The sequence below is a fragment of the Heptranchias perlo genome, chromosome 13 (assembly GCF_035084215.1).
Source record: "Heptranchias perlo isolate sHepPer1 chromosome 13, sHepPer1.hap1, whole genome shotgun sequence".
Classification (NCBI taxonomy): Eukaryota; Metazoa; Chordata; class Chondrichthyes; order Hexanchiformes; family Hexanchidae; genus Heptranchias; species Heptranchias perlo.
In genome coordinates, this window is record NC_090337.1 from 29,031,834 (window position 1) to 29,103,922 (window position 72,089).

Here is a 72,089-nt window from a genome sequence, read left to right on the forward strand (position 1 = left end):
GTGCTATATAAGCACAGCTTCTTTTCTTTCTGAAACATGTAAAACTGTACCAATAAACAGTGTCAGACTCATTATATCAAATATTCTTTACACAAGTGTCAATACATAAGCCAATGTACAATTTGTTTCTCTTTTAATAAAGACAATCCAAAAGATGTAATGCAACAATTCAAAACAACTTGTTCAGAGCACCACCTTGTGGTCACATTCAGTCTACAAATGGTGGACAAAAGCAAAGGGTGAGGGGGATAATTTTAACAGAGAAATAGATGTGTGCAGCACCAGTAAAATTGATAACAGGCTTCTCATCCATTTTGTGCATTACTCTTGGTTTTGCTGCCATCCTGATAGAGCTGAAAGAACATCAATTTAAAAAAGTGTTTTGGGTTGCTTATTGAGCTGCTAAGGATTTTTTAAAGGTCTATCCTTAGAAACTTGTACAGAATTGCAAAGAGGGGGCTAGTGTAAAGGAAAAGTAAGTCCTGAACTTACATTCAGGTCTAGAATGAGTTATCTGAAAGAAATGCAAGAATTTGAAGTATCAGCACAGCTAAAATATACTGTTTAAAAATATTTCCATAATGCAGTACAAGAACAGTGCAATAGATAATTCAGATACAACAGATTTACACTCGCCCATATGTACCCTTCTTAGTGTTTTTTTTCTATTTTATTTTCCACCATATCCTAAGGAGGTGCTGCCTAAATGCAATAGAAGAGTCCATGATTTCTATTAAATATGGTGTAACAAATAAATTAGCATTGAAGCTCACCCCAGTAACGTGTCTAGATTCAAACTGAAGTTCATATATGAATGATTGAAATTTGATGCTTCTCCAAAACCGTGGCAGATTTTCCTGATCAAAGTGCAGATCACCAAAGCATTAACCCCCACCTCCTTACTTCGGCAGCACATTAAAGAGCGAGTCCGTTACAGCAGGGCTATAATAAAAGATACTGACACCAAAGTCATATTGTGAAAAGTGGCATGTTGTCATCTCAGACTAGATAAAGCCAGTCATAATCGAACTGAAGAACAGGCCTGGATGCAGCTGAGGGTTGGTCTTCTCCAGTACAAATTAAGTAATTCTGTTTGCCTGTCAGTAGATTTCATTCAGCTGCCACTGCCATGTCATTATAATTATCCCCTTCTCAAATAAGGTGCCAAATCTCCTTTTGGATAACGGGACAAGCTTGTGACAATTACTAATCCAATTAAACATTTAATGCATCTGCCTACAATACAACAAGCTCTGCAATTTCTAACTAAGACAAGTGCATGGAGTTGGAGTAAAACACATGTCGTCATCATCACCTCTCATCGAGTTCTGATTTAATTCTGCCACCATGATAACCCAGAATCACTCATCTCTGTGCTGTACAATCTGCAGTTTCAGCTGTCTTCCATCTGATAAAATCAAATGCTCGCTTGTACTGGATTCTGCAATTTCTGGTGTCACTGATGGGAATGTTCATTGTGTGTATTGAGATTGTACCTGTAACTTTTCATTGAACAAGCCCAGGCACTGTAGATGCCTTTTCTCAATTCTGTCAACCAAAATTGTTTCCATATTGACTTGGGGTCCGATATTTACGGGGAGAGAGTGGGAGCATGTGTCAGCAGCCGGGAAACCCGGATATTCCGGGAAGGCGGAGGTCCTGCCAAATTTAACAATACGACCTCATTAGAATTTTTTTACTCCGTTTCCAGCCCGATCGGCAGCCAGATTGAGAGGCTGGCCGGCTGCTGGAGACGGCCTCCGTCAATCGAAAAGATGGGGGGGGGCTCAGAGCATGGCAGTGAGATGGGAGGGAGAAATCGCGGGGTTGGAGATGTTGCTGGGGGGGAGGGGAGGGAGATGTTGCTGGGGGGGAGGGGAGGGAGATGTTGCTGGGGGGGAGGGGAGGGAGATGTTGCTGGGGGGAGGGGGAGGGGGGAGGGGAGGGAGATGTTGGGGGGGTGGTGGGGAGGGGAGGGAGATGTTGGGGGGGGGTGGGGGGGGGGAGATGTTGCTGGGGGGGGAGACGTTGCGGGGCGAGACATCACGGAGGGAGATATCGCCTGGGGGGAGATCGGCCAATTGCGGGGAGGGTCGGCAGATTGCGGAGGGTCAGAAGATCGCCAGTTTGCTTGGGGGGTGGTGCGGTCGGTCAATCGTGGGGAGGGAGAGAACACAGCAGAAGATGAGCTTAAGGGCTGGGGGAAGCACTCCTACTCCTCCCGAAGCACAAACAGTACTGGAAGAGCACTTACCTACTGGATCAGGCACCCCCTGCCTCCCTTCTGCTGCCAGATTTCTCAAGCCCTGGGAAACCCAGCCGGCCAGTGTTAAATTTAAAGGGCTGCCAAAATCTGAGGAATGCAGCCTCATTTACATATTAAAATCACTGCCTCCCACCCCCGAGAGCGGGCTACTAGGCCACACCCCGACCCACCGCGATAAACCAGAAGTAGGCGCATCCGTGGCGGGTGGGGGTCAGGTTTCCTATTTTTAGCAATTTAACCCCTCCCCGACCCTTTCCCATCTGTCGTTGGGGGGAGGGGGTTAAATTACCCCCTTGGTGTCCAATATCCTTATTTCACTGATGCTGTGGTCTACTTGTACCCAGCATCTGTCTCAAAGAGACATTTTGAAAATGAGGATCTTTCATTTCCAGCTTTTTCAATGGACCTGACACATTTGAAATTCCTCACTTGATGTTTCTTGAGCCTTTCCCAACCTATGTAATGATCCCATCCATAGTAGACATCTACTTGTTTTAGGTTGTAATTCTCCCTTTAGCAGCAACGTGATTTCAGTGTTTATGGTATTGATACAGAGCCCGAAATTTCTGCCTAAAGTACCTGCCACTGCATTCATCATCATTATCTGCAGTCAATGTTACAGTGTCTGCAAATTGAAAGTTATTTAGGCATTTTGTTTGGGACAATGATTTATGTCACTCATCACTGTGTTCATTAACATTATGTATTGAAATATGAAAGTGATAATGGTCAGGCAGGCTTTACCGTGACATTTGCTTTAAACCAGTCTGTGAATCTGCTTCCTACCTGTATTGTATTTCATTAACTACTGTACAGCTTTTCAATGAGGCAGACAAGTGTTTCAGCCCTCATCACTCTAAACAGAGGCTTTTGCCAAATCAAATCAAAGGACTTCTTAAAGTCAATAAAATTGATGAAGTACAATTTAGGGGGGGGGGGGGCATATACTGCTTGGATAATAAGAATCTAATTGGGGTAGAGGAGCAGAGGCATCTGGGGGTACAGGTGCACAAATAACTAAAAGTAGCGACGCAGGTTAATAAGGCCATAAAAAAAGCAAACCAAGCACTGGGGTTCATTTCTAGAGGGATAGAATTGAAAAGCAGGGAAGTTATGTTAAACTTGTATAGAACCTTGGTTAGACCACACGGAGTACTGTGAACAGTTCTGGTCTCCATATTATAAAAAGGAAAGAGAGGCACTGGAGAAGGTGCAAAAAAGATTTACTCAGATGATACCAAAACTGAGAGGTTATACCCATCATGAAAGATTGAGCAGGCTGGGGGTCTTTTCTCTAGAAAAGAGAAGACTGAGGGGTGACCTGATAGAGGTCTTCAAGATTATGAAAAGGTTTGATAGGGTAGGTGTAGAGAAGATGTTTCCAGGGGGGACCAGAACGAGGGGCCATAAATATAAGATAGTCACTAATAAATCCAATAGGGAATTCAGGAGAAACATCTTTACCCAGAGAGTGGTCAGAATGCGGAACTCGCTGCCACAAGGAGTAGTTGAGGCGACCAACATAGATACATTTAAGGGGATGCTAGATAAACACATGAGGGAGAAAGGAATAGAAGGATATGCCTATAGGGTTAGATGAAGTAGGGAGGAAGGGGGCTCATTTGGAGCATAAACATCGGCATGAACCTGTTGGGCTGAATGGCCTGTTCCTGTGCTGTACATTCTATGTAATTTGATGTACCTTTCAGAAACAGCTAACTGAAATTAACTTTGTGCATACTATATACTGTAACCCACAATGAAGAGGTCACTAGATTAGCATCTTCTGGATGAAGATGAACAATATGGAAATACCCAAACCTTGATTTGATAGCAACAAATCCGCAAAAACACTTGGAATATTGTGAACAGTTCTGGTCTCCATTATTATAAAAAGGATATAGAGGCACTGGAGAAGGTGCAAAAAAGATTTACTCAGATGTTACCAGAACTGAGAGGAAAGATTAAGCAGGCTGGGGCTCTTTTCTCTAGAAAAGAGAAGACTCAGAGGCGACCTGATAGAGGTCTTTAACATTATGAAAGGGTTTGATAGGGTAGGTATAGAGAAGATGTTTCCACTTGCAGGGGAGACCAGAACAAGGGGCCATAAATAAAAGATAGTCACTAATAAATCCAATGGAGAATTCAGGAGAAACTTCTTTACCCAGAGAGTGGTTAGAATGTGGAACTTGCTACCGGGTAGTATTCGAGGTGACTAGCATTGATGCATTTAAGGGGAAGCTAAATAAACACATGAGGGAGAAAGGAATAGAAGGATATGCTGATAGGGTCTGATGAAGTAGGGAGGGAGGAGGCTCGTGTGGAGCATGAACACCGGCATGGACCTGTTGGCCTGTTTCTGCGCTGTACATTCTATGTAATCTTCCACTGAGTTGTGGAAATGTGAGGAATTGATCACTCGAGCCGTGGTCTTTCCTGAACCCTGCTTGTTCTCACAAGATCACTTCCACCTTGGCCACTAATCTTCATTGAATAGACAAGGGAAACACTTGGCTGATCAAGCTGATTCACTCATAGTTGCATAGTTCATTCTATGTTTCTTGTAAATTGGTACAAAGATCACCCTTCCCTGTTCCTCAGAATACTTTCACTTATTTTGGCTCAGTGGTAGTACTCTCGCCTCTGAAGATTGTAGGTTCAAGTCCCACCACAGAGACTTGAGCACATAAGTTTGACTCAGTGAAGTACTGAGGGAGTGCTGCACTGTTGGAGGTGCCATCTTTCAGATGAGGCATTAAAGTGAAGTCCCATCTACCCTCTCATGTGGACATAAACGATCCCACGGCACTATTTCGAAGAAGAGCAGGAGAGTTCTCCCCAGTGTCCTGGCCAATATTTATCCTTCAACCAACATCGCTAAAGAAACAGATTAGTTGGTCATTATCTCATTGCTGCTTGTGGGACCATGCTGTGCACAAATTGGCTGCTGCATTTCCAACATTACAACGGTGACTGCACTTCAAAAGGATTTAATTGGCTCTAAAGTGCTTTGAGATGCCCTGAGGTTGTGAAAGGTGCTATATAAATGTAAATTCTTTTTTCTTTATATCTACTTCAAATTTCATACATCACTTCTTCCACTCTCCTTCCTGCAGCATTTCTGTCCCAATAGCATCTATGCTGATAGCAATTGTGTCATGATGCCTGCAAGGACACTTTACAAGTCACAAATAGGTTGAGTGCTGTTGTAGGCATGCGTTGTGATGAATTAGACTCAAATAAACTTTACTAAGATGGACAATGTTCACCCAAAGACCAGATAAATTGTGGAGCATTTTGTGCTCCTTTGTGTATAATGATGGTAATTAACCTGCTCATATGTATGATATGAATTTATCAGCATTCAGAGTTGAAGGCTTTGATTGCCTGAAAAAAAGGTTTTCTGTGATCAGGGAGCCAAAGGTAAAATAGGTAAGAAAAGTTTTGTTTTAATTATTTATTGATCAAAAAGTATAGGTGAGAATAAACCAGAGGAAAGATGTAGAAAATGAGGAAGGATAGAAAATTGGGTTTAGACATAAGATGTTAAAATATAATTGTTAATAAAATAGATTTTTGCAGTATACAATTAATATAATGGTAATAGAGCTACCAACATCAAAATAGCTTTATTACTATAATATTTGTGTCAGTTTCAGTTTTATCGTGTGTGAGTTAAAAACATTTAGAAAAATAGCCATCTCAGGAAGACTGGAATTCCCCAAAGGGCTAAAACCTAAGAGTGCAGCATTTGAGATGGATGCTTTTCAACTGTTTCCGTGATTTTAAATTTCCATAGCTGTCTAACAGATCAGCCACAGCACATAATGGTGATGGGTTTTCGCAGTACTTTATTGGTAATTATGTAGAATACTTCATGGGAATTAATCTTGGGAGCACAGAGATTCACTATACAACAGGAATGCCTGCTGCTGGTTTAGCAATGAGCATCATTGCTGTCAAAATCATTGCAAAGTTCATACTTGATTTCAGGACTTGAGTCAGTACTGGTTTCTGCTACTTTGATGTTAACCTGCTGTATAGAGAGAAATCACTGAGACCTATGTGCATATAGTGAACTGTCCTAAGTAGAAAATTGGGAAGGGATTGTTACATTATTATATTAAAATTATATTTTGTTTTATTGTAAAATAAAAGTGAAGGGACAAGGTTCATATTGCAGGCCACTGTCAAGGTTAAAAAGAGTAAATGAGAAGCTGGAATAAATCAGAATGTATTGATTAGGTTTTAAAAACCTGTAAATTGTAGGAGGAAGATAGGACTGAGAGAAGAAAGGATTTCCATAGGAAACCAAGCTTCTTGAAGACAGCTTCAGCAATGGAGGAGATGAAGAATTTCTATTTAAAGCCAAAGAAGACACCAAGGTGAAGAATACTGATAAGTAACGAAGAACGAAGGCTAAATGCATCAAAGTTAAGAAACTGACTTTGAAGAATTAAAAAAAAAGATTTTCATTCCCCATTGAAGGTCACTGTGAAGATTAAGATGTAATGATTCAGCCATTGCACTGTGAGAGCTGTGGAGGTGGTGAATATTGAAGAAATTAATAAATATAAAGTGTAATCATCAAAAACAGAGTTGATAGCGTTGGATGATGATTGAAGCAGGTCACTTATGTTAAGAAGGATCAGAGTGGGAGAGAGGATTCTCTTAGGAACCCTTGAGTTAATGGAAAAAGAATCAGAGGATGAGCCATCAACTACAGCACTGATAAAGTGATTTGAGAGGAAATTACATCGAATAAATGTAGCTTTTGGTGATATGATGTTAACTTGTTCTGAAATAGATAGTGCCAGACCTTTTCAAACATTTGAGGGATGTCCAAGAACCCTTCAGTCACTCACCTGAGGTAGACAACGTTGGCCGAGTCACAGGAGTATGAACCATGTACCTGGTGGGTGGTGTCCTCTCGTGTGATGGTGGTATCTGTGTCGATGATCTGGCATATCTTGCAGAGGTTGCCGTGGCAGGGTTGTGTGGTGTTGTGGACGCTGTTCTCCTGAAAGCTGGGTAATTTGCTGCGAACGATGGTCTGCTTGAGGTTGGGTGGCTGTTTGAAGGCGAGTAGTGGAGGTGTGGGGATGGCCATAGCGAGGTGTTCGTCGTCATCGATGACATGTTGAAGGCTGCGGAGAACATGGCGCAGTTTCTCCGCTCCGGGAAGTACTGGACGACGAAGGGTACTCTGTTGGTTGTGTCCCGTGTTTGTCTTCTGAGGAGGTCTATGCGATTTTTCGCTGTGGCCCGTCGGAACTGTCAATCGACGAGTCGAGCGTCATATCCCGTTCTTACGAGGGCGTCTTGCGATTTTTCGCTGTGGCCCGTCGGAACAGACGACCCACCAGGTACATGGTTCATACTCCTGTGACTCGGCCAACGCTGTCTACCTCATATGTTGCAGGAAAGGATGCCCCGGAGCATGGTACATTGGCGAGACCATGCAGACACTGCGACAACGGATGAACGGACACCACGCAACAATTGCCAGACAGGAGGGTTCCCTCCCAGTCGGGGAACACTTCAGCAGTCAAGGACATTCAGCCACCGATCTTCGGGTAAGCGTTCTCCAAGGCGGCCTTCGAGACACACGACAACGCAAAATCGTCGAGCAGAAATTGATAGCCAGGTTCCGCACCCATGCTTACCCAAAGATCGGTGGCTGAATGTCCTTGACTGCTGAAGTGTTCCCCGACTGGGAGGGAACCCTCCTGTCTGGCGATTGTTGCGCGGTGTCCGTTCATCCGTTGTCGCAGTGTCTGCATGGTCTCGCCAATGTACCATGCTCCGGGGCATCCTTTCCTGCAACGTATGAGGTAGACAACGTTGGCCGAGTCACAGGAGTATGAACCATGTACCTGGTGGGTCGTCTGTTCCGACGGGCCACAGCGAAAAATCGCAAGACGCCCTCGTAAGAACGGGATATGACGCTCGACTCGTCGATCGACAGTTCCGACGGGCCACAGCGAAAAACCCAGGATCTTGGGTTCATGTCATGCTACAAGTAACCCCACCAGCGGAAGAAAAAGTTATCTGTTTTTAATACAACTGGACATTCTCTCTTTCTCTCTCTGCCTTTCGGGTCTCTTTCTCTCTCTGTCTGTGTAATCTGACCCATTGTGTATTCAGTATACTGGGATGTAACGTTTTCCGTGGCTAACCTGTCTGAACACCAACGACACCTTTGATTGCTGTGATCGTCTCCCAGCCTAATATATGCTATGCGATTTTAGAACCCTTCACTCACTCACCTGACGAAGGAGGTAAGCTCCGAAAGCTTGTGATTTTCAAATAAAACTGTTGGACTATAACCTGGTGTTGTAAGATTCCTTACATTTGTCCACCCCAGTCCATCACTGGCATCTCCACATCATGGAAGAGAAATGACCACAACCAAGGGTGGGAGAATCCTTCCACCCACCTAACAACTGTGATGTAAATGTACAGAGGGCTAATAGGGAGAAAATAGAGGAAACAACTATGAAAATACACATTTACACATATATAAAATTATATAAAATATATAGGGAGCAAGCAATAGTTCAAACAGCAGGATGGAAAACAGAATATAAATTTCAAACTGAAATGAAGTCTCAATCACAGCTCGTAGTTCCCCGATAAAGTAATTCATTCTGGTTAAACTTTACCATCCATTTTGTAACTTCTATGTAATTATTGTTTCTAATTTCACTCTTTCTCTGTACTGATAAAAGGAACCCATCCTTTCACTAAAGGTTTAATATTCCCATGCTTCCATTTATTGTTTTAGGACCCCTCATTCAGTAATTAACTGTATGCTAAAGAAAAGCAAGTACATTTGAACAGCTGGAGCTAATGTTTCAATACATAAATCTAGGCATTTTGATGACTATTGTAGAGAATGTTAACAATGTTAATTACACTTTACAGTAAATGTCCAGAAAATAATTGCTTTTCAAGTAGTCTTGCATTCCCTGGGAATGCTTCTGTTGATTGACTTGTAAAACTAAAAATCTTTCCTTACTCAGCTTCACTTTTGTTCTTCCCAACTGGTTAGTGTTATGGAGTATCCTTTTCTTTATTTAGGAATTAACTGCTTTGATTGTGAAATGAGTGTGATAGCACTGAGTTCAAATGATTCCATTTTCCTTCACATAAACATTACAGGGAGGGTAATTGTGTCTGAGTCTGACCCCTGTTAGGAACAGCAATGTTGGTATACACTGAAAATGAAGTACCCACTGCCAGATTTTGATGTTATCAGAATCATTGGTATAAGATTGGCTTTTTCCAGAACTAGATTGCTTGTTGCATTTTGTTTGTATTGGCATAGTAATAACTAGATTTATGCCAAACAGCCTCCTTACCAAATATTTAAGCCTCATTTAACAAATGGTAAAAGCTTTTTTTATTGACAGTAGTTATATTTTCCTGCAACAAAAGCAGCAACTTGCATTAATATAGATCACTTTTAATGTAGCAAATATCCCAAGACACTTCACCTGGGGAGGGGAGGGGAGTGGGTGTAGAAGGGGGACATTCAAACACTGAGTTGGAAAAAGAGTTAGGGGAGGTGATTGAAGACAAAGTTGAAGAGGTAGCTATTGGGGAGGCTATGAAGGTGGAGAGAGATGTAGTAAAATTGAGGGGTTGAGGAAGAGAATTCCAGCAAGGAGGGGTGTAATGCCTTATGGATTTGTCACTGATGGTGGAACCGAGGGAGGGGAGACACACAGCAACTGAAGGGCTGTGTGTGTGAGCTGGGATATAGAGGTAGGGCAGAGTGAGGCCATAGAGGCATTTGTAAATAAGAACAAAGATTTTGAAATTAATACACTGAGGGACAGTTCATCAGTCTGTGAAGGTAGGGGAGATAGCTGAGCAGGACTTAGTGCAGCGGGGGTCTAATATGTGACCTTTCACTACCTGACCTGGGAAGCCCCTATCAGGTTTTTCTTCTTTATGTGATTGTACATATAACCTTCTGCTGCTTGTCCTTGTTCAACTGCAATGGTCTGGGGGACTGGGAAGGCCTACGCCATGATTTGTGGATTTCAACCAATTGAGGAGCAACCAGTTCTATGGGCTGGAAGATTCAAAAAGCTTCCCCAGGCTTGTAATCTGAGAGATTGAGCATGGAGGCAGATGATGGAGGTAAAGTACGCAGCAGTGATGGAGAACAAGTGACTTTGGAGCATGACGTGGGATAGGCTGGCAGGTGGAGGCATAGGCAACTTTTTTTTTGTAAATGAGATTTGAATTTTTAGGTTGTGAAAGGGGTTATATTTTTCATGTATTACAGTTTGATTTTCTTTTGTGTAAGTTTCAATGGGGAACAGCCACTCAGTATTCTCAATACTCATTAATCCTGACATTTTTGTAAGCATTGGCCCCGGAATTCCTCAGGATGCAATCCTTGCTGTAAGGCCGGGATCGCATACACTGGTAATTTCACCTAAGTTTGTGGGGTCAGTGGGAGGACACCTAATTTGCATGGAGTAAACTGGCTAAAGCTCTATTATGAGTTCATCTCCAGCGTTTACCTGTCCCATGTGACCGCAAAATCTGTGTTGGAAGATTGTTTGTTCAATATCCAGTCTTGGATCCGAGTTGCAATTTCCTCCAGTTAAACATTGGGAAGACTGAAACCATGGCCTTAATCCCCCACCATAAACTCCGTATGCTCACTATCAATTCCATCCCCCTCCCCAGACATTGACTCAGTCTGAACCAGACTGTTTGCAATCCCAGCGTCCTATTCAACCGCAAGCTTAGTTTCCAACTCCCAGATACTCTCCATCGGAAAGACCGCCTCCTTCCATTTCTGTAACATCACCCGCGTTCACCCCTACTTCAGCCCATCTACCACTGAAACCCTCATCCATGTCTTTGTCACCTCCAGACTCCAGACTTGACTATTCCAATGCTCTCCTGGGCTGTCTCCCATTCTCCACCTTCTGTAAACTTTAGCTCATCTAAAACTCTGTTGCTAATATCCTATCCTGCACCAAGTCCCACTCACCCATCACTCCTGTCCTCACTGACCTACATTGGCTCCCTATCCCCCAACACCTCAAATTTAAAATTGTCATCCTCATGTTTAAGTCCCTTCATGGCTACCTGACTAGACATTCCATTGGTGAACTTGACAGCGTTGTAAGCCTGTAATAGAGACGGGTGTTGTTCACTACAAGAGTATGACGTCCTGTACTAACCCACGCTCAGTACAGACACTTGGCCAAAGTTTTACAGGAGTTAATTCCACTATTTTTCTCCCTTACTTTCTTCAGACACAACTTATTGCCATACAGAACACTGATCGGAATGGATGACTACTGGTCTTCTCCATATCTATTGTCAAGCAGCACACTTGTTCCAAGCGCAACAAATACACGTAATACCTGGGCTGAGACGAGGTGCAATTGCAGAAAGTCAAGGCAATTATTTGAATATCTCTCTTTCTCTATGTCTTGCATTATTAAAAATAAAGTGCACAATGTTTAGAACATGCTGTCATTTCTTGTGTACTCCGAGGAACGTTGGGCTATTTTTCTCATTATTTGATCAGATGTGGTCCACAAATGCTATTGGAAAACCTCAAGTTGAATTACAGCTGATGCCTATAATTAGCATCAAGACAAGTCGAATTGTATTCAGGGCCAATAAACTTTTTTGTCACTGTCAGAATATTAAGTTTAAATAAAATACAATATTTCATTTGTGACTATATAATTCATGTCCTCAAAAGAATTATCCTATGAAATTGTTTAAAAGGAATATCAAGAACTTTGATTGATTATTAATTTATATTACTTTGCCAAAGGTTCAATTTCAAACAGTACGAAAAGAACACTTAAATGAGGGGAAAAATTACATTTCTCATAAAATCATTTAAGTACGAAGCCTTGTGGAAACCACTTGGAAGGTTTTCAAATGTTCTTAAATAAAAAGATGATAAAGACTCTTTATTTAGTGAAGTTTAGCTAATTTTATATTGGATAATGACTACCATAGGCTAAGGTTAAAAATAGCATATGTTAGTCCCATCTCCATAATTTACTCTTGGGCCCTGAAATTAATCTATTGGATAATAGTAAGAACATAAGAAATAGGAGCAGGAGAAGGCCATGTGGCCCCTTGAGCCTGCCCCGCCATTCAATAAGATCATAGCTGATCTTCTACCTCAATTCCACTTTCCCACCCTATCCCCACATCCCTTGATTCCCTTAGTGTCCAAAAATCTATCAATCTCAGTCTTGAATATACTCAACGACTGAGCATCCACAGCCCTCTGGGATAGAGAATTCCAAAGGTTAGCAACCCTCTGAATGAAGAAATTTTTCCTCATCTCGGTCCTAAATGACCAACCCCTTAACTTGCGACTATGACCCCTAGTTCTAGACTCTCCAGCCTGGGGAAACAGCCTCTCAGCATCTACCCTGTCAAGCCCTGATTGTGTACAAACCCTGAATGTGTCTGAAATTCCTCTTTCAGCTATTTTAATGGAGGAGTTTATTTTAAACAGGTTAATTCCTCAGTCAAAATAGCGATGAGAGGAATTTCAGATAAATGCATCAAGGGCTTGTATGTTAAAAGGAGAAAGAATTTGCATTTATGTAGCACCTTTCATATTGTTAGGATGACCCAAAGTACTTCACTGCCAATGAATTATTTTTGAAGTGTAGTCTCTTGTTATGTATGCAAACACGGCAGCCAATTTGCACAGCAAGATCCCACAAATAGGAATGAGATAAATGATCAATTAATCTGTTAGAATCCCATAGATTCATTTCAGAACCTCAATACATATACTGTTTTAACTAAATCAATTTAAAGTAAACCCCAGACAATCTGACATACACCCAACATTTCATTATTCCATTACTGGTATGATTTTATTTGTGTTCAACACACTCCTCAAATATTATTATTAAAAAGTATTTGACAATTTATGAACTGCTCTGCAAAAGCAGCCAGGTTTCACTACTGATATAGAACAAAATATAACTCTTTAGGCTTTTCTGACAAGAATAGTGCAACACAATGGGTATACCCATTACTGAAAGAACATGAATAAAAGAGCTGTGAAAGTGCTGGAGAACTCAACTCAACTAACTTGGGCTGAGATGTTTTTTAGTTTCACTGCCATGAAACACAATGTGATTTTAAACCCCAAGAACGGGTGGGTTGGGGGCGGGTGGGAGTTGAAAATAGTTGTTTTTTTGGGTCACAACCGCAAAATTTTCAGACTTTGCATTCCCAGCGGGAAGCCTGTACTTTACGCACCGATGTTAAACCCGGAAATAAAACCGGGTTGCGGTTACGACCCAAAAAACAACTATTTTCAATTCCCACCCCCTCCCCCCCGCCGCAACCCACCCGTTCTTGGGGTTTAAAATATAACACACCAGCTTTCAAGCAACACTCATTCTTTCCTCTCTGATTTTCTCACCTTTTCCATCCTCTCCTGAACATGTGGGTTAGAGTTACACAGGGCACCAGTGGACCCTTGGTTATCTGTCCCAGTAGCCTTTCTTCATGTGTGAAGTTAGTTAAGGTATTCAAGTATCTCAGCTCATCCTGATCCTCTCCTCACTTGCCACCCAAATATATATATTTTTAGCACTGGTCACTGCATAGGAGTAGGAACTTTTATTTCAATTTTCTCCTCTATGACTCAAGGACACTGAGGCTAATTACTTGTTCATGAAAGAACACTAATAAAGGAACTGTAACAATGCTGGAGAACTCAATTCACCAAATAATCTAAGCTCAGGTGTTATCTGGCTTCACTGTTCAGCACAGACCAGGAGCAAACCTGGAACATGCCTCACCCCCATGGTTCAGCACCACAGCATCGTGTACATTTACCCACTGAACTATTGGGGAGGAGGAGGGGGAGGGGGGCAGGAACCATCATTGTGTTTCTTCTTCGATGTTCCATTTATCACTATTTCTTCATTATGGTATTTGCTCCTCTGTTGCTTGTTGCGGTCCTTCTCTTTCTCACTGACAACCTCTGTCTCAAAACTAAAGGTAGATTTAAAAAAAAATTATGACTAATTTCCTCTATTGAAAGTAAAGGTCAACATATTCCAGCACTGAGTCATGAGTTGTTTACTATTTTACTGACAAGTATATCATTGCATTCTTCTGTTAAATAGCAAAATATTGATGGAAACAATGAAAAGTGAAGCACTTACATTATTTACATTCCACAGCTTCACCTGCAGCACAGTCCAAGTTGTAACTCAGCTACATACAGTACAGACAGGGAGGACATACTTCTATTTATACATTGTGACTTAGTGAATGTTGGCAGGTGGTCCTCAGGCACAGTCCTGCACACATCCTTCTTTATTTTCACCACACTCAATTTATTTCATAGTAAGACTTAAACCTCTCAACAAAAGCCTCCTTCCAGAGGTTTACAAATGGAGTCTCTATGAGGAATTTATGAAGAATGCAGCTGGTGCTTGCTGATGGTACGCATGTGAATCACCTCGTACACATAATCTAACACATCAATTATCTGCCACTTTCATCCCTGGGGTTTCACATACGCAAATGGCAATCACAGAAGCAGCATCCCATTCACAGTGAGGATAAAAAAGGTCAATTGTAATGGAGATCAAGTCACGTGAACCAAGCAGCTTCTCCCACTTGGAATTTGCAACAGAAAAACTTAACAGCAAATTGTTAAAAGAAAACGAAAGATATTATCTTCATTCGTTCAGCTGTGTTCTGAGCTTCCTTTTCAGGAAGTCCCTCACTGGATGGAGTTCACACTCCCATGTGATTTTCTTGGCTTTAATAACATGCTTGTGGATTTGCACTTCAAGAAACGTTTAACATGTGGACGAGAAGCACAACGTTTTGTCATTTTAAAATCAAAATGTCTAACAATATGAAATAAATTCACTCCCCATATCATCTATGTCCTTTGAATAGTAGAAAGAATTGGTGATAAAGGCTTACTGAGCACCTTTAGGAATGAATGTGTCATCTTTAGCCCATCCATCCAACTTTTGAAAGCTCTTCCAGTCTAGGCTTCATGTAACTGATAGGATTCTTGCAGGTTATGACTGATCTTCCTTCATACCAGGACTGGAACACATGAGGTACGTAATTAAAATTTCAGCACGAAGAGCAAATCACAGATTTGCCAATGGTGTTCAACATTTTTGTTTTCCTTTCATTAACTGCACTGAGTGCTGAATCTACTGAGTGCATTTACATTAATGATTTTTCATCTTTCTTTCAAATGAAGTTCTCAAAAATCCCAGCTTGATGAACTGAAGAAGACATCATAGCATATATCACATGCATACTCTTGTCCTTTGCATGTGTGGAGTGCATTCATACAATTTCAGTCAGATTATGGTTTAGAGCCCCAGCTGCTCTTCCCCTTCTTTTGGTCTTTCAATTTCTCTCCATCTTCATCAAAATACGAAGTCAGACCTAAAGACATAAAAAATATTTAGTATATTGGAACAACCCAATTCGAGGCAATATTATAAAGGTGCCTAAACAGAAACCATTAAGCACACCACTATTTATAACATATACAGAAGAAATCAGAATGCATTGCTTGGATTGTAACTGTTAAGGAGGATTCCTTTCTTACACCCAGTATGCCTCCTCAAGAAAAACTGCTGCCTCCTGCATTATTTTGATGATAATGCAACTTCAGTAGTAGGAAGCATCCCTCTACTCTAAAGATATATAAAGATGAGAGGAATTGTCAGTCTAGGTCAGTCTACAAAGCAACAGATATTTCTATCTTCTAAATAACCAAAATGAGAAGTAGCAATGTGGTATAATCTGCAGGCAGTCTGCAAAGCTAACCTACAAGCTGCAACTACCTATAGCTCCATTTCTTCCTTTGACTTTCTTCCTTCTATTTTAAGAAGCAAAATATTGTAAACTCAGCAATTAGCATCATTACTGACCATCTCTACAGTGTATTCTTAGATTTATTGGCCTAGAAATTGATTGGCGGCGGGCCCAAAATGGCGGCGGCATGCGCGCTCATTCCACGCCGCAAGTGCACTGCCTGCCATATTGGATCAGGCTGCTCCATAGACGTCCAGGGCATGCATCAGGACTACGATAAACAATTATTAAAATATTTAAATAGGGGTCCTATTCTTGTTGTAGGACCCTTTCGTGATATTGGTCTGCCCTAGTGCCTGACTCGGCACATAATAAACTCGCTCAGCAACCCGTGGCACTAACAAGCAGGAAGGACCCTTTAGGGGCATTATTTAAAGGGCTCATTCACTACTTACAGATTAGTTGCTGGCTTGTCCTTTTAGATTGCAGGTTAACTTATAGTGTTATTTGGCTTGTATTCTGGCTTATAAAACTGAATTCTGACTTCTGAGAAAAAGCTTTTGCTGGACTGCATTTGTCTGCCTTCACAATAGTTTCACTGCAGTCATGGGTGGTCTGGTAGGGCTGCCTTTGGGGCTGGAGGACGAGGGGGAGCAGCAGAGAGAAGAGAACAGGAGCAGCTGGGAGAAGAGGGAGGAGGAGGGCACTGCACACGAGGCCATACCTACAGCGGATCTTCAGGGAGCACTTCTCCTACATGAACTTCGCAGAGCAGCAATGTCTCAAAGTGGTTTCACTCCACAAAGGAGGCTATCGCCGAGCTATGTCACGTGCTGCAGCCACAACTCAAGCCTCAAACCAGGGCATGGACAGCACTGTCTATAGCTGTCAAGGTCACTGTGGCCCTTAATGGTTAAGCAACAGGCTCCCTCCAGGCTGCAGCAGGTGATAGCAGTGATATCTCACAGTTCACTGTCTACCACTGTATCAGGGAAGTCACCAAGGCTCTTTATGCCAGGAGGAACACCTACATCTCTTTCCCCATGGACAGAGTGAAGCAGGACAAGACAGCACTAGGCTTTGCACACATTGCAGGCTTCCCCAGTGTTCAAGGTGCCGTTCACTGCACCCACATTGCCTTACGTGTTCCCCATCACCAGCCTGGCATCTTTCAGAATTGAAAAGGATTCCACTCTCTCACCGTCCAGCTTCAGAAATGTTTAACAGAATGCAATTGTTTTTAAATGATTGAAATATGTCGGGAACTCTTAGCTAAGTTATTTTAAAGTAAACCTGCTGAGTTTTACCTTCACACTCTGGACAGCACTTATGCTGTCGCTTCACAATGTTCTCACAGGTGAGTACTGGACACTTCTCTCGTTGACACTTTGTGGACCCCTCCTGAAATTTGAAATCAAAATACAATTATAGGATTTTGCTGCAGCATTCTTGCCCTGTTTGGTAAGTCTCTGTTACATTCGGAGTTTCCAATTTTATTCTTAGTTCCAACAATGGGAAATAGAACATGTTTTTAAACTTGGTGTCAGCATTGGCTCAGTAGTAGCACCCTCACCTCTGAGTCAGAAAGTTGTGAGTTCAAGTCCCACTCCAGAGATTTGAACGCATAATCTAGGCTGACACTTCAGTGCAGTACTGAGGGAGTGCTGCACTATTGGAGGTGCTGCCATTCAGATGAGATTTTAAACTGAGGTGCCGTTTGCCCTCTCAGGAGGATGTAAAAGATCCCATAGCACTATTTCGAAGAAGAGCAGGGGACTTCTCACTAGTGTCCTGGTGAATATTTATCCCTTACCCAACATCAGTAAAACAGATTATTTGGTCATTACCTCATTGCTGTTTGTGGGACCTTACTGTGTGCAAATTGGTTGTTGTATTTCCCTACATTACAACAGTGACTACACTTCAAAAGTGCTTAATTGGCTGTAAAGTGCTTTGGGACATCCTGAGGTTGTGAAAGGTGCTATATAAATGCAAGTTCTTTATTTTCTTTCTAAATATATTTCAAATGTGAAAAATGATGTATTACATTTTGACTATTTCATAAACAGCAATACTTTGAGGGTTTTTACCCTCTGGTTTTCTTCTTCCTCTTATTTTTCTTCTCTCTGCTCTCCCGAAGGTATACACCAGCTAAAGCCAAGAGGACGGGGGAACCATACTTCCCCAAGGCCTCCACCAACAGTGCTCTGAATCAGCTAGCAGGTGGTACAGGAGTGACTTAGTCTCTGATTTCCACTCCCTCTCAGTGAGGAGGCTCTGCTCTCTGTTTAATGCCTCCTGGCATCAACGTGGCTAAGCTCTGAAACTCAATAAAGTGGGGACTGAAACAATGTCCCACCAATCCAGTCTGACACTGTGCACTGATGCTCTATATACCGCACCATATAGTCATACTTTCTTAAGTGAACTGACAAAAAAATACATGAATTCCTTATTTTATGGAACTGCCAATATAATTATTCATAAATCTCACAGAAAACCTTAGAACTAGGTTTCACTTTCTTACTTTGCAAACCAGTTGAACAAATTATACCTTTGATGGCAGCATCTTGGTAACTCCTTAAATAATAACTCAACATTTCAAGCAATATCAGCATTTTTGATGTGGTCTGTGGTATATGATTCTTAATGTTAAATAGAATACCTACATCACACCAGCAAGTAATGCATTTCATTTCCCCAAACGGAGGAACTTCAGGATGCCATTTATTATTGTTCATGTATATATGGCGCCCAAATTTGCAGGGCCTGGGCCCATCAGCCTGCATCATGTCTGTATGGTCAAAAGGGGTAATCCCTGTAACTGTGGTAAAAAAGCAAATTTCAGAAGCAAGTTCAGGGTATCTATCCACAACTATGTACAGTCTATTTCTGATGTGCAATGTACGTTAGGTACTCTGGGGTACATTTTGATATGTTGCTGATGTTGCCTGACACTAATAATTTGACCAAATGCCTGTTCAGTATTTGCTAAACAGTATTTGGGCCTCAGTAGATAGATCCTTTAAAGATTTCCTACATTACAACAGTGACTACACCTCAAAAGTACCTCATTGGCTGTAAATCGCTTGGGACGTCCTGAGGTTGTGAAAGGCGCTTTATAAATGCAAGTCTTTCTTTCTCTCTCTTACATACAAGATAGTAGAAAAGTAAAACAGGACAAATTACTAACCTGGGCACTCTTTACAGCAATTTGATGCATTCCTTCTAACAGGTTGGCTACAAGGCAGAAGAGGGCATTGAACCTTCTCACAGTGAACCTCCCCAGTTGCCCCCTATGAATGAAATATAAGAAATACCTTGATATTAAATTATACATAACCTACAGCATTGTAAAATATTACTACATATCGTATTGGAAGCCTTCGTGCAATTGATCATTTTTCTGCTTTTCAATAAAATTACTTTCACTATCTAGATATATGGTAATTTTATCCTTAATTCAACTCTAAAATTTTCCCTATCACAGATGTTAAGTTAACTGGCCTGTAATTACTTAGATTAGTTGTGTCTCCCTTTTTAAAAATTGTTACTGCATTGGTCACTCTCTAGTCCTCCAGCACACTCTGCACTTATTAGAATGTAATTTCTAGGACCTCTGCAATTCCTTTAACTCCTTCAGAATCCTAGGACGTATCCAGTCAGGCCCTGGCGCTTTGTCTTCCCTTAGTTTAATTAACTTATCTAAAATTTTCCTTTTATCCATCACAATATCGCTCATCTCACTCTCAGCTATTTCAGGATACACCTCATCTCCGATATCCTGCTCTTTAGTAGAAGACTGAACCCTGTTTACACGTATAAACGGAGTTTCCGCCACACTTCCGGTAAAGTTATGGCGGCAGAGCGGGAGCGGCTTCGAGGAACTTTCTGGCCATTATGTTCACTAATTGGATGTCGCTGAAGTGAAAATAATTGTTCATTTTATTCACTTCTTCCATCAAAATATTATAACTAACAGTAGAAATCACATTTTTCAGGAAAATGTTAATCTGATTCGCAAATGTTTAAAAGAGTCTGTAGGGGGTTCCTACCTTACAAGTGCACACTGCACATTTCACATAACCAAAAGGTGGTACAAATGGATGCCAGGTTGTCCCAGCAGGATGCCATTTCCTGTCCCCATCAAAATAGCAGCCTGAAATATAATGAGACGGATTGTTCATTAGAATAATTGTGGCTTCATTTGGTCTCACCATGATCACTGCAAAAATATATCCAATAAAAACACAATGTTAACAGTTAGTAATACTTTACTATCCCAATGGCAGAGGTCTAAAAAGTCCTCCTAAAAACGGTTGCTGAAATTTTCGATAATTAATTTGAGATTCTTCTCCCATTTTTGTAAATGTATTGTACAGTATTCCGGGGCCACGCATCATTGCTTGGATGTAATGTCAGGCTTGTGAACTGTTCCCAGTCCTCTGCCAGTGATTGGGCCACTAGGAGAATGCTTGAGAGAATCCCAGGGTAATTTGCCCTTGGAGTCTTGCTCATCCCCCCTCAGGGAAGATAATGAATGGGAAACGAGTATGGCATCTGCTCTGTACCTCTGTACCTCCCCTGGTGGCATAGCTAAGGGACTCACCATATAGGAAACTGTAGCCTAAAGCCCCCCGGTCTACTAGTCTGTGGCACCACACTTTGGGACTCGGATATGTTGCATCTTTCTGTCACATATTAAACTGAGATTATTTTTCCCTTTGTCTTTGATTACTCATAGCTAAAATGTTTTATTTTAGTAATCATTAGAATTTTTTTTTAAATCAACAACGAAACCATCTCACTATACAAGACAATTGTAATGTTAGGAATTAGGAAGCTTAAATAATGAAAACATAAGATCATATTGGAATTTATCACTGCTTTTGACATAACTCATGACATATGGCAAAATAAGGCTTGTTTCCAAATCTCTGCTATACACTGAGACTTCCTCAGTAAGTGTAGTGGAGAGTGCTGCCAGTATGTGGCAGCTGCCTACACATAGAAGCCACTTGCATACTCTGTCCTAATGTTATGAACCACAGTGTGGATCAATAAGGATTGAAGCAAAATACTTGATCTAATACTGCCGACGAATTAAAACAGCACATCAGAAAAAATATTCACTTAAACAAAGCGAAAGATGAAGGGGAAAGATTTCTGCTGTTTGCCACTGATAGTAAAATCAGAAACAATTTTCAAGGAACCACAGGAGTTTACAGAAGAGAAAGGGGCCATTTAATCTATCGTAGCTGTCCCAGCATTTTTGATAGAACAATTCAAAACTAATCCTACTGACCCACCCTCCCCATGGCCTTGTATCTTCTACTGCTTCAAATATTTATCCCCATATTTACGATTTTGCTACAGTGAACAGCTGAATTTTGCCCCCAAATTGCCTGTCAGATTTCTGACCATTGCCTCGCTAAATATTAAATGTTTACTTAACAACAGCTCATCCCTGATTAGACTATTAACAAAAAATGTTTTTCAATGAAATTATATTTATAAGCTTACCTTCAACCTGGTCCGCTTCTGTTTTCTTTTCATCTTTTGCTTCTATTTTATCTGTTAAAATGATATTAAAAGGATCACAAGTCAATAAAATTCAAAGTTACCAATGCAGTAGAAAATACCAAAGAAAAATCTTTTTAGTAACTATGAAATGGATTAGATGTTTTCTCTAGTTGTCATCATTCTGTACTCGTATAGATTCCACATTTACATCATAAGTGACAGCAAATTATGTGGCATCACATACAGCAATTGAACTTTTGAAAACCGAACCACAGCAGTGTGTGATTTAAACCATATAACTAACTTGTAATCTAGGGCTTTGCAGAGAAAGGAAACTAGTACATGATTTAGAATCTAAGAAACCCACCAAATGGTCCATTTGTTTGATAAACCTCCTGCTCCTTTCACTGACTTTCTGTTTGTTGTTCTGAGTACACGATGATTGTTTTGGTACGAGCATGCAGCCACTCTACTATTTCTCACAAAATATTTTATGATGCTTTATTTCAAATTATACAGCCTAACTAACTAATTTTGGCAAATACAGTTTAGATTTGTTTGATAAAATAATTTCACTCCAACAGTGAATTTCACATATAGTTTAAGCAAAGCACTAAATAAACCATTGCATTAATTGGCCTTGGCCAACTTAAAAGGTTCTTGGAGTAGCTAATGAAAAATTTTCATCAATTTGACTAATGGTTGCAGCAATTGATTAATATATAAATAGATGTATAGATTACAAGAGTCCAACTGCTTCATTTTCTCTACTGAGCTCAGCAGTGATGGGTTTTGACAGTGACTGTTACTTGCATAGCACATCGCTTCCCACTGATTAAAAACATACCTTTGCAAACAGGACAGCATTTATCTTCAAGTTGAACAATTTCTGAACAGTTCAGAGGAAGACATATGATAGGGTCACATATTACGGTCCTTTTCTGAAATAGAAAGAAAATGTGCAGAATTTGAGTAAATCTGGTCATGCTAAAAAGAATTAGTAAAATAAATCCAAGTAGCACTTCACATCACTCAAGCTGGCTTTCGTTATATCACCTGGCAACTACAGATGGAGCATTTCCGGTCATAGTCTGGTGCCCATTGAGACCCATGGGCTCTCTGTTGCCCTTCAAAGAAACAAGAATTTGGATCTTTCTTCAACTCCTCTGGATCAGGTTTAATTTCCTGAAAGAGACCGTCTTCAAACTCGGGTTCTTTTGGTATAACAAATCCTTTCGACTCACACTGGTTTCGAATCAGCACCTGAAGAGAATGACAGTTTTAATAAGGCCAACAGTGATTTTGAATTCAGAGCCCTGTTAATAATGGAGACTGTACAAAATCATAGCCTGCAAGGAACGTTCCAGTTATTTGGATTGATCACCTGAGTTTTATCCAGCTGAGTACTTCATTTAAGTGCAGATTTGTATGGTGAGATATTGCAATGACTATGTTATGAAACCGAGTGTTTGTAAAACATTTCTGAAATGCCTTATTAATTTCTACCTATTATGCACAGACCAGTGACCTTTTATAAGTCCTATTAACCAAGATTCCAGTGAATTAGCTCCAAACAGAACAACAGTTTAGTGCAGGAGGATGCTGAAATTGGAGGAGCATTCGTCAGTATGTTAAACATAGTGGATATTTCTTTAAACTGATCTTTCTTTAATTTTCCATATCAATGCCCTTATTTACACTGTTCAAAAAGAGCACTTTCAATGCTAAAGGCACTTATACGTACCGGCCCTCGTATCTCTCCTTTGGGATTAAGTTTCGTGCTAACTTGAATAAATGCAGTTCCTCTGTTAAGATGTCTCAGAAGTTCTGTGCTGATATCCTTTAATATTCCTTGAGCCTATAAGACCATTACAAAGTAAGTTCATTAGGCCTAATGTGAAAATCAAAGTATCAATATATAATAAAAAAAGGACTTATGATTGCTGAGATATTATTGGAATTTCAAAAATATCACTAATTAACTTTACAAACCATAAGGCTCATTGAAGTATTATTTTGCAAAAATCCACTGCAACTAATAACATTAGCTTGTTTAGTGGTCATTCATATCTCATTCTAACACAATCACTGGGAGCCAGGAGTTTTGATCATTAAAATGGGGTGTGAAATGAAGTGAATGTCTTGTTTGCATAGGCTAAAATGTTATATGGAAATGATCAGGACCAAAGGCCCAGCCACCATATAACAGAATTTGTATTATAAATAAGAGTGTTATAATGAGAACGGGCTATGCATCAATTTATTTTTGAAGCAGAACAGTTTCTGTTTTTTATTCAGATTTTCTCCCGTCCTCTACTTGAGGTGTTGACTTCTTGCTGGGATTTGTTTCCACAAAGCACCTGTAGCCCTTCAGATCCTCGATCCAGTGGTGACTCTTCATGTGAGAGCCTAAATGGAGGGTATTGGCAGGCTGTTTTAGCATGGAGGGCATCGCAGTCTGATCTGTTCTCACCCGACATCCACACATGAGCACTTTGCAGCCACTGAATCAAGAGTTCGAATCCCAGCTGATTTCCCTTTTCTCTAGTCCATGGATCCATCAGTCAATAGTAACACTCCAACTGCTGCCCAAGCTGAGATCAGCAAACTCAGAACTGATTAGGAATCGAAGGAATAGTTTAATGTGTCAGTTATACATTGTGATTATTGTCAACAAATAACTTTCTGAAGGTGACCTCATGAAAATACTTAGTCGAATTCCCCCCACCCATATGGTTGCAATGACTTCGCTTTAAAAATTCAAGTGTTATTTAAACAGCATCGTACCTCTGATCCATAAAAGCCTTTAAGGAGGCGCTTGTGTTCCCCACTGTTATCATCCATTTCCCCAATCTCAGCAAATCCGTGGAGATGAGCATTAATAGTAATATCTTCAGCTTTGCTAAGCCCAGCCACAGCTATCTCATAATGCAGGTGGCAATGCTCATCCAAGGATACCCACGCATGCCCTGCTGAACCAGTCTTTATAGGGGGTACCACAAACTGTCCGGCTAGAGGAATGGGCAGCTCTGTGAGAAGAGATTTCTAGTGTTAGTATTTCATGTTGAGCTTAATTACAAACAGGTTGAAGTTTGCAGTTGTAACATGGAGCCCATGACCTGTCATAAGAGTTAAAAACAGGGCATGCAATCAGTAAACACAACTACATAAAATAAGACAGACAAAATGATAAACAGAAAATGCTGAAAATACACTACAGGTTAGTCAGCATCTGAAAGAAAAACACAGCTAATGTTTTTGGCTGTGACCTATAAAGGAGCTCACATGACTATATCAATTCTGATGAAGGGTCTTACCCGAACACACTAACCTGTCTTTGTCTTTTAGGTGCTGACCGACCCACTGTATAACACAGTAATGGTTTGAGCTGGAAAAGACTATAGGCTCAATGAGCTGTCCAAACCTCCCATCTGGTTCCTTACGGTGAAATAATAGCCCTGAAACCTATTTACTAACAAGAATTCATCCAGTCCATTTTTAAACCTGCCATTTTGTTCTATTGCACCACTTCCTTCAGGTAATCTATGCCACATTTCTATCAACTTCCAATTGAATTTTTTTTGCCTAAATTCCTTGTTTTCTTTAGACACCCTTAACTTTGAACTGTGTCCCAAAGTGCTCTGCCCAACAGAGGAACTTTTCTGGATATAGTTTCTCCTTACCACTAAAAATTTTAAAGACCTCAAAAGACCGCCTCATCCTCCACTTCTCAAGAGAGTAAAATCTCAGGGTGGCTAATCTTTTCTCATAACCTAGCCCTCTAAATTCAGGAATCAGTTTTGCAGCCCTTCCTTCAATTACCTTTAAAAACTTTGTATTATTTCTGTAATACAGAGATCAAAACTGAACACAATACTCTAGATGCCATCTCACCAAGGACAGATATAATTCCAAAATTATCTCCTTTGACTAATGTTCCCAGCTATAGATCTCAACATTTTATTAGCTTTTGTTGACTGCCTGGAATCACTTAGCTGATGGTCAAATGCTTGTGACATTCTTCTATATTAAAAGTGCTATTTAAATAGAAGTTATTGTTTTAATAACCCATTCACTAAAGCCCCAAGTACCCTTTCCTGTTCTGTTATTTGAAACATGTTACCAGTTAATGTGTAGTCCACATTCTCACTTCTTTTACTCAATCTCATAATTTTACACTTTTGTGTTGAACTCCTTCTACCACCTCTTTGCCCATTTACCTAGCCTGTCCAGATCCCTTTGGATTATTGCTCATTGGTTAGTGTCACTGGCCACACAGCAAAGGGACATCCACAAATTTGGACAATACTCCATCCTCCAAGTTATTTATAAAAATTATAAATTAAAGCAGCAACACAGACCTTTGGGACTCCACTGGCAACTGGTTTCCACTCTGATACCTCCTGATGCACCACCACCCCTTTGCTGTCTATGTTCCAGCCACCACCAATCCAGCATAACATTTTGCTACGTACCCGTGGGCACATACCATGAATTAGTGTGTTATATGGGATAGTGTCAAATGCCTTTACAATATCCATCTTGATAATAATAACATCCAGTGCCTCTTCTATTCAGCAGATTTGCAACCTCCTCATAAGAAATCTAATAAATTGGTCAAAGACAACCTGCCCCTTCTGAACTCATGCTGACTTTCTCTAACCAGCCCCTTTCCTTCCATGTGATCCCAAGTCAAAGTCTCGAACATTTTCCTCATAATCAAGGGAAGGCTTACAGCTCTCTAATTTGAGGGCACAACCCTTGTACCTTTCTTAAAGAAGTAGGAGTCACATTCAGAAGATGTGACCTGGTTGCAGCATTTTCTGTTTTTATTGCATAAAATAAAATTGAACAAATGCAATCACAGAATTACTGCATTAAATATAATTTTATACAAAATTTCTAACTGAATACATTTAATGTTTTGAAACAATGGCAGCATGTAGCTGCCCACGTTCAACTGAACAGTTGTCAACTTATTATAAGATAGGACTCTGTTTTCCTTACCATAGTATCTTGCTTGAAGGCCACTATAGAGTAAAGAACTAATTTGTCCTCTTAACTCTCCCTCTTCATACTCCTTTGTTGCAATATTGATAAAAAGCTCATTCTGTAATAACATATGAATGTCTCTGGCATTTAGACTATCGCTAACTCCAATTGCCTAAAATACAAAAGAGAAAGTTAGAATTTAAACCACAAACAATTGCTTATTGATGGATGTGCATTTTCTTTTCAAAAGAGATACTAGTACTTACAAAATTATTCCTATAGTCAGACGTTATGTCGTGCAAAATATTCCGTCTGTTCCTGCGCCGAGGTTTAGTTTCAATTGTGAGACCTATGACCTCGCTGGCTGTGCCGGCTACTTGTACCTGTGGAAAAATAACCATTTGCCATGATTATTTCCCAGTAATGTTTGCAATTCACTATAATCAAATATTTAGAATCCTCTGCAATTACATTTCAAAGTATAAAAGAAATGAATACAAATTCTGAAACATAGAGTTAGACAAACAATGCATAAAATATATTGTATATAAAAGAATGAATCCACGTCAAGAGAAAAATGTGTTTTTTTAAATGGTTCCTTATGCAGTTTCTTACACAATAAAATGGAAAAAAAATTAAATTTTTACCTGGTATTCTAGGGTGCCATTATCATGCAAAATAAATTTTGCTGAGCCAACAGCACCAGTTTTGGTTGGTGTAAGAGCATTTCCACCTGATAGCACACTCTGAATAGCTAATGGAAAGAAGGAAAATTAGCTTATTAAATCAGATTTAATATATTCAACAAAGTTGGATTATAAACAACAGTACTGATGTAGAGTATTGTTTCAAAAAAAAACAGTGGGATAGTCAGAGCCATGGAAGAATATCAACATTAATGCCACTCCAGTATTAAACAATAGGAGGCACACTTCTGTAATTTTTGCTCTTCTGCCAACCCTCACCCCATTCCTAAAGTATTCAGTTCTGATAGGGAGATGCATCCAGCAATTTGGCCAAAAACTTGCCAAACTTTCCCAGATGGAGGGAATAAGATTTTGAATGATAACCAAAGCTAGGATTTAAGCTCAATAGAGAGTCACTTTAGCATTAATTGCCAGTTCATTTGCCTACAAAACAACAGTGACTACATTTTAAAAGGTATGGTATGTTAGCCTTTATTGCAAGGGGGTTGGAGTATAAGGGTAAGAAGGTCTTGCTTCAGTTACATAGGGCTCTGGTGAGACCACACCTGGAGTACTGTGTACAGTTTTGGTCTTCTTACCACTTAGAGGGGGTGCAATGAACGTTCAGTCGATTGACTCCTGGGATGAGAGGGTTGTCCTATGAGGAGAGATTAAGTAGAATGGGCCTATATTCTCTGGAGTTTAGAAGAATGAGAGGTGATCTCACTGAAACATATAAAATTCTTAGAGGGCTTGGCAAGTGATGCAGAGAGGCTGTTTCCCTTGGCTGGAGAGTCTAGAACTAGGGATCATAGTCTCAAGATAAGGGGTCGGCCATTTAGGACCAAGATGAGGAAAAATTTCTTGACTCAGAGGGTTGTGAATCTTTGGAATTCTCTACCCCAGAGGGCTGTGGATGCTCAGTCATTGAGTATATTCAAAACTGAGATCGATAGATTTTTGGACACTAAAGGAATCAAGGGATATGAGGATCAGGCGGGAAAGTGAAGTTGAGGTAGAAGATCAGCCATGATCTTATTGAATGGCAGAGCAGGCTCGAGGGGCTATATGGCCTACTCCTGCTCCTATTTCTTATGTTCTTGTTAAAGTAATTCATTAGCTATGAAGTGATTAGGATGTGAAAGGCACTATACAAATGCAAGAGCTTTCTTAGTGATGGGCACACCACTCGGCTTATTTTCTTGAAGGATGCATTTAGACAGGAGCATTGGTGCAAAGCTTTCTTTTTATTGGATTTTCTGGTGGTCAAGTATACTCTGAAGTCAATGCCAGCTTGTGAGACAAATGCATCAGGAGCTGCTGATCCTAGTATCCCGCTAAGTCCAATATTAAAGGAGCTATTATTGTAGTACAAATCCAGAGTCAGGGCCCGACCTGGTTCGAGTGAGAAGTCCTGCAAGACTCCTTCCATTGCAGAATCCCCACATATGAAGGTGAAGCTCTGGAGAATGAACAGAGGAGGGTGACGAGGATAATATGAAATCTTACTGCTCTTCATTATAAGGATAGGCTATGAGAGTTAGGGTTATTTACTCGAGAAAAGTTCAGACAGCAGGTTTTTTGAACGATGATGGGATTGGTTCAATCCAGTAGATGCATTACTTGAAATGGATAGGGATGGGGGGATGAGAGTTCATGCCTATTAGGTCCATAGGCAAAGAGTTAGGTTAGATGCCAGGAATTATTTATTTTTCCAGCCCTTTGGAACAAACTTCCATGGAATATTAAGAGTATGCAATTGCTACAGTCCTTTGAAAGGGAACTTGAGAAGATCCTGAAAGAAGAGGATATTGTAAATTATAGGGGATAAGTTATTAGTTTACATTGTGATGTGTCATAGGCAATCGAGGTTTCCTAGAATTTGCTTGATTGCCTTAGGGAATTGGAGCTGAATTTCTCAGAGATTTTCCTAAATTGGCTACAGGTTTTTTCTCTCTCCCAGGAGACAGCATTGCTCGGGGGATGGTGGTTGGTGCAGGAGGTTACACCACCTACTTGATTGAATGAGCTTGATGGGCCTGATGGTCTTTTCTCACCCTTCCTTTTAGATCTTTGTATGAGCTCTGTCTCCAAATTTATATTACAACATTTGGCATTAGTGCAAAGTGAAATTGCTTCAAACCGCTTTTACACTTATGGTCTAAATGCAGTCTAAGATTAAGGGGATTCTTCCGCTCTGCTGGTGTAACTTCGACTGAAGTGCCTCAGAAACTCTGGTAAAACATCATAAATGGAATTTACACCATTTATCTAGGGTTTCCATGGCTCTTCTGCCAAAGTTACAATGGACTAGCGGGAGAGCCCCTACAGAAATTCAACCCCTAACTCTCATATTTAAAGTAGTTTCCAATTAACTAGATTTTCTACTTACTATCACATGTTTTCTTGCCTGTGATGAATCCTGAAATACGATCTGTATTTCTGCCCTCAGTCTCCAGGGCAATTTCTAACTGGCCACGTGAAAGTAAGAACATCTCCTTGTTACTGAGATCAGTCAGCACTTCAGCAAAATCATAGTCCTGGGCAAAAGGTAAAAGGTGTTTCTTCCCAACTTCATATAAACTAATGACACCATTGTGCATTAGATCTTTGCTATTAAAAGGGATCAAGTTTCTAAGTATCAATAAAGTAGCAACAGTCTTAAATATGTTGTCAAATAAAAATTCATACTATCAATGTTAGGATTCTGCCTGTGCAGTGCAGTGCTAGAACCAGGTTCAACCTCAAGGTAAATTTTAGAGTTACAGAATTAGGATTATGATTACAACAGTGAGAACAGTAATTATGAATTGAATTGATGATGCATCCAAAATCAACCAAGTACAGTGAAAAGCTTCTCAAGTGTATTAAGGCTCGGGTGAGGCATTTATAATTCCTGAGTAAACCCACCCTCGAGCCCAAGCCTTGTGTGTTTAGTTCTAACTGTACAACCTGCCGCACTATAAAGTTTGGGAAAACAAAGTCTTACATTGGTGGTTACGTTGGCTCTGACTTCTCTCAACGGTCGGTTCCTGTATAGCAACTGCACTCGCACTGGGACCAGGCTACGATCTGCAAGGGAGTAACAAAACTGTGAGCAGGCAATGCACTACAAGGTTATGTGGAGATAAAGGGGGTGCTTGCACTGCACTTTATCTACTGGCCAACGACAAAACATGCAAAACTAGTAAATAAAACATAACTATCAAAACCTAAATAATATGTAGGGCATTACAGTCTTCAAAAACTGCAACTGTATTGCCAGATATCACCTGTACATTATACCATGTTATGATGCTATGATGTAGGATTATATAATGATGGAGATTTATAAAGCCCCCTGCCAGTTTTTTTGAGCTAATATTTGATTTCAATAAATGACCCAACAGTTTGGTGAATGGTTTTACCTTTTTCAGTCTTCTTCAGCAACCCCGCAAACATAATGATAAAGTGCAAGTTATTCTCAACATCGCTGAGCGTCAACATGGCAATACCACCCAGTCCTGAGCGATCAAGGTCAGTCGAGGTCAGAACAGAACTGAATGTTTCTGGGGAAATAGAAACATGTTAAACACACCAGGCCCCTCAGACTTGCCCATAGTTTGATTAAGTGCATGAAGGAGTTTTTTTTTAAGTATTATAAACTTACCAGCGAAGAGTGCCCTGTGTTTGACGATCTTGCCTTGGATGCCAGTGTCTGGCCGGGGCTGTGTCATCAGAGCAACCTGGAGCTGATCTGACTTAAGAAGTTTGATGTAAGGTTTATGCACATTCCTCCACATGCCACAGATCTACAAACAAAACCAGGTGTACAGGTCAGAGAATGAACATCAGAACATATAGCATCTATTTGGTAATGGGTGAAAAGATGATATGGCTTACCAGGTTATTTTGAGGTGAAGATGTCTTGTGGACTGGATGTTCAAATAAAACAGTACCATCACGGTCCCGAAAGCTTACCCTGATGGGACGGCTGAGTCTACGAGACAGAGAACATCAGACAACTTTCAGACTACAGGGGAAGTTTTCCTCAACCACCACATTTTTACCCATTAGTTAACAACAACAGCACATTGACCTGTTCCCCCTAATCCCTGCAGTTTTTCTTTTAGTCTGAGTTAGAGACCCAGACCTTTAGAAATTAAAGAAATACAAATTTGTATCCAACTCTGGAACATCAGACATAGCTTTGTTGGAACTTTTTGTCCTACTTAAACATGGTTGTGTATCAGGAGGTGTTACTGAACCACTGACATTCCCCGAAGGACCCAATGCATGAGTTACACTTTTTAAAATTACAAAATACTTAATGGTGGAATGTCTACAAGACAGGCATGTGCTGAAGCACTTACTGAAAAGTCAATTTTGTTAAACAGAAAGCAAATGTAAAACATGCACATTACTGCAAACAAACTCAAAGACCCTCAATACCCTGTTTGTATGGAATCCAGTTTACATTCTGCCCATTTCATCCAATTTATACTGTAGGGCAAAATTCGAACAAATGCAAAATCTGTGCATGCAGAGCTGCTACAAATTCACATTTCCCACTTCACCATTTTCTTTGTGGACTTTCTCCCAATGTGGATCATCACATCATGGACCTATATAGACAGGCCGAGAGCTCAGACTGGCAGCAGCCAGATAAAATAGGAAGCAACAGCCTTTGCAACTGGTAGTACTTTACCTCTAGAGGCAGTGAATGAAGGGTTTTGATAAAGGGAATAGGGAGTCAGTAACAAAGAGTTGTCAATTAAAAATTAATTAAGAGAGTGATGAGAGAAGTTAGGAGAAATTTCTTTACTCTGAGGATTGATGGAGCATGGAACATTTTGACACAGGGAATAGTATCGTTTAAGGGAAAATTGGATAAATGTTTGAAGCAGAGGAAGATACAGAGCTATGGAGAGGGAGCAGAGCAGCGGGATTACTTTTGGATTACTCAGCATAGAGCCAGCACAGACAAGATGGGCCGAATGGCCTCCTTCTGTGTGTAAACTTCTATGGTTCTGGAATTTGGGCAAGGAAATGTGGCTGGAGAGGTTAACTCAAATAGTGGGGAACAAGACTGTGGAGCAATTTGAAAATTAGAACAAGGATTTTGAAGTCAATTTGATGGATCACAGGGAGTCAATGGAGCTTGGAAAGTACAGGGATGATAGGCGTGGGGGACTTCGTGCAAATCGAGCATGAACTGTGGTGGTCTGGATCTACTGAAGCCCTTGTAAAAAGTGGAGTTGAGGAGATCAGTGAAGAGAGCTCTTGACAAATCAATCCTGAAGGTGTGGATTAGGGTTCTGGCAGCACAGGAGAGAGGAAGGGGCATAAGCAAGCAATGTTTTGGATGTGAATTAATGCTTAGTGATAGCTTTTCACCCCACACCCAGTCTAAGTTCAAGGTCTAACAGGATGGCCATTTTTACACACCTCTGGATTCAGCCTGAATGAGCAGCTGGGGAGGATGGAGTTAATAGTTAATATCAGAGGCACATACCGGTGCTGACAGGAGCTGAAAAAGATGGGTTTTGTGTTCTCAATGTTGAACTGAAGGAAAATTTAACTCACCCAGGATTTTATGTCAGACAGGCAATTAAAAATTATAGTGATAGCTTTAGAGTAAATGGCACAAGGAATGGGGTGGAGTTGAGTATCATCATGTGGAAACTGACCTCATGCTTGTGAATGATGTCATTGGGGGGTAAATTATGTATTGAACAGGACCAATGGATGGAGCTCTGGGGTATACTAGAGGTGGCTGTATGGGCACAGAAAGAGAAACAATTTGAGTGAGATGTAGTGACCACATTGGGACAGATAAGAGTGAAATTATGAAAGAACAGTGGCACTAACTATTATTTTAATCCTACTCTGATGAGATTGTGAATTTTTTTCTAAATTCTGGTTAGTTTTGTTCCATAGGGAACTGGGTTAAGGCTGCTAAAACTCATTTCACACAGGACCCTTACAGCCAGCACAGAGAGGAGACTTTAGCTCATCTGCCTCAAACAGGGTTACAAAAACTTGTATCTATACAGCAGCTTTAACATAGAAAATCTTCAAAGGTGCTTTACATAAGGGGGAAGGAAAAAATAGAACAAAGGAATATAGGAGCAGAGTCTGAGCCATGGCACTAGAGTGGAAAAGTGACTAAAAGCTTTGTTAAAACATGGGTTTTGAGAAGATATTTGAAGGCAGAGAAAGAAGTGGAAGGGTGAAGGGGGTTAGGGAGGAAGTTCCAGAGAAAAGGGCCAAGGTAACTGAAGGCTCTGCCAACAATGGCGGGCTGAAGGGAAGGGGTATGCACAAGAGGGTAATATTGGAGGACTGAAGGGTATGGGAGGAGATGTAATACCAGAGGAGATTGCAGAGGTAGGGTAGGGTGAGGCCATGGTTGAGGATTTTTAATTTCAGGCACTAGGGGACAGGATGTCAATGTAGGTCAGTGAGGATAAGAGTGATGAGCAAATGGGGCTTAGTGCAGGACAGGATACAGTCAACTGAGTTTTGAACAAGTTGAAATTTGTGGAGGGTGGAGGATGGGAAGCTGGCAAGAGAGACATTGGATGAATGGTGACAAAATCATGGATAAGGTGCTTCAGTGACAGTGAAGGTGAGGTAGGGGAATAGTAACCGGAGTAGTCCATGCAGCCCTTAGAGCCTGTTCCGTCATTCAATTACATCATGACTGATCTGTACCCCAACTCCTATGCTCCATATCCCTTGATACCCTTATTGAACAAAAATCTATCAATCTCAGTCTTGAAAATTTAAATTGACCCAGCATCAACAACATTTAGGGGGAGAGAGTTCCAGATTTCCACCACCATTTGTGTGAAAGAGTGTTTCCTGATTTCACTCCTAAATAGCCTAGCTCTAATTTTAAGATTATGCCCTTTTGTTCTCAATTTCCCCACTGGAGGAAACAGTTTCTCTATATCTACTTTATCGGGTCCCTTTATCATTCTAAACACCTCAATTGGATCATCCCATCAACCTTCTAATCTCAAGGGAATACAATTCAAGTTTATGCAACCTGTTGTCAGAATGTAACCCTTTAAGCCCTGGTATAATTCTGGTGAATTTATGCTGTACCCCCTCAAAGACCAATATATCTTTCCTGATGTGCAGCGCCCAAAACTGAATGCAGTACTCCAGATGGAGTCTGACCAAGGCTCTATACAACTGAAGCATCACTTCCTCACTTTTGTATTCCAACCCTCTTGAGACAAAGGCTGACATTCCATTTGCCTCTTTAGCTATTTTTTGTATGTGTGCACTAGCTTTTAGTGATTTGTGTACATGGACACCTAAATCCCTTTTCCTGCAAAACTTCTAGTCTCCCCCCAATAAGAAAATATTTTGATTTGCCTTTCACAGATCCAAAGCGGAAAACCTCACACTTCCCCACAGTGAACTCCATCTGTCATAGTTTTGCTCACTTACTTAGTCTGTTTATGTCCCTTTGTAACTTTTTGGTCCCATCCACACGAATTACTGTGCCTCTTAACTTAGTGGCATCTGAAAACTTGGATAAACAACTCTCTATTCCTTCATCCATGTCATGAATATATATATGAAAGCTGAGGCCCCAGTACAGATCCCTGGCAAATCCTACTTGTCACCTCCCACCAATCAAAGAACAAACCCTTTATCCCTACTCTCTGTCTCCTACCTTCCACCCAATTACCAACCCATGTCACGAGGTTACCTCCAATTCCATGTGCTTTCATTTTTGCTAATAATCGCATATGCAGAACCTTATCAAATTTCTTCTGGAAGGCCATATAGACAATAACCATAGACACTCCCCTATCTTCCATGCTAGTGACCTTAAAAAATTCAATTATATTAGTCATACTTTCACAAGTCCATGCTGACTCTCTTCGATCAGTTGATACTTGCCCAAGTGTTCAGTCACTCTGTCTCTGATGATATCTTCCCCACAACTGATGTTAAACTGACAGGTGTATAGTTACCTGGTTTCTCCCTCCCTCCCTTCTTAAATAATGGAGTGAAATTTGAAATTTTACAATCCAAAAGGCACAATTCCTGAATCTAGAGAGATTTGAAAAATTATGACCAACACGCCTTCAATTTCCTCACCTATTTCTTTCCAACTCTGGGTTGGAAACCATCAGGTCCTGCAGATTTATCGATCGTAAGTCCCATTCTTTCCCCATTACCATTTTTTAAATCTATATTAAATCTACTAAGTTCCTCCCCTTGACTTATTTTGTCCTCTTCCACCACTGTGAAAATGGATACTAAGTACTCATTTAGTACGTCTGCTATTAGTTTATTGTCCATTATAATGACACCTGCATCTGTTTTTAATGGACCCAGATTTCCCTTTATCACTTCTCTTTCTATTAATATATTTATAAAACTTTTGTTGTTTGCTTTGATAGTGACTTGCTATCTTTTTCATATTCCTTTTTATACCTCATTACTTTCTTTTTATCCCTTTGTTTCTTTTTATAGCTCTCCCGCTCTGCTGGATTTCCACTTTTCCTTGCATTTGTGTAAGCTTTTCTTTTAGCTTGGTACTTGCCTCATTTGTTGACCATGGTTGCTTAACTACACAAGTGAAGCCTTTGCCTTTTAGGGGTATGTCGTGGTTTTGTATCATACTAAATATTTCTTTGAATATTTCCAAGTGTTTGTCTGTAGGTTTACTCATTAACAGTTCAGCCCAGTTCACTGTGGTCAATTCATTTCTCATCCCTTTGAAGTTTGCCTTACTTAAACCTTGGTTTGTAACTCTCTCTTCTCCCTCTCAAGCCTAATATCAAATCCAATCATATTACGGTCACTATTTGCAAGATTTTCCATTACGGTCAAATTGTTAACTAATTTGCTTTATTACTCATCACTAAATCTAGTACGGTCTGTTCCCTTGTCAGTTTTAAAATAGATTGATCTAGAAAACTGTCCTGAATACATTCTAGAAATTCATTGCCTTTACTACTTGAGTAGTTCTGCTTCTCCCAGTCTCTGTGAAAATTAAGAATCACCCATATTGAAATCTCTTCCTTCTATTTCTGTAATTGTGTCTTTTATCACTATTGCTACTACTCCTCCTTTCCCTATTTCCCTGACCTTTTTAAAGATCCTATAGCCTGGAATATTTAGTCCTAATCATGCCCAGCTTGTAGCCAGATCTCTGTAATGGCTACTACATCATACCCTTTAAGTTTAATTTGTGCATCAAACTCATTTTTTTAACTTCTTATACGATGTGCATTTGTTTACAGAACTCTTATTGGGGTAACTGTCCTTACCCTGCCTACATATCCTGCTGGTCTTTTTCTCACACATTTTGACACTCTGAGGACTTTCCCCTCCCACCCCCAACTGGTTTAAATCTTTCTCACTGGCCTATTTACCCTTTCACCGAGCACAACGAGTCCTCTCCAGTTTAGACCATCCCATCTGCAGAGCCTTCCCTAGCCCCAGGGGCAGGTAATACTATAAAGGTAGAGGTAAGCAGTCTTGGTGATGGACAAGATGTTGGATTTCAAGTCAACTCTGAAATGAACAGAACAGAAAGGCCTTGTATGGTCCAATTCAGTCTGAGCAGATGACCACAGGTGGATTGGAGTCAGTGGCAAGGGGGCAGAGTCTATTGGCGGGAGGGGGGAGTGATGGCTTTAGTCTTCCCGGTGTTCAGTTGGTTATGAGAGGTGAAAGAGCTACGTGTTGACCCATTGGACCATACAGTTCCCTCATGTGTTCTTTTAGTTTGCTGGTTTGCTACAGACACTAGTCTGAGACTGATATCTGTATATCTGCAGACCACAAACGCAAGTTCTGCACCTCATGGCCGAATACACTTACACAGCCAGGAGGAGCTCTGTACATGCGTGTTTGCACATATACCCAAAGCTCAGCTCCCTCGGCAGTTTATTTTTAATGTTTTGAGATGGGTAGGGAGGGGCAGCATCCATTATTTCCTAACATTAAAAATATATCCTATTAAGTTTTAAAAAGTACCTGGGACGGTCCAGGGACAGCCTTGGCACTTTTTAAACATTTATTTTGGTACCCCGCGGAGTTATACCAGGTCTATTGTGCGAGGCTGCCTGCTGGAGGACAATTGTATCTTTATTTCCTAGAATATCTCCCCCCCCCCGCCCCCATTTAAAATACCTTTCATAGTGAATGGCGAATATGAGGTTGGATCTGACCAGAGTAAATCGAGCTTTGGCCACTCCTCTGGATGCTGACGAATGTACAGATGTTTCCGTGAGCAAGGCTACAAAATCTACACAGAAAGCACAAAGTCTGGTGAATTCTTCACCATAAACATCATCTGTTTAATACGATTGTTATATACAAGTGCTAATTTCTAAACATGTATATTTAATGTGTACCTGTTCTGCTGTCGTCCATTGAAATGTCCTCAGAGCTGATGTAAGAGCGATCGTTATAACTTTTTTGCAGATCGTCCTCTTTCTCAAGAGGAAAATATTCAAGTCCATCGAATAAGTACTCGGGTTTCTTCTCTGAACTGCTGGCGTTCTCTACAAGTTAAAAAGGACGGTCTGTTAGACATGTCTGGAAATTTGTTTAGGGCGTTGTATTAATCTTTTTCAAGATGCGGATAGTTGTAAATTGATCCTAGCGAATTATCCTCACCTTTCGGGCAGGTTTTGCAGCAGTGTCCGGGCAGTAAGACGGGGGTGCGACAGGGGGGCTCGGGACAGTCGTGTTTAATATTTCTGCAGCTTACTTTGCCGTTAAATTTACCTCTGCGATTTCGTTGCTTTAAAAGGCGAAGATTTAAAAAAATCTTACATTTCATGTTTGAAAGCGGGTTACAGAACATAAAGTAGCATTAAATAAAACTATTATAAATAATGAAATACAGCACTCACAATAGTATATCGACTGACAGTACAGTATCGTCTGGCTAGATCCCGCTTTCCCCCTCATGTTCAAAAGGGAAATTAACCTTCCTTGCTTAACGAATGTCATTGTTATATCTAATAATTATTTTGTTTCCCTGTTCCACAATTCAAGCTGACAGCACTTACCCAACATCTGTCCTGATTAGCAGCAATACAATAACACGTTTATCCATCAAATACACACTCATCTTGGGAGAAAAATGCAATCAGACAGCACCTAATTAACGAGGTGAGTGGAAATTGGTGCGATGGGCGTCTTCCTAAAAACTGAAATGTGTATTGCTCTCCAAACAGCTCATAATCTCTTGCTAATGGGGAAATAATACATTTGTGTAATTGTTTGTGGATAATTTGCAGACTGGTCTGAAAGGTCGCTGAGTAAGATTGGCTTATGTTAAATGTGGTGGAAAATTAGGGTTTGTTAATTCGTGGTCTCGGAGGGGACATGGGCATGACTATGGTTAGTGATTTAGCCCTCTGACTACTGAACTCAATTCACAGCCTTCAAAATACCAACGTTTGTGTCACATAATAACCACAGAAACTACCTATTGTAAAGTCCTACAGTTCGGCCTAATAAAATAGAATGACAAAAAAAAAATACGTACAGACCCACTATACATTCCCTTCTGTTGATTCACAGAAAACTCAATCCAGGCACGACTTTTTTTCTAAGTATATTGTAAAGCGGACCCCATACCACGAATGCCGTGAAGCAGACTCCAGACCCCCCAGAATGAATACCGTGAAGGGAATCTCTGAATACTGTAATGGAGATCTCAAATCATAAATGTGAAGAAAATCTCATAACATGAACACTGTGAAGGAGATTCCAGAGCAGGAATACCGTGAATTCTTTATGAATACTCTAAAGGAGATCCTGTAGCAATAAAGTAGACCATACTGGATAACTATGGTAATGGAGACCCACAATTTAAATATAGGGATGACCTCTTAGAATGAACTCTGTAAAGGCAATATCATGATGTGAATACTGTGAAGACGACCTCAACACATTCTCTGGAGACAGTAAAATACGTGGACTGAATTCCCAGTTGGCGCAACACGCAGTTAAGGATCGCGCTGGTTATATAAACTTATACATTTGGAAGATGCATTTTTCTTCAAATAAAATAAAGCAAAAATACATACAGAATGGCACTAAGTTTTATTTTTCAAACAGCCACGATAAACATACCGGTTCGCAATGGCAAACAACACAGTGCATGACTCCGAAGGGTTGTCCCAGGTCTGGGTGCCAGGTATCTTCGAGCGCGTACAGTTTCCCACCGAAAGAGCAGCCTGCAAAATGACACAAGAACAACATCTGAAGTCCCAGCCTTTCATTAACTTTAATACTTCCGACAAATATCCAGGATCCAGTCTTACTCCTCTTTCCTTTGAATACAAATGTAACATTTATCAGTCCGAATTCATAGAAATTTTCTAAGAAAAGGTGCAAATACGTCAAAAAATAAATAAATTCGAGGGTTACATTTCATGTTCGGGAATGGGGGATATTTCCTGTAAAAAAGCGGTAATTCGGAAAACAAAATGTGATCAGTTATTTTTTCCGCCCACCCCCGAAAGATGGTCAGGTAAGAAACAATTTCAGTAGAGGAGAATTACCTGCAGCTCCTTTAGAATGGACGAGGTCATCTTCTGCTCGAATGGGTAAAGAAGGAATCTTCGGTCGGAAACCGACTGCTTCAGACATCAACTTAAAAATAAAAACTAGATGTAACACAGAAACCAGATAAACTGTTTTCATTGTGTCTGTTGTATCAAACGAGTGACAATTCACTTTCTCACTGGGCAACGGTTCCTTCCAACTAACAACAGCCAGTTGAGGGGCCTTGAGAAGATCTCGAAAGCTGCGTCGGTTTGTTGTGGCTACAAGAAATTCAACCTTTCCAATACTGCCTTGTGCACGAACTCCCTGTTTTTATATACTCTTAACAAAGCCCTGAACATGCATCAAAGTCAACAAAGCCTTAATCACTGGAATATTCAAATCGACTCATTGAAAGATGATTAGCAGACACAGCGTGGGACCCTCTTCAAACTCACTGGGAAAGTGTTAAAACAATGAAAAACAGACGTGGGTCGACTAGAAGCCGAGAATCAAGTGTGTATTTTAAAACTGAGAACTATCACTGTGAGATTGAATCAATTGAGCAGCGAAATACACTTTTACAAACCCCTAGGCGGTGTTTGCATTGGTCTAAACCGGAGCAAGACTGAGTGAACACTGTAAATTGTCTGTGAAATCAAGTCCCGAAAGTTGCAAAGTACATTCTGCATGATTGTGTCACTGTACAGGGTGTCTGCACTTATCCTTGTAGCTTTTCGATGTACTTGTTGCTAAACAGAAAGAATTGTACTCATGGGAAGGTATGCATTTTAATAATTGAAGTACAGACGATCATTCTGCACTGATTACATACTCCTTATACATTTTAGATCCGAATTTTGGACTCCAAGTCAGAGCATGTTCCATTGGGTATATTGCTGTACAGTTTATTCAAAGTGTACGATAGCAGAAATTTGAGTTCAGCCCTATTCTCGTGTCCCTTTTAACTTGAACTTAAATTAAACCGTGTTGCGGGGGTTTCAGTCCCACGGAACTTAAAGGAAATCATAGATTCTTTCGTTTTAAAAGCAATTCCTTCCGTTCTTGGAATATGAACCAATTTTATTTCGCTTGCTCAGATCTGCGCGGTAGCGATTTGGGGGATAGTTAGGTATAAAATATTCTAAATTGGGACAAATATTATCTGCATCGACAAAAATTTCCAATTAAAAATCCTTGTGAACCAGTGCTGAACCCAAGACAATCCAGAGTTGTAGTGGGATCAGATGGGCTGGACTCGGAGGGAGCCAGATCGCACGAGATTGCTTCCTCAATCCACTGTTTCAGGCATATTTGGAAAAGTAACATTTCCGGCTTCAGAAACTGCCCGATCACATTCCATACATTTAAAGGAATTGCCAGTCAGCAGAAATTCACTGCCATATGAAATGCATTGATTGGCATCACAAAGAAATCCTAGGAATAATATGGGGTAAATTACCAGAAAAATCAACTAACTGGATATATTACATGTTTAACTTAGGACTGCTGGCTATAATACAAGTATCAAATGTTTATTACCCCTTGACATTTGTCTCAGGGAACCTTTTATATAATCAATGAACTTCGAGCATTCCCTAAAAGTTATGTTGAGTCAGTTCAAAATTAAGCATAATTTTTTCACTCCAAAAATACCTGAGCAGATTTCCTATCTTTTTCTTATCCCGTGTGTACAGTTCATCTTTGCTCACTAATGCCCATGACTCCGAAAACGTGGAATTAGAGGGCAACAGATAGTCCGCCCAGTATGACAAGAACCAACTATTGGATTATCTAATCTCTGAATGTTGTAATTAGATGAATCATAAATAATAGTCCATCATTAGCACAAGGCTTGACATTTACCTGCAACGAATCATCTTTTTCGAAACTTGCACAGTGACTTGCCCGTGAGTACATAATTCTGATCAATGCCAGCCTTCACTTTATTCAGACAGTTAATTCTTTAATGGAAGATTTTGTTGCCCCCTCCCTCCTGGACAATTTTCCTCTGCCAGTTAAGTGTTCTGAAGGCTGACAGAATCAAACTATAACACTCCTGTAGGTCACTTGCACTTCTTTCCACGTGCAGTTATGTAATTTTACATCCCATGCCAAGCTTGGCATTGAACGCAAAAGTGTAAGTATTTAACTTGGGTGTCCCTTCGGAGGCCTGACTCTGGAGCTCGTTACAGGTGGAGGAATGAAATCTCCCCTCTCGTCGGCTAGAATCCATGGCTTGGAGAGGTCGAAGCAAAGGCAATGATAAGGGAGTGGTGTCCCCTCCCCCCGCCCAGGTCCAATATTTTTACTGCAAACTGTTACTATGACCCACTCCACTGTGCATCGCATCTTCAGAAGTTGGCGGTGCCAGTCAATGTCCAGGATGTCAGTTAAACGCACATGGTCAGGAAGCCAGAAACAACTTCTCAGCACAATAAATTCACCTGCGCTCACAGTCTTGTTTAATACCTATAGCCTAACTGATCCTAAGTCCCACAAGGCTGTCCCAGTTTGCTGATTTGGCTGCCAGACTCTTGTTAGTCTCTGTAGCGCTCTGTGTCTCCTAAGCGGTTCAACCAGTGGTTGTCCCTGCACTATGGGCCTTGACTCTTCACCCAGGTTCCTCAATAACTAAACCAATTTTAGAATCATAGAATGGTTACAGCACAGAAGGAGGCCATTCGGCCCATCGAGCCTGTGTCGGCTCTTTGTAAGAGCAATCTTGTTAGTCCCATTCCCTCAATCTTTCCTGTAGCCCTGCAAATTTTTTCCCTTCAAGTACTTATCCAATTCCTTTTTGAAAGCCACGATTGAATCTGCTTCCACCACCCTTTCAGGCAGCGCATTCCAGATCATAACTATTCGCTGCGTAAAGAAGTTTTTCCTCATGTCACCTTTGGTTCTTTTGCCAATCACCTTAAATCTGTGTTTTCTGGTTCTCGACCTTTCAGCCAATGGGAACAGTTTATCTTTATTTACTTTCTCCAAACTCTTCATGATTTGAACACTTCTATCAAATCTCCCCTTAACCTTCTCTGCTCTAAGAAGAACAACCCCAGCTTCTCCAGTCTATCCATATAACTGAAGTCACTCATCCCTGGAACCACTCTAGCAAATCTTTTCTGCACCCTCTCCAAGGCCTTCACATCCTTCCTAAAGTGCAGTGCCCAGAATTGGACACAATACTACAGCTGTGGCAGAACCAATATTTTATAAAAGGTTCAACACAACTTACTTGCTTTTGTACTCTATGCTTCTATTTATAAAGCCATGGAGCCCGTATGCTTTTGTAATCATTTCTCAACTTGTCCCGGCACCTTCAAAGATTTGTGCACATATACCTCTCTCTGTTCCTGCACCCACTTTAGAATTATACCATTCAGTTTATATCGTCTCTCCTCGTTCTTCCTGCCAAAATGTATCACATCACACTTCTCTGCATTAAATTTCATCTGCCATGTGTCCGCCCATTCCACCAGCTGGTCTATGTCCTCTTGCAGTCTATTACTATCCTCCTCACTGTTTACTACACTTCCAAGTTTTGTGTCATCTGCAAATTTTGAAATTCTGCCCTGTACACCCAAGTCCAAGTCATTAATATGTATATAAAAAAAAAATCAGTGGTCCTAGTACCGACCCCTGGGGAACACCGCTGTATACCTTCCTATAGACCGAAAAACAACAGTTCACCACTACTCTCTGTTTCCTGTCACTTAGCTACTTTCGTACCAATGCTGCCACTGCCCCTTTTATTCCATGGGCTTCAATTTTGCTGACAAGCCTATTATGTGGCACTTTATCAAATGCCTTTTGAACATCCATATACACAACATTAACCGCATTACATAGAGTCATAGAGTTATACAGCACGGATAGAGGCCCTTCGGCCCATCGTGTCCGTGCCGGCCATCAAGCCCAGTCTAATCTAATCCCATATGCCAGCATTTGGTCCGTAGCCTTGTATGCTGTGGCATTTCAAGTGCTCATCCAAATGCTTCTTGAATGTTGTGAGGGTTCCTGCCTCCACAACCCTCTCAGGCAGTGAGTTCCAGACTCCAACCACCCTCTGGGTGAAAAAGTTCTTTCTCAAATCCCCTCTAAACCTCCCGCCTTTTACCTTGAATCTATGCCCCCTTGTTATAGAACCCTCAACGAAGGGAAAAAGCTCCTTAGTATCCATCCTATCTATGCCCCTCATAATTTTGTACACCTCAATCATGTCCCCCCTCAGCCTCCTCTGCTCCAAGGAAAACAAACCCAATCTTCCCAGTCTCTCTTCATAGCTGAAGCACTCCAGCCCTGGTAACATCCTGGTGAATCTCCTCTGCACCCTCTCCAAAGCGATCACATCCTTCCTGTAGTGCGGCGACCAGAACTGCACACAGTACTCCAGCTGTGGCCTAACCAGTGTTTTATACAGCTCCATCATAACCTCCTTGCTCTTATATTCTATGCCTCGGCTAATAAAGGCAAGTATCCCATATGCCTTCTTTACCACCTTATCTACCTGTTCCGCCGCCTTCAGGGATCTGTGAACTTGCACACCAAGATCCCTCTGACCCTCTGTCTTGCCTCGGGTCCTCCCATTCATTGTATATTCCCTTGCCTTGTTAGTCCCTCCAAAGTGCATCACCTCGCACTTTTCCGGGTTAAATTCCATTTGCCACTGTTCCGCCCATCTGACCAACCCATCTATATCGTCCTGCAGACTGAGGCTATCCTCCTCGCTATTTACCACCCTACCAATTTTTGTATCATCAGCGAACTTACTGATCATACCTTTTACATTCATATCCAAGTCGTTAATGTAGACCACAAACAGCAAGGGCCCCAGCACAGATCCCTGTGGTACCCCACTGGCCACAGGCTTCCAGTCACAAAAACAACCTTCGACCATCACCCTCTGCCTTCTGCCACTAAGCCAGTTTTGTATCCAAAGTGCCAAGGCACCCTGGATTCCATGGGCTCGTACCTTCTTGACCAGTCTCCTGTGCGGGACTTTATCGAAGGCCTTACTGAAATCCATGTATACCACATCCACTGCGTTACCCTCATCCACGCGCCTAGTCACCCCCTCAAAAAATTCAATCAAATTAGTCAGACATGATCTTCCCTTGACAAAGCCATGTTGACTATCCCTGATTAATCCTTGCTTCTCCAAGTGGAGACTAATTTTGTCCTTCAGAATTTTTTCCAATAATTTTCCTACCACTGATGTTAGGCTCACTGGCCTGTAGTTCCCCGGTTTTTCCCTACTCCCCTTCTTGAATAATGGTACTACATTAGCGGTTCTCCAGTCCTCTGGCACATCCCCTGTGGCCAGAGAGGTTCGGAATATATGTGTTAGAGCCCCCGCAATCTCCTCCTTTGCCTCACACAGTAGCCTGGGATACATTTCGTCCGGGCCTGGGGATTTATCCATTTTTAGGCCTGCTAAAACCGCCAATACCTCCTCCCGCTCGATGTTAATATGTTCGAGTATATCACAGTCCCCCTGTCGTATTTCTATGTCGACGTCGTCCTTCTCCATAGTGAAAACAGATGCAAAAAATTCATTTAGAACCCCTCCTACATCTTCCGGCTCCACACACAGATTGCCATTTTTGTCCCTAATGGGCCCTATTTTTTCCCTAGTTATCCTCTTACCCTTAATATACTTATAAAACATCTTTGGATTTTCCTTTATTTTGCTCGCCAGTGTTTTTTCATGGCCCCTCCTTGATTTCCTAATTTCCTTTTTAAGTATCCCCCTGCACTTTTTGTACTCCTCTAGGGCTTCCTCCGTCCTTAGCCTTTTGTATCTGCCAAAAGCCCTCCTTTTTTTCCTAATCCATTCTCGTATATCCCCTGACATCCAAGGTTCCCTGGAGTTCTTGGAACCACCCTTGACCTTTACGGGAACATGTTGCCATTGTATGGTCTCAATCTCCCTTCTGAAAGACTCCCATTGCTCCGATGCGGATTTTCCTACAAGCAGCTGATCCCAGTCCATTTTGGCCAGATTCTGCCTTATCCTATTAAAATCGGCCTTCCCCCAATTTAGAACCTTTATTTCCGGCCCCTCCCTGTCCTTTTCCATGACCACCTTAAATCTCACTGAATTATGGTCACTGTCACCAAAGTGCTCACCTACTAGCACTTCTCATCAACTCTATTACCTCATCAAAAAACTCAATCAAGTTAGTGAAGTACGATTTGCCTTGAAGAAATCCGTGTTGGCTTTCCTTTATTAATCCACACTTGTCCAAGTGACTATTAATTTTGTCCCGGATTATCGGTTCTAAAAGCTTCCTCACCACTGCGGTTAAACTGACTGGCCTGTAGTTGCCAGGTTTATCCTTTCACCCTTTTTTTGAACAAGGGTGTAACATTTGCAATTCTCCAGTCCTCTGGCACCACCCCCATATCTAAGGATGTTTGGAAGATTATGGCCAGCACTTCTGAAATTACACCCGAACTTCCCTCAGCAACCTAGAATGCATCCCATCCTAACAGGGTGACTTATCTACTTTAAGTACAGCCAGCCTTTCGAGTACCTCCCCTTTAGCAATTTTTAGCACATCCAGTATCTCAACTACCTCCTCTTTTATTATGACTTTGGCAGCATCGTCTCAATTGGTAAAGATGCAAAGTGTTCATTTATTACCTCAGCCGTGCCATTTGCCTAGATGCGTAGATCTCCTTTTTGGTCCCTAATGTTAGAATCCGAGGGACAATTAGGTTTTGGGGAGAAGAACCTATTCTAAAATAATTAATTAGTGCTTACTTCCAAGAGTTTTTTCAATGTTTCCATCCAAACCTGATGTAATTTACAAAAGCGCCTATGTAACCGTAACCCAACAGACTCTGCATCGCTTGTGCACGATCTTCAAATATCACCTTTGACTCCCTCAATCTATTTCCGTACAATTCACCAATGTGACAAGGTATCGTCTGTAGAGGCAGTTTATATGTTATCTCGATTGCTTACTTGTAATACTCTGGCCAAACGTGCGGCTGGAAATGTATATCGTTCGATAGGTGTATCGTTTAGAATTGTTTTAGGTCAATCGTGTCATGTTATAGCTCTACAATGCCCCAAAATGCTATTTTAACCATTTACCATACGCCGACAACTATTGACCTCATGTGGTTGTAATTATGGGCCTTACTATACTATCCATGCAGAAAACAGATAGGAACTTGGGAACAGAGAAACGTAGAGGATAATATGGAGCGAACGCGTCTTCAGTATAACTGCAGCATGCATGTAAAGATTCTACAGATTTAGCATTTTTGAGGAACAACTGATAGCGGAACTGGCGCGGATAAACCGTTCATTAGATGGGAAATCCGGTTTACGAGGCTGCCACATCGCCCCTGTAATCGATGGGAATCAAACACGGATCAGGTCGGATGTAGGCGGTTGAAATGTTCTCGACACCAAACCACCTTCCTCCGAGAATCTACACTTTAGTCGGTGATTCCCGCCAACATTTTCAATTCTAATGCGAAATACAGATCACATTTATTGTTAATTTAAAGAACTAAAGTGAAGGTTAAGAAAGGACATCGCCGAAAATAGAAAGTGCCGAAACGGTCACCTTAACTGATAAATCTAACATTACACGTGGCCTTGTGAAGTAATTATTTTTGGCCTTGTAAACGAGCCATTTCCAGGCACAGTGCGTGGGATTAAATCATGGTCAGAACTGAGATGTTTCATTAAATCGCTTGAATTGATTTTAATTCGATGTTATTTCTGTTGTCTAACAATTTTTTCCACTGTCGATTTTTTTTAAACATCCTGTTTAATTACACATGCTCAACTCCACGCAAAAACGCGAAGGGAGATTACTGTAGATCTGCAGAGGTGTAAATGAGGGTGTTTCTAGGGGTTCGGTGATATTTGCGGCCAGCTGTGAGCCCCAGATGTGGGACACAGCGCCACACAAGTAGACAGAGCGCGGCGACAAATATTTGTTCCAGAACTTCACAGTACAGTGGCAGGAATTCATCCCGTCCTGACAACAGCACAACTTGCCTTTATCTTTTCTGCTGAATTAGAAAGAGACGTCTCCTTTGTTTGGGACAGGCCCAGTCCAAAAAGCCACGATGACAAATCTGATGAGTGCTCTTTGAAATTCAGTTCCGATGCTCCAGAGCTGTTTGTAAGAACCTGTTAATAAATAATAGGGTGGATTTCTGAGTGCGATTCAACTCTCACATTGTTTTACAAAATGTACTCAAATATGTTCGACTTACAAGGTCACGAAGAGAAAACAGATGTTCTAGGGGTTACTCTTTCTTCGTCTATTAGCTGTTGCCACTTGGAGCCTGCTTTCAATATACAGACATTATTGGAGCGCAGTTGCTGGCTTGAGATAAATGCAGAACACAAACCAGTTTTAAACCTTTCAAACATTAAGTGTCCATCAAAGTGAGTGTCTAAACACTATATGTATTACTAAATGCTTTCATTACAAAGGATGCTAGAAGCGCGTGTAGATCAACCCAAGAGCTTCGAATACTTTTAAAATGCAATTATTCAGTAAAATATCTTCAGGCTATCCCTGTTCCCATCCCACACTAGGAAAGGGGAAATAACATCTAGATAACGTACAGTGAAATCCTGTCAGACGCAAAAGATTAGACAAAAGTTATTAAGAAACAGATTTCCCGATTACAGGGTTGATGTTATAATTATCACTGATTTGTAAGAAGCAAAAAATGTTACTTGTAACAATAAACAGGGACAGGAATGGTCATTGTGGATTTGATTACTTATAGAATGCGTTTATTTTCTTCCTCGCATCCTTCCCATAACAGTGTCGGTTTAGATAGCACCCTTTCTTCTGTTCATTTTGTCCCTACAGATTTTATAGGTGTGTATTTAAATAACTTTACAAACTGTGCACCTAATTCAAAAATATTGCACTTTATGTAACTGACGGAGGTCTGTGGGTAAACAGTTCAGTGCCAACACGAAAAGCAAGCTCACATCACAGCTATGATCTTACACTAACTTCGAAAGAGATGTTTAAAAATACATAGGATGGTTAGAAAAATAGATTAGCAGCGATGGGTGATTAACAAAAACAGGCTCCATACTGTGCTCACGTTTTGTAAAACATATACTGGAACTCCAGCTCAGATATTAGCCATAAGGTCAGTACCCACCTGTTCTGCCCGCTGCCTCTGCCCACCTCACAGGCCTCGTGTACAGGTTTGTGAAATCATAAAGATAACGATGCTAAAGAAAACCAGTTAACGGGAACATTGAAGAACTGCATTTTATCCTTTACTGGTTGTGTGAAAACAAGCTGTTGTCCCGCTTAAAATTATTGGAACCTAGACTGCTACAGTGGTTTTCCCGCACTCATTTGATATAAGAATGATATTTTGGAGTCATTTTAATTTTAAATAAATGGCGCGAATCCAGGTAATATTTCAAGTCTTCATTCCAAAAACATTAACCGACTGAAAGCTTTGAACGGAATCTTCAGAGAAACGCAGATTTTTTTTCTTAAATTACAAATATTTTAATAGGTACAGTACAATGATGTAGATTGATACAACAATTATCTGGAGTGTCTGTGTAAACTTTTTGTTATGTTATTTTCTCGCTTTATCTTTGAATTTATTACAATAATTTATCTGCTAATTCTACAAAAATCGATAGATGAACGAACAGGTCCCAAACTATTAGTAAACCGTAAAAGATATTTTAATTACATTTTCATAAAAAAGGTTGAACAGTAACATTTAATGCCCTAAATCAAAAAGGTTGGACTCAGCTTAAATTTACAAATTAAATGTAAAACTTGTTCAAAAGCAAATATGTTCTACTAATGGATGTTTATTATTAATTTGCAAATGCTAACAGCGACTTGTATTAGTAAAACGTGTGAATCGCTGACATACAACTGCCAATTACACAGCTCCAAAATTAATTTCTTACAGCTGCCCTTCCTTGTGTGAAGGGGCGATGCCGACACTTCCAACACTTTCCTTCAGGATAACGAGGTGTTTATTGATTGTAATTAGGAATCATTTGCGATTGGTGCACATCCTAGTTCGGGATGGGGGGAGGGGGAATCACATTGGATTTAGTCAAATCCACATTCAAAGGAACGTTCAACAAATGGCCGATGTAATCATATTCTGATTAAATACTTCCATTAGACCCAAAGCCTTTAACACTAGGTTGTTATCATGTTTCCCCCTTTCCAACTAGAACGTGATGGACACCGTTAAGATCTAATGTAAAAACGGGTGAAAGGGAATAGAAAATGTATTTTAAAATGTGTATCCAAAACCATGTTCAGACAGACTATTGATTATTTGGCTCACTGCCTGATCACTCAGCTGCTGCAATGTTCCCTAATGGCTCACTGGAAGCCCCTTACAAAATTCAGGTCAATGGAGCTGAAGGCACCTACAATCTGCCAGTACAACTGCTGTATAGCTTCAAAAGTGAAGCACAGCCTTCTTAAGTATTGCTCACTGCTCAGATAGGAGCATCTTGCTCTGTAAATGTGGATGCCTGGGTACCTGCAGGTGGGTACCAAACTATGATCTGCCTGATCAGCCTGGCCTCCTTCTGTTCTTCCTACTCATCGTCCTCTTCTGAAAATCACAAATAGCGAGGGGAAGACTGAAGATACAAAAAAGGAAGCTCCAGAGCACAAGGAACAATGGTGAAAGGTTTTGATTTTAAAAAGCAAGAATTAGAAAGCAAGAATTTGTGTTATTATAGCACATTTCATGTCCTCAGAATGTCTCAAAGCACTTCATAGCCAATGAATTATTTTGAAGTGTAGTCACTGTTTTGTAGGCAAACACAGCAGCCAATTTGTACACAGCAAGGCCCCATAAACAGCAATGCGATAAATGAGCAGTTAATCTGTTTCTCTGTGGTGTTGGTTGATGGATGAATGTTGGTCAGGACACTGGGATAATCCTGGTTCTTCTTCAAAAGTGCCGTGGAATCTTTACACCCTCCTGTACAAGAGACAGAGTCTTGGTTTATCATCTCATGTGAAAGACAACGCTGCCGACAATGCAACACTTCATCAGCGCACTGAAGTGTTGTCTCGATAAGCACCTGGAATTTTCAGGGGCATTTTTCCAATCATCTGCCATAAAGTCAGCAGAAGATTGGCAGAAACGCCATTTTGCTGGGGTTTCCATTGAAGTTATGGCAAGAGATCAGGGAATCCCAGCAGAAATTCAACCTCCTGGTGGTTAATCCTGGAGTGGGCCTTGAACCTACAACCTTCTCGTTCAGAGGTGAAAATGTTATCACTGAGCCAAGCTGATATAGAAAAATACTTTTAGCAATTTAAAGATGCTAGGAGAGTTGCCTTTAAATGCAGTTTTGTCTGTCGGCAACCAGCTGCCAATGCTGAACATTTCTTATACACTAATGTTCTTAGTGGTGGGCAGATCACAGGCAGAAATGATGGAAAATCAGACTGCTAATGTCACAGCAGTATTTCAATGCTATTTACAGAGAGGGCAGCAGTTGGGCTGGCGCTTTCGGCCACTGACCTCACTTCTGGAGGAAAATGTTCATGGGCGTTCTTAAGGGTGGGGCTTTGCTGGAACACTACATTGACCTATTTTCCTCTTCAAGCTACCCAGAAAACACTCAAACCCGGGCAGTGAAATGCAGGGAAATTCAGCATTATGTGCAGAAAAATAAAATTGCCCACTGATATTACTGTACAGTAAAGGGCATCAATATGCAGTTCATGTGTACACAAATCCATGCACACAATTGGCATGGATCCATTGAATTGCTGGGGAATTTTTAAAAGTTTGCTTTGCACTAGTTGTAGTTATTCCATAGCTGGTGCAAAACCAAAGTGATGTCAAACTATTTTCTCAAGATGATTTCATACTATTTGCTCGAAGATGATCCCAGCAATTTCACTCTCAAATTATATTGCACATTTGTGTTGATGCGAAATGATTTCCACTTTGCGGTTTATCCAATTTACAATATATCCTGAAAAGCTGAAACTATTTCACATCAATGCAAAATGTGTAGCCCAATTGGTCTATTATTTTTTAAATAATTGTTGTACTAGGTCAATATTTAGTTTATTTCAGCAGTTTAAAGGGAAAAGGTAAATTTACCCAAAATTTATTGTTGACAATTGTTTTTTTGGGATAAAATTGGTTATAAATGCAACTTTACTTCACTTCATAATCAGATTCATTGGGCGCTAAATTGGCCCTGCAGCGCCCGTTGTTTCAGCGCTACACGGCCTCTCTGACATCCAAGGTGGCGTCATGGATGCACACACGCACGTTTCCAATGTGACATGCGCCAGACGCCATCTTGGTATAGGAGTTAGCGCATGCGAAATACCGAACGCTGGAAGCAAGTAAAGTAGGGAGAAAATGCATGCAATCAGTGTGCAACGCTGATTTAAAGTGATAGACACCATTTTGGACCTTAACGCTCAACTCAACACACAGTCTTAATCATGCGCACCTGCACATGTCTTAGAGTGCCTGGAGGACCCCCAACCAGCGCTATTTAAAGGGGCCATGCAGGTGTTGCAGGTTAGTCGCTGGATCATTGCTTCTGGCTGCTGGTGGAGTAGAAAGTGTTTTTTGAAGCTCCCTATTCTTACTGAGAGTTCCTAGAGTACATTTGAGAATGGTTTGGCAGGTACTGCCTTACGGTTCGGAAAGTTATAACTGTGGTTGAACAACATTTCTGGCAACCATGGGCGGTCTGCTAGGGCTCTGGGAGCATGCAGAGAGGCCACGCATAGCAGGTCAAGCTGCGAGGAAACGGAGGACAAGGAAGCGCCGGGCACTGAGCAGAAGGCCCTATCCAATGAGGGCCTTCTAGGACCAATTCTCTTACCTTAACATGGCCAAGGAGGATTGCATCCGATGCCTGAGGTTCACCAAGGAAGCCGTGACCGAGATCTGTCAAGTGGTGTGGACACAACTGTAGCCTCAGTGCAGGGCAAGGACAGCATTGCCTGTGAAGGTCACTGTGGTGCTGAATTTCTACGGCTAAGGAACATTTCAGGCCTCTGCTGGCGACATGTGCAACATCTCGCAATATGCATTGCACTGCTGCATAAGGGAGGTCACAGATGCACTGTACAGATGAGGAACAGGTTCATCACCTTCCCTCTCAACAGAGACAAGCAGAACGAGCGAGCACGGGTGTTCGCTCACATTGCTGGCTTCCCCATGGTGCAGGGTGCCATTGACTGCACGCTTATTGCTCTGCATGCCCTGCATATCAACTCAGCCATCTGCGTCAAATGAAAGGGCTTCCATTCCCTCAACGTGCAGCTGGTGTGTGACCACACACATCAAATCATGGAGGTCGATGTCCACGACCCTGGGAGCAGTCACGACGCCTTCATCATGTGGCAGTCCAATGTGCCAGCTATTTTTCACCCGACTCGACAAGTCAAAGGCTGGCTACTGGGCAACATGGGCTATCCCCTCATGCCGTGGCTCATGACACCGGTCAGGAACCCACGCACACGTGCACAGCAGGCCTATAATAAGAGCCATGCTGCCACACGCAACATCGTGCAGCACACCATAGGCCTACTCAAACAACACTTCCGCTGCCTGGACCAGTCTGGAGGAGCCCTGCAGTACTCCCCCGAGCGGATGGGCAGATTTGTGGTGGTCTGCTGCATGCTGCACAACCTTGCCATCATGAGCGACCAGCCTTTGCCACCAATGATTGGAGAAGACCCTGAGCCAGAGGTGGAGGAGGCTGAGGAGGAGGAGGAGGAAGAGGCTGAGGAGGAGGAGGAGAAGGTGGGGGTGGAGACAGAAGAAGAAGTGGAGGAAGACGTAATGGTGCAACAGGAACCACACGCCTTGTCTGCAAGGGCTCAGCGTGCCCGCCTGATCCGTGCCCACTATCAATAATGTGAACTACATCCCCCAACTCACCAACAGTCCGACACTCCCCACCTTTCCGCTCCCACAAGACATTCAAATCGCCCTCCATCTGATTACACATTGTTTTCCCCCTCAGCTCATTGCATAAATAAAAACCACCACCAAATGCAAAATCAAAGTCTCATTTATCAATGAATAAATGAAATTATGTAAACATAACAGAACTATTCACCCTTGTGCATTCCCTTAGTGCCTGTTGTTCATGTGTCTTTACCTATCCTAGTGCTCCTACAAGGTGCTTCCCTAGTGGCTGGAGCATGAGTGGTGGGAGGCTGCTGGCCTTCAATGGAGGAGCATGCAGATGGCCTTGGAGGATGACCTCGAGCAGCTCTGGGCCGGGAGATCCCGGCTTCAGACTGCACCACCTCAGCATGGGCTGCAGCAGTTTGGCCTGGCTGGCTGATAGGCAACAACAGGGGCACTGGCGGAGTGGCAGGGGTGGGAGCAGGAAGGCTGTCGTCCTGAGAGAGGACAGCAGGACTGACTGCCATGGCGCCACTGCCATTCACACGGGGCGGCGCCTCAGCAATCCTGGTGATCAGCTGGAGAACAGATTGCTGGAGTGCTGTGACGCCCTGGAAGCCCCGTTCCACAGTGGCCCCCAGAGCCACGATAGCAGCAGTCTGAACTTCCAAGGCAGCAGTCTGAGCTCCAAATGCAGCAGTCAGACCTTGGATGGCAGATGTTTGTGCTGCAATGGAAGCTGTGACATCAGTCATCAGATGTTGCATCATGGTGGGTACCACAGGTGCACTGATAGAGGTGACCACCTGTTCCATGTTGGAAAGGATGGGCTCCAAGCTCTGCGCAAAGCCCTGTGCCAAGTTGGAGCTGGACTCCTCCATGCCCCTTATCATTGTGCGCAGGCTTTCTGGCAGGTTTTCCAGTGCCTCAAGCATTTGGTGGTGTACGCCCATCAGCCGTCTTCTGTAGCCTGGCCCATCGATGTCCTCATCAGACTCTTCTGCAGCAGAACTAGTGAGTGACCTCACCCTCCGGCGAGCTGGCACCTGTGGTATCCGCTCCTCCCACCCCGGCTCCTGCGCACTTGTGCCCGGTGTCTCACCAAGTGCCGATCCCTCCTCTAACCTAGCCTCTAAAGGATGTGCAGTGTCAGTCTCTGAGCTGGTGGAAGCAAGTGTCAGATCGAGTGACGGTGTGGCTTCACTGTCCCCCTCCACCTCTTCCTCCTCTTCCTCCTCAGACAGTGCCACCACGTTTTCTTGGGTATCTGCAATGACAGAGAAACAGGTTGAGTTGTGGAGTGGGGAGAGGAGCAAGTAAGTTGGGCGTGCTGACAGCATCTGCAGCACGTGAGTCAGAAAAGATTATAAGAGGAGGGAGATATGGGAAAGGAGAAGGAGCATTAGATATGCAGAGACCCCCATCATCGGGCCTCCAGCATGTTGTCACGGCTGCAGCGACGGCCCGCCCAATGATCCGAAGGACTGTCTCCTCTAGGGGGGTGAGGATGTGTAATCGTGGCCTGTCCACCCTCAGGTCCCTCCTGCTGCCGGCTGTTATGTGTCACCTTCTCCTGCAAGACAAAACAGTGTGTCAGTGAGTATTCTGCAAGGTTTGTGAGTGATGTGCCTGCCGTGGTCGAATAGCTGCCAGTTTGTGTGACCTGTGAGTGGTGGTTGTGTGGCCTGCAAGTGTGATACTATGTGCTGGTGAGATGCAGCATGCCGAGTGCAGTATTGCGTATGGATGGGCAGTGTTTGTTGGTGGGTGGGTGACGGGGGATGTGATGCATGGAGCAGTGGTGCAGTTGGTAGGATGTGCCACTTGACACTTGCATTCACTCACCTTGACCACTCGTGTCAAATCATTGAACTTCTTTCGGCAGTGCACCCACATGCGTTGACTTCCTGTGCCATAGCCTGCCAATGCCTGTGGAGCTGCAGTCTGGAGGGTCTCCTGCCATCCTGCAGTTACATGTTGGCCCTCCTTTTGTCCATCCCTTCCACCAGGGCCTCCAGTGCATCATCGGTGCATTAAGAGGTGCAGGCTGCTGATGACGTGTGCTGTGCACGCCCCATTTCCAACTTCCACATTCTCCGTGCAGCCTCCCACCAGCGCGGGTAGCGCTGGCTGCATGGAGACATCATGGTAGGTAGCAGGCAGCATGAAGTTCATGTGCTGCCTGCGTAGGGGCCATCGGGCGCATCACGCTACCCCCGCTCGAAAATGGCCCTTATCGAATTTTTCCCCCACGATTCTTTAACTGAGCAAAAGATTTCTGTTTTTTGGAATTAAAGGGTTGTATCCATCACTTCTTTGTTCTGTGATTTTTATTTTTCACCATTATGCCATCTCTTTCACTACTCATAAAGAATGAATAGATCAGCCTCAAGCTGATAGTGCAATTTGATATGCACCTGTTCATGGAATCATAGAAAGGATACAGCACAGAAGGAGGCCATTTGGCCCATCGAGTCCGTGCCGGCTCTATGCAAGAGCAATACAGCTAGTCCCACTACCCGCCCTATCCCCGTAGCCCTGTAAATTTTTTCCTTTCTAATACTTATCCAGTTAACTTTTGAAGGCCGTGATTGAATCTGCCTCCACCCCCTCGGGCAGTGCATTCCAGATCATAACCACTTGCTGTGTAAAACAGATTTTCCTCATGTCACCTTTGATTCTTTTCCCAATCACCTTAATCGATGCCCGTTGGTTCTTGACCCTTCCGCCAATGGAAACAGTTTCTCTCTATCTACTCTGTCTAGACCCTTCGTGATTTTGAATACCTCTATCAAATCTCCTCTCAGCCTTCTCTGTTCCAAAGAGAACAACCCCAGCTTCTCCAGTCAATCAATGTAACTAAAGTCCCTCATCCCTGGAATCATTCTAGTAAATCTCTTCTGCACCCTCTCTAAGGCCTTCACATCTTTCCTAAAGTGCAATGCCCAGAACTGGACACAATACTCCAGCTGTGGCTGAACAAGTGTTTTATAAAGGTTCATCATGACTACCTTGTTTTTGTACTCTATGGGATCGAATTTAGCACCCGCGATCGGGTGCGTTCCTGGCGGGGGGCTACGAAAATCGGGGATTCCCGGGGCGGGTCGGGAGCCCGGCTCCAACCCGCCCCATTTCCGGGTTCCCCACTGACGCGCTGACATGCGTGCGCAGCCCCCGCATGTGGGACTCCCGCCGGCAATTAAAGCCAGCGGGGTGCCACTTAAGGTATTTATTTAGGTATTTCAGGTCGTTTAGAGACCTGATTAACGTGATATTTTAGGAGGGGTGGGATTTTGCAAACAACTGGGACTGTTTCCCATACTGGGGGAAACACTCCCAGTTCAAATGGACGTGTTGCAGCCATCAGCCTGTGGCAGCTGCAAAGGTCCATTTGACAGGTGTTGGGGGGAGACCCTCACTCATTGCAGGAGGCCACTCTGTCACCTTGGACAAAGTTTGGCCTCCACCACCCTCCTCCTAACAATAAAATTCACCAACTTGCACACTTACCCCGGTGTCCAGACACATGTACCTACCTTGCGGACCCCCTCAGATGTGCATCTTCCGGATGGGGGCCGCAATAGCTGCAGTCATGACCTCCTCGGAGGGCGAACAGCATCACCAGCCTCGCCGGCCACGCCATCCACCTCTGACACATGGAGCTCCACAACACAGTGCTGTGACACATCCACCTGCACAGCAGGAGGGAGGGCAACCGCAGAGAGAGATGCGTCGCAGAGGGCACTACTCTCGCCACAGGGTCCACAGACCGAGGCTCTGCTTCCTGGACCTCTCTGAGCAGCAGTGCACATGGAGGCTCAGGGTCACTCGACATGTGGTCGTGGGCATCTGCAGCCTCCTTCATGCCGAGCTGCTCCCGGCTGGCCTGAGCACCATCTTCTCACCTGTCGCTGTCAAAGTCACCACTGCCCTCAACAACTTCTCCTCTGCATCCTTCCAGGGTGCCACTGGGGACATCGCCGACGTCTCTCAGTCGTCTGCACAAAAGAGCCCTGCAAATACACCTACACCCACTCTGCAGTGACACAATGGGTGTCATCAGTTGTGGGTCTTCATTGTGATCCTCAGGAAAGGGCATTATTGCACAAACCAGACAAGATTCGCAAAGACGTGGCAGTAGTGGTGCCAATATAATATGTAATGTGAGTTATACAGTCATAGAGTCATAGAGTTATACAGCACGGATAGAGGCCCTTCGGCCCATCGTGTCCGCGCCGGCCATCAAGCCCAGTCTAATCTAATCAAGCCCAGTCTAATCTAGTCAAGACCCAGTTGGTCAGAAATTCAATATAGGTAAACACCATGACAAACCCTCAAACACCCTTGTGCATCCCCTTCATGCTCACGACACGTTTGCCTTACGCTTCCTACTGCACATATGTGATGCATGCCCTGTGGCTGCAGCACAGGTAGTGGCAGGTTGAGTGAGGCCGACTGTGAAAGAGATGCACGAGAGGGTGAGTATGAGATTGAGCCATGAGATTGTATGAGGATTGGGTTGAGTGGTAGTGGCGGGATGAGTACTGGCGAGGTGAGTAAGTGCAAGTAAGATGAGGATGAGCTTTGAGTGGGTGTGAGGAGTGATGTGACAGAGTAGTGTTGGCTGTGCAGAAGGAGATGTGGGGTGGGAGTGGTGATGTGGCAGACAGAGTGTAGGGGAATGAGTAAGTGTACTCACTTTGGCTGACCTACTTAGGTCATTGCAGCACCTCCTGCACTGTATGCAGGTGGGCGATATGTTGGTGGTGCAGGTGACCTCCTCTGCCACCTCGAGCCAGGCCTTCTTGGTGGCAGAGGCAGGCCGCTTCCTCCCGCCCGCCGGGGGGAAGATCTCTGTCCTCCCCTTCCTCCTCATCCCATCCAATAAGAGCTGGAGTGAGGCATCATTAAACCTGGGAGCAGCCTTCCCCCTGGGCTGCTCCATGCTGTAATTTTTCCCGTTTCTTGCAGCATCAGTCAGTGGAGGACTGCCCCTTTAAATAGAGCTCCTCCAGCTGACAGACCTTACTGTGCATGCGCAGTCCGCCCGCCGCGCAGCTTATTAGCGGGGAACCTGGAAGAACAGGTAAGTGGATCCAATCAGCCTGCGATTGCGTGCAGGGCAGACTGATTTGACCAGGCCGACCCCCCGCCGCGAATCCACCACCATGGTAATATCGGGCCCTATGCCTCTATTTATAAAGCCTAGGATCCCGTTTGCTTTTTTAACCGCTTTCTCAATCTGCCCTACCACCTTCAATGATTTGTCAACATATACCTCCAGATCTCTCTGTTCCTGTATCCCTTTTAGAGTTGTGCCCTCTAGTTTATATTGCCTCTCCTCATTCTTCCTACCAAAATGTATAACCTCGCATTTTTCTGTGTTAAATTTCATCTACCACGTGTCCGCCCATGCCACCAGCCTCTCTGTATCCTGCTGAAGTCTATCACTATCCTCCTCACTGTTCACTACACTTCCAAGTTTTGTGTCAACTGCAAATTTGGAAATTGTGCCCTGTACACCCAAGTCCAAGTCATTAATATATATCAAAAAAAGCAGTGGTCCTAGTACCAACCCCTGGGGAACACCACTGTATACCTCCCTCCAGTCCGAAAAAGAACCGTTCACCACTGCTGTCTGTTTCCTGTTACTTAGCCAATTCTGTACCAATGCTGCTACTGCCCCTTTTATTCCATGGGCTTCAATTTTGATGACAAGCCTATTTTGCCGCTCTTTATCAAACTCCTTTTGAAAGTCCACATATACCGTATCAATTGCATTGCCCTTAGCTACCCTCTTTGTTACCTCATCAAAAAACTCATTCAAGTTAGTTAAACACGATTTGCCTTTAACAAATCCGTGCTGACTTTCCCTAATCAATCCACACTTGTCCAATTGACTGCTAATTCTGTCGTGGATTATCGTTTCTAAAAGTTTTCCCATCACCGAGATTAAACTGACTGGCCTATAGTTGCTGGGTTTATCCTTACACCCTGTTTTGAACAAGGGTGTAACATTTCAATTCTCCAGTCTTCTGGCACCACCTCTGTATCGAAGGATGTTTGGAAGATTATGGCCAGAACCTCCGCAATTTCCACCCTTACTTACCTCAGCAACCTAGGGTGCATGCCATCTGGACCGCGTGACTTATCTACTTTAAGTACAGCTAGCCTTTTTAGTACCTCCTCTTTATCAATTTTTAGCTCATCCAGTATCTCAACTGCATCTTCCTTTACTGAGACTCCGGCAGCATCTTCTTCCTTGGTAAAGACAGATGCAAAGTATTCATTTAGTACCTCGGCCATGCCCTCTACCTCCAGAGTAGATATCCTTTTTAGTCCGAAATCGGCCCCACCCCTCCTCTTACTACCTGTTTACTGTTTACATGCCTATTGAAGACTTTTGGATTCCTTTTATGTTGGCCACCAGTCTATTCTCATATTCTCTCTTTGCCCCTCTTATTTCCTTTTACACTTCCCCTCTGAACTTTCCATATTCAGCCTGGTTCTCACGTGTGTTATCAACCTGGCATCTGTCATAGGCCCCTTTTTTCTGCTTCATCTTACTGTCTATCTCTTTTGTCATCCAAGGAGCTCTGGCTTTGGTTGCCCTACCTTTCTCCCTTGTGGGAATGTACCTAGACTGTACCCGAACCATCTCTTCTTTAAAGGCCGCCCATTGTTCAATTACAGTTTTGCCTGCCAATCTTTGATTCCAATTTTCCCAGGCCAGATCTGTTCTCATCCCACTGAATTTGGCCCTCCTCCAATTGAGTATTTTTACTTTAGAGTGGTCCATGCCCTTTCTCATAGCTTTCTAAATCTTATGATACTATGATCGCTGTTCCCTAAATGTTCCCCCACTGACACTTGCTCCACTCATTCCCCATAACCAAATCCAGCAATTCCTTCTTCCACGTTGGGCTGGAAACGTACTGGTCAAGAAAGTTCTCCTGAACACGCTTCAAAAATTCCTCCCCCTCTTTGCCCCTTAAATTATTACTATCCCAGTCTATATTAGGATAGTTGAAGTCCCTCGTTAACAGTACTCTATGGCTTTTGCACCTCTGTAATTTCCCTGCAAAGTTGCTCCTCTATATCCTTCCCACTAATTGGTGGCCTATAGAATACACCGACTAGTGTTTATTCGTTCATGGGATGTGGGCGTCACTGGCGAGGCCAGAATTTATTGCACATCTCTAATTGCCCTTGAGAAGGTGGTGGTGAGCCGCCTTCTTGAACCACGCTGCAGTCCGTGTGGTGAAGGTTCTCCTACAGTGCTGTTAGGAAGGGAGTTCCAGGATTTTGACCCAGCGACGCTGAAGGAACGGCGATATATTTCCAAGTCGGGATGGTGTGTGACTTGGAGGGGAACGTGCAGGTGGTGTTATTCCCATGTGCCTGCTGCTCTTGTCCTTCTAGGTGGTAGAAGTCGCTGGTTTGGGAGGTGCTGTCAAAGAAGCCTAGGCGAGTTGCTGCAGAGCATCCTGTGGATGGTTCACACTGCAGCCACAGTGCGCCGGTGGTGAAGGGAGCGAACGTTAAGGGTGGTGGATGGGGTGCCAATCGAGCAGGCTGCTTTGTCCTGGATGGTGTCGAGCTTCTTGAGTATTGTTGGAGCTGCACTCATCAAGGCAAGTGGTGAGTATTCCATCACACTCCTGACTTGTGCCTTGTAGATGGTGGAAAGGCTTTGGGGAGTCAGGAGGTGAGTCACTCACCACAGAATACCCAGCCTCTGACCTGCTTTTGTAGCCACAGTATTTATAGGGCTCGTCCAGTTAAGTTTCTGGTCAATGGTCACCCCCAGGATGTCGATGGTGGGGGATTCGGCGATGTTAATGCCGTTGAATGTCAAGGGGAGGTGGTTAGATCTGTCTTGTTGGAGATGGTCATTGCCTGCCACTTGTCTGGCGCGAATGTTACTTGCCACGTATCAGCCCAAGCCTGGATGTTGTCCAGGTCTTGCTGCATGCAGGCATGGATTGCTTCATTATCTGAGGGGTTGTGAATGGAACTGAACACTGTGCAATCATCAGCGAACATCCTCATTTCTGACCTTATGATGGAGGGAAGGTCACTGATGAAGCAGCTGAAGATGGTTGGGCCAAGGACACTGTCCTGAGGAACTCCTGCAGCAATGTTTTGGGGCTGAGATGATTGGCCTCCAACAACCACTATCATCTTCCTAATGGCACTTCTGTTGTTTCTTAACTCTAACCAAATAGATTCTGACTGTTGAACACTTCCTGAGAAGCATTAGTTCCATGTTTGATATTATTATTCTTTCTTCATCAATTTGAGGTTGGATTGTACCATTTTATAGGTATTTAAATTCTATCATACCTGTCAATTTTACCTGCATATTTTACAAATATGTCAAATCCGAATATTGCAGTGATCAAGTTGTCGTGGCAAGATTTGGTATAAATTTCATCGCTCAATGTATGAAATGCTCTTTGGTTTACTGTTTAACGAAAAGTTATCATTATACTATTAATCTGGTGCTAAATTTAAAAGAAAAAAGTTCATTTTGTCTGTCTTGTAGACTGCTATAATTTTTAGATTCCAATCATTGACCCTTAACCCTTAGAGCACTAAAGACATAATGAAACTTCAAGGCTTCCATTGGCTGAAAACTAGTCTTCACAACCAGCTTTAAGCCCTGGGCAATGTTTTCCCGCCAGTCATTCTTCCACCTTCAAAATGGACAGAGAGACAAAGAAGAGGTAAGCAGTCAAGTTAGTTTTGTATATTTTCCTCCATTCACAAATTTTTGTAAAACTATTGGTGATGTTCTCTGCATTTTACTAGCATCTATATTTTTGCTAACTTTAGCCAATGGAGGATAATATAGTCCTTCAACTTTAAAAAGGAGAGTGGGGTTGAATTTCCGAAGGGGTTCTCCCAATCGTCTGCCATAACTTCAGCGGAATATTGGCAGAAACCTCCTACACATGGCATAAATGCTGTTTAAGCCATTTCTCCGAGGTTTCTGTGGATCTTTCGCTGTAGTTACGACGGACGACCAAGAGAGCCCTCGCAGAAATTCAACCCCAGTTAGAATAGGGTTTGTAATAAAATTAGTTAAATAACAAAATTAAAATTAAAAGATATTGTGGGAGAGAAGGGAAAACAAGGCAAGCAGAAATAAATTGTATAAAATTTAATTTTAAAATGTTTCAGTTGAGTAGGTTATTACAGTAATAAAGTTATTCCTGATACCCCAAAAAATGTTATTACATTAATATTGGTGTTTGGTTCAACATCACAGCATTCAAGTCAAAAATTTTAAGTAAAAAATTGAGAGAGACTGGAATTCTCCAGTGCAGACAGCAGTCAAAGGATTGTTTGTACATACAGTTACGGCTAGCAATTAGTTATACTAGAAAATCGCAACCACAAAATTGATGGAACATGCCCCTTAATAATTGCCTAAAGTGATGATTTTTGAAGCTGCTTGAGAAACATTTACTGGACAACATAAGACTGGCAGGAAATCTGCCTAAAAACAATTTCCATCCATCAGAAATAAGACTGAGAATTTACTGACATCTGGAAGAAACTATTCTGGTTTCCCTTTTCAGCTATTGTAGAACTTTGGCAAAAGACCAAGTCAATCAATTGTGATTTTCCTGTAGTATACCATAAATATTTTTCCTCAAACTAACGTAAGTAATTATTTCAGAAATGTGCATAAACCCTCTGTAAATGTAATTTCAGACATCGGAATCCCTAGAAGCCACAGAAATATTAGGAATTGGATGTAAGCCTTTGTTATAATTTGGTGCTTGGGAGCTAGCTTGATGTAACATATCGTCTGTATAGATCTAGTGTTTAGAACTCTGTTGCCAGGAATTTCCTCGAGGCTTCTCCCGCTCTATCACCGTAACTTTGGCAGAAGTGCAAAGGAAACCTTGTTTATGGGTTATGTGCGTAAATGGGATTTCCACCAAACTGCCAAAGTTAAGCCAGCAAAGCAGAAGAACTCCAAAGGAAAATTCTCCTGTAATAGTATCAACTTTGCGAAGTAGATCTTACTTTTGGGTGTATTTGACACTGGAGGGGGGAAGAAATGAGAGGGAGAGGGACTAAAAAAGTTCAAATGAAACAGTGAAATATTGGCACCAAAGTTCCAATATTTGTTTTGAATTCTAATTTTTTTTCTGAAGAGCTTGTCTTTTCTGTCCAGAGAAACAATTCAGCATGGTTTGTAGCTTCAAGAGCTTGACAGGTTTAAAACATAACTGAGAAGATGTATGGTCTTATTATAAAAGTAACCTTTCCAAATCAAAAATTGTGGCTTCCAAGGTACAAGAGATTTGCAGTGGGACACAGATGGGTCAATTTTGAAGTGTCCGCTTCCATTGGGTGGGAGTAGGGTGGAGCAAGCGGGAATGGGGCAATAAGTGCTGCAACATCATTTTCATTGCACTACTGTCCTTTTCCAGGCCAACAGCAGGGGGGGGGGGGATGAAAATCGGTCCCATTATTAATTATAAATTAGACACAGGAGCATCAATTATAATGATGCTGCAGCTCAAAAGAGGAAGAGAAAGTTACATAGATAACTGGCAGATATAGGAAACAAGATATACAAAAATGCTGCAGTGCTTTTGAAGGGGGTATCAGTTGAACATAAGGCTTCAAACAAATTGGTTACTATATACAAGTGGCCATCACCTTAACTGTGATGTGAATAAAATCAAAATTGCATTCCGTGCAGAAAATAACAACCACGGAAAGACCCCACTATAATTTTTTTTATTCGTTCACGGGATGTGGGCGTCGCTGGCAAGGCCGGCATTTATTGCCCATCCCGAGCGAGATTTTTACAACTGAGTGGCTTGCTAGGCCATTTCAGAGGGCAATTAAGAATCAACCACATTGCTGTGGGTCTGGAGTCACATATAGGCCAGACCGGGTAAGGACGGCAGGTTTCCTTCCCTAAAGGACATTAGTGAACCAGATGGGTTTTTACGACAATCCGGTAGTTTCATGGCTATCATTAATGATACTAGTATTTTAATTCCAGATTTTTTATTTAATTAATTGAATTTAAATTCGCCAGCCACCGTGGCAGGATTTGAACTCGTGACTCTGGATTTTAGTTCAGGCCTCTGGATTACTAGCCCAGTAACATAACCACTACGCTACCGTACCCTAAATAGAGAGCATAGTATGTCTTTGAATATCAAAACAAAGATATACTAAATTATTCTGTCCCGAAGGGCAAGAATTCCAGGACTGCCCAAAAATGAGCAAATTTCCAGAAGAAAATTCAGGCCATAACTTTCAGATGGTCTGAGGAGGCACAAAGGCAAAATGATTGAAACTTTGCTGATGAATAACTTTTACCAATTAAGACCACATCTTCCCACCAATCACACAAAAGAATGCTAACATAACAACTTAGTTTGATCTTTAGGTACAAAGGGGAAATTCTATTTGACCCCTTTTTACAGCCCCAGTCTCCCAAAATTAATTTTACTAAGCATTTCTTACTATTTAGACTCCTGATCCATCTATTAGAAGATAACAGGTAACTGTTGATAGCTGTAACGCAACTGTTACACCACAACTTGGATCATCAACTTTTGATTTTGCTGCTCCTTAATTTGGCTTTTCCAGATCCTAACCCCAAATGATCAGGTGTAAATTGTTTACCAGATATTGCAGTTTCCGTAAAGAAAAAAACTATATCAAGAGATATTTTTCACATTGGCACTCCCAGCACATGCCAGGAAATTGCACATCTCTAGCCTATGATTTTCCATCCATTAATTTTAATGGACAGATAATCACAAGCTGGGAGTCCGCAATTTCCCAATATGAGCTCCTAGCATGTGCTGGGAATGCTGAAGCAGAAAATATCCCCATAATGCCTCATCACATCCTCACGATATGTCAAAGTGCTCAAAATCAATGAATTACTTTTGAACTACAGTCACTGTCATGTGGGTAAATGCAGCAGCCATTTTGCACAGAACAAAGTTGGATAAACAGCAAGTGAGATGAATAACCAGTTAGCCTACCTTTTGGTGATGTTGGTTGAGGGAGGAATGTTGACCAGGACGCTGGAGAACTTCATGCTCTTTTTCAAATAGTGCCATGGGATTTTTCCACCTGAACAGCCCGATAGGACTTTGGTTTTACTTGTGTGGAGTTTGAACCCACAACCTTCTGTAAGGTTGGAATATTGTGTACAGTTCTGGTCACCCTATTATAGAAAGGATATTATTAAACTAGAAAGAGTGCAGAAAAGATTTACTAGGATGCTACCGGGACTTGATGGTTTGACTTACAGGGAGAGGTTGGATAGGCTGAGACTTTTTCCCCTGGAGAGTAGGAGGTTTAGGGGTGATCTTATAGAAGTCTATAAAATAATGAGGGGCATAGATAAGGTAGATAGTCAAAATCTTTTTCCAAAGGTAGGGGAGTCTATAACGAGGGGACATAGATTTAAGGTGAGAGGGGAGAGATACAAAAGGGTCCAGAGGGGCAATTTTTTCACTCAAGTGTCTGGAACGAGCTGCCAGAGGCAGTAGTAGAGGCGGGTACAATTTTGTCTTTTAAAAAGCATTTGGACAGTTACATGGGTAAGATGGGTATAGAGGGATATGGGCCAAGTGCAGGCAATTGGGACTAGCTTAGTGGTATAAACTGGGCGACATGGACATGTTGGGCCGAAGGGCCTGTTTCCATGTTGTAAACTTCTATGATTCTATGATTCTAAGGTGAGAGTGCTAACAACTGAGCCAAGCTGATAACTAACTGAAGAATCTTCCCCCTACCCTCTCCTCATTACCCTGTATCTTCCTCTGCTGCAAATGTTATTTACTATTACCTTAAATGATGCAATGGCCTCTGCTTTAACTATTCCCTGTGGCAAAACATTCCAGGCTCCAACAATTCTCTACATAGTTTCTCCTAACCTCTCTCCTCGCTCTTTAAAGTGATCATTTTAAATTGACTCCCTCTCATCACTGACTCCTCAACCTTAGGAAATACTCTTTCTCACTCTATCAAAATCCTTCATAATTTCTATTAAATCTCCTGTAAGCCTTCTCTGTTCTAATGGAAATAATCGTGGTATCTCAGGTCATAACAAAGATGATTCCCATGAGGAATAGACAGATTCCTAAAGAGGAGAAAAATACAGATATAGCATGGTGGAGTCCATCCTCTCTAGGCTAATTTGAATCCTGTGCATCATAACCTGTTCAAATCCAGATTCAACCCAGCTGTGAACAGATCATTGAATATGTTTATATGGCAGATATGTGAGAGGACCATCTGGACATTCCATTATGTAGCAACAGAGAAGTTTTTGTCTTTTTCTTCTATCATGGTACTCTTCTCTCTTCTTACAGATTGTCATCTGCCTACCACCCCGTTCACACTGAAAAACAGGGCAGTGGACAGACAATTTTTTCTTAAAACTACCGCCCGCTTGAGGCCAGCACCATTCAATTTTTGAGTAGGCTACGAAATGGCGGTCAGCGCTAACCCCCAAAATAGGCATGAGCTTTATTATTATATTTAAATTGGGGTCTTACACAGGTTGTAGGATCGTAACACAATTTTAAAATACTCTCCCCCCAGTAGTACTGGTTGTAGAGCGGCCTAACCAGCGGACCTTGAAGGGACTGTTGCAGGCTTCATTATCTGAGGGATTGCGAATGGAACTGAACACTGCAATCATCACCAAACATCCCCATTTCTGACCTTATGATGGAGGGAAGGTCATTGATGAAGCAGCTAAAGATAGTTGGGCCTAGGACACTGCCCTAAGAAACTCCTACAGCAATGTACTGGGGCTGAGATGATTGGCCTCCAACAATGACTACCATCTTCTTTTGTACTAGGTATGACTCCAGCCACTGGAGAGTTTTCCCCCTGATTCCTATTGACTTCAATTTTACTAGGCCTCCTTGGTGCCACACTCGGTCAAATGCAGCCTTGATGTCAAGGGCAGTCACTCTCACCTCATCTCTGGAATTCAGCTCTTTTGCCCATGTTTGGACCAAGGCTGTAATGAGGTCTGGAGCCAAGTGGTCCTGACGGAATCCAAACTGAGCATCGGTGAGCAGAGTAAGTGCCACTTGATAGCACTGTCGACAATACCTTCCATCACTGTGCTGATGATTGAGAGTAGACTGATGGGGCGGTAATTGGCCGGATTGGATTTGTCCTGCTTTTTGTGGACAGGATATACCTGGGCAATTTTCCACATTGTCGGGTAGATGCCGGTGTTGTAGCTGTACTGGAACAGCTTGGCAGCTAGTTCTGGAGCCGCGTACTGGTGTACCAGCGTCAGAAGTCATGGGGACAGCCAACATCAGGAGTCCTTGCCTTTAGCTCTGTCTCCTCTGATGTGGATATCCTTGTAAGTGGTGGACGGAGATTCTAACCATTACAATGCCCCAGAAATCCTGGCAGCATAGACCAGGACACAGTGTATGCATGCCCAGGCCTATTTTGCAGAACTTTTGCTGTTCTGCTCCTGAGTTATAGTGGCAGTTCGCCGGAAGGGCTATGAAATTTTGCCCCCCGGTTTTGGATGTGGACTCGAATGAAGCTCTGAATGTTTAGTTCCACCAGAGGGCAGTCACACATGTGTTAACAAGGAATTGCCATAATATTGGTAAATCTGTCGAAAAATGTGAAAGATAGTAAACAGTCAAAGGACTAACAAACTGCTGTCAATGATTGGACAAACAGACAATAAAAGCCATTGATTTGCTGTCAAGCTGATGACTATAATGCATTGGTGCACAGAAAATATAATCCTGCAGCGAGAGATTGGGATTCTGGATAAAATAAGTAATCTATGACCAGCAAGTTAACCACTGCCTGGATAAGGATTATTAGTGTATACAGTCCTGTGACAGATAGCTCTGTCAGGCAAATAATAAATGAGTTAATTTTAGATATGACATGATCTGAGACTCCAGTATACTACATAGAATGTACAGCATACAGAAATAGGCCATTCGGCCCATCAGGGCTATGCCGATGTTTATGCTCCACACGAGCTGCCTCCCACCCCTCTTAATCTAACCCTATCAACATAACCTTCTATTCCTTTGTCCCTCATATGTTTATCTAGCTTCGCCTTAAATGCATCTCTGCTATTTGCCTCGACTACTATTTGTTCCACATTCTAACCATTCTCTGGGTAAAGAAATTTCTCCTGAATTCACTCTCGGATTTATTAGTGACTATCTTATATTGATTGCTCCTAGTTTTGGTCGCCCCACAAGTGGAAACATCTTCTCTACATCTATCCTATCAAATCCTTTCATAATCTTAAAGACCTGTATCATGTCACCCCTCAGCCTTCTCTTTTCTAGAGAAAAGAGCCCCAGCCTGTCCAATCCTTCCTGATAGGCATAACCTCTCAGTTCTGGTATCATCCTTGTAAATCTTTTTTTCATCTTCTCCAGTGCCTCTACATCCTTTTTACAATTTGAAGACCAGAACTGTGCACAATACTCCAAGTGTGATCTAATCTACACAAGTTTAACATAACTTCTCTGCTTTTCAATTCTATCCCTCTAGAAATGAACCACAGTGCTTTATTTGCCTTTTTATGGCTTTGTTAACTTGTGTCGCTACTTTTAGTGATTTGTATCACTGTATCCCTAAATCCCTCTGCTCCTCTACCCCATTTAGACTCTTATTGTCCAAGGAATATGTGGCTTCCTTATTCTTGCTACCAAAATGCACCACCTCACATTTGTCCATATTGAAATTAATTTGCCAATTACACACCCACTCTACAAGTTTATTAATGTCTTCTTGTATTTTGTCTCAGTCCTCCTCAGTATTAACTCTGCCCCCCATATATATGCTATATTTTATATTGTGTGTAGTAGTGAAAAGAAATTTGGGCAATACATATGTTCTAATAAATTTAAATAACTCTAAAAAAGTATTAGGTTTTACATTTTAGAAAATGTTATTAGGTGGGGACTAGGCGGCACAGTGGGTTAGGCAGGACATCCTTTCATCTTTTTTGAAATCAAGCCCAATCCAGTGAAAGGCTCCTTCTAGGAGCTGTAAAGGTCCTACATGAAAATGAAGCAGAAAGTCTAAATCCCATTCCAAATGAGCAAAACAAATTACTCATATATTGGCATTATCTTTGCAATCACACGAATGCCAATTCTGCGATTGATGTTTCAAACCTCATCTGCTTTCTGGTTCTGAACTGAGAAAAACAGATTTCAGAAATTGGCCACATATGTGGATTGTCACACATTGTTACACATCTGTGGATGTCTACTACGTCACTGTGTAATACACCATCACAAGTCACTGCATCATTGCACAATGAATTCTGAGACACGTGATCCAAACCTGGAAGCAGGTCTAAAACAACCAAAGGCCGGAGAACTAGACGGGCCCTAAATCTCACCGGCTCTAAAGCTCCTATCTGCGTAGGATCCGTTTTACAAAAAAAGATTTTCTGAAGTTGGAGTTAAGGCACATTGCTGGGGCAGAATAAAGTGAGCTTTATTCTCCAGGCCGCACTACATATAATCCAACAGTGGATGTAAAATATGGTAAAAATATTTCATTTCCCAGTTACTTGACAAACACAAAATGTCAACAAAATTATATAATGAAAAGTTACATGGCAGACTTTAAGTGAGACATCTGCACAAAATACATTTTCTGTAATATTTTGAAGCCATCTCACATATGTGGCTTGCTTTTATCATATATTCCTCAGAAGGATTTTAGAAAATGTTATATTCAATATATTCTCAAACAAAAACATACAGATCTGAATCTAAATGTTTATTTTACTGCTCAAAAGGCTTAGTATGAGAAATGACAGGCTTTGTACTTTCTTAAATCAGTTACAGATTGTACAATTTTGATATTTTACAAAGATGTGGTTGCAAAAATTGCACCTTAAAAATAAAAAAAGCACATACAAGTATTTCTCCCCCTCAAATTTCCTCCCATCTGTCCTCAGGGAGTTGACTCCTTGCTGGGACACACTGTCACTCTTCATCTCATCCATATGGCCGTTATTCTCGTTAGCTTTGACAATGGGTAAGCTGTCCAAGCATCAAGCAGCGTCACAACCAGGTTCAATCCTGTCCTCACCAGATGTCCGGACATGTGCACTTCCTCCAGGGGACATTGGATAGCAATCCAGAGCAGACATCCTGGCTAATTCCCCTCCCCACTCCTTACCCAGGAGCACTGAAGCCAACTGTAGAAGCCTTATAATCACCTGGCTGAGATTAGCTAGTTCATCATAGGCTGGGCATCTAACTTGGGGCCTTTCTGATCTGCATGGCTTTGCTATTCACCAGATAAAATTATTATGCAATCCACAAAGCACATCAAATTATTTACATAAAATGAAAACTGCTGCAAAACTTCACACTAAAGCAGCAGTTTGAAAAATCAGCTTTAAATATTTTTCAAAAAACTATTCACACAATTGGATGAAAAAAATTGGGGCTTTATCAATTAACATCCAAGGGATATCTTCATTCTCTGCCAATTTCTTCAGAACATCAAAGGATTTTGGGAAGGGTATTGCCAAAAAATACCAAATACTCAATCGAAAATCATTAATTATATCTCTTATTATAAGGGACTTTTTCAAGCAAAAACTGTACAATTATAAATAACCCATTTAATTAAGTTCTGAGACAAAGCTAGAATTTCAGGAACACATAGATACAAACAACTGGTTTAGAGAAGTACATTTATGGCTGCCTGCCAAGCCACAAAGCCAAAGGTCAGAGGCATAAAAGGTGTTTAAACATACCAACACCAGTAGATGTGGGGAATAAATTATCCAGCACCACAATATAACATCTAATGCAAAACATATGAAACCCATACATACATAGAAACAAAATAGTATGCATATTAAACTGATCTTAAGTGTAAATCTTTTGCACAATATCATCGACAAATTTAAGGCTCCAACTACATATGATCTAACCATAACCATTATTTTGCACGCACAGATATCTGATTAATGCAGTCCAGTTTGTCCCTGGCGAATATAGAAATACACAGAAGTTACAACATGGAAACAGACCATTTGGCCGAATTAGTCCATGTTGACGTTCACCCTCCATGTGAGCAAATAATCCTAATAACATCCTTACAACTCTCTGTGTAAAGATGTTTCTTTTGTGCATGATCAAGATCATTGGATTAACCAGGATCTCTTCCTGTTTCATGCCTCATTACCTGCAGTTTTGCAGGTTCATCAACGTTGGTTTTCTTTACCATGGCACGTTTCCCAGTTCAACTCAGAATTCAGCCATATATGAGGGAAAACATTGGCCCAGAATTTACTGTGAAAATAACGTGAGGCT

At 42.0% G+C, this 72,089-nt stretch overlaps 1 protein-coding gene across 1 annotated transcript; it reads right to left on the bottom strand.

The window, feature by feature from the left end:
- Positions 1-14,365: 14,365 nt before the first annotated feature.
- chrd (chordin) lies at positions 14,366-40,178 on the bottom strand. The gene is made up of 23 exons (XM_067995243.1): positions 39,840-40,178; positions 39,409-39,512; positions 37,939-38,065; positions 37,674-37,823; positions 37,450-37,564; positions 31,183-31,279; positions 30,950-31,091; positions 30,708-30,848; positions 30,290-30,372; positions 29,693-29,840; positions 27,262-27,368; positions 26,881-26,997; positions 26,630-26,786; positions 24,410-24,651; positions 23,367-23,480; positions 22,679-22,885; positions 22,470-22,563; positions 21,623-21,673; positions 20,155-20,258; positions 19,293-19,395; positions 18,769-18,923; positions 17,407-17,500; positions 14,366-15,724 (listed from the first exon to the last, which is right to left on the bottom strand). The coding sequence occupies exons 1-23, from the start codon at positions 39,979-39,981 to the stop codon at positions 15,642-15,644; spliced, it is 2,877 nt and encodes a 958-aa protein (XP_067851344.1). The 5' UTR covers positions 39,982-40,178; the 3' UTR covers positions 14,366-15,641.
- Positions 40,179-72,089: the final 31,911 nt, after the last annotated feature.

What these genes read in the sequence shown, in the direction of transcription:
- chrd (XM_067995243.1), bottom strand. Translation starts at nt 39,981, where the DNA reads ATGAAAACAGTTTATCTGGTTTCTGTGTTACATCTAGTTTTTATTTTT. An exon ending in AAGGAGAGATACGAGGGCCG is followed by an intron (nt 22,886 to 23,366) that starts GTACGTATAAGT and finishes CATTCTCTTCAG; the next exon opens with GTGCTGATTCGAAACCAGTG. An exon ending in TTGCTGTAAAGAGTGCCCAG is followed by an intron (nt 18,924 to 19,292) that starts GTTAGTAATTTG and finishes TTTTTACCACAG; the next exon opens with TTACAGGGATTACCCCTTTT.